Source organism: Geospiza fortis, unplaced genomic scaffold (genome assembly GCF_000277835.1).
Source record: "Geospiza fortis unplaced genomic scaffold, GeoFor_1.0 scaffold167, whole genome shotgun sequence".
NCBI lineage: Eukaryota > Metazoa > Chordata > Aves > Passeriformes > Thraupidae > Geospiza > Geospiza fortis.
The window spans coordinates 4,695,776-4,764,957 of record NW_005054355.1 but is presented as its reverse complement, the minus strand read 5'-3'; the positions used below and the strand labels follow the sequence as shown (position 1 = coordinate 4,764,957).

At 42.5% G+C, this 69,182-nt stretch overlaps 3 protein-coding genes across 3 annotated transcripts in view; 1 reads left to right on the top strand and 2 right to left on the bottom strand.

Moving 5' to 3' along the window:
• The first annotated feature begins 22,112 nt into the window (after positions 1–22,112).
• On the top strand, positions 22,113–32,007 carry CHRNA6 (cholinergic receptor nicotinic alpha 6 subunit). The gene is made up of 6 exons (XM_005423592.1): positions 22,113–22,368; positions 24,661–24,800; positions 25,942–25,986; positions 27,613–27,722; positions 27,864–28,848; positions 31,789–32,007. The coding sequence occupies exons 1-6, from the start codon at positions 22,290–22,292 to the stop codon at positions 31,909–31,911; spliced, it is 1,482 nt and encodes a 493-aa protein (XP_005423649.1). The 5' UTR covers positions 22,113–22,289; the 3' UTR covers positions 31,912–32,007.
• Positions 32,008–36,625: 4,618 nt separating this feature from the next.
• CHRNB3 (cholinergic receptor nicotinic beta 3 subunit) lies at positions 36,626–48,353 on the bottom strand. Its single transcript, XM_005423591.2, has 6 exons — positions 48,236–48,353; positions 45,020–45,171; positions 43,922–43,966; positions 39,292–39,401; positions 38,185–39,067; positions 36,626–36,885 (listed from the first exon to the last, which is right to left on the bottom strand). The coding sequence occupies exons 1-6, from the start codon at positions 48,276–48,278 to the stop codon at positions 36,751–36,753; spliced, it is 1,368 nt and encodes a 455-aa protein (XP_005423648.1). The 5' UTR covers positions 48,279–48,353; the 3' UTR covers positions 36,626–36,750.
• A 14,332-nt stretch (positions 48,354–62,685) lies between these two features.
• LOC102032389 (THAP domain-containing protein 1) overlaps positions 62,686–69,182 on the bottom strand; it is an 8,755-nt gene continuing 2,258 nt past the window's right edge. The window contains exons 2-4 of the mRNA XM_014308038.2: positions 68,955–69,174; positions 68,653–68,848; positions 62,686–64,693 (exon numbers count right to left, since the gene is read on the bottom strand). Of these exons, the coding sequence (XP_014163513.1) occupies positions 64,226–64,693; positions 68,653–68,848; positions 68,955–69,174 (884 nt within the window). The 3' untranslated portion in view covers positions 62,686–64,225. The remainder of the gene's footprint in view (positions 64,694–68,652; positions 68,849–68,954; positions 69,175–69,182) is intronic.

The window sequence follows — 69,182 nt, the reverse complement described above, 5'->3', positions numbered from 1 at the left end:
CCCGCGTCCCACACGGGGGCGGTGCGCACCGCCACGCCCGCGCTCCCTGTGCCAGGCCCGGGAAGGCCGCGGTGACGGGAGCGGAACCGCCCTCCTTCCCCGGAAAAGCGTAGGAGCCGGGTGGGAGGTGTGTCCGCTGGCGACGTGTAAACCTGTTTATTGATCTCGGTGTGTCGAAGAGCAGCGTGCGCTCTCAGCCCAGAAAGCCAGCTGCATCTGGGCTGCATCCAAAGCAGCGTGGGTAGCAGAGCGAGAGGGGGGATTCTGCCCCTTTGTTCCCCTCTGGTGAGACCCCACCTGGAACCCTGCATCCGGCTCTGGGATCCACTACAGGAAGGATGTGGACTTGTTGGAGCAAGTCCAGAAAAGGGCCGTGAAGTTTTCAAGGAGACTAAAGAACTTCCCGTACACAGGCAGGCTACGAAAGTCGTGGCTGTTCAGTCGTAGAGAATAACAGATACAAATTGAAAGACGAGAAGTGTAGCTTAGTTATTGGGAAGAAATTCTTTACTGTGGAGGTGGTGAGATGCTGGAACAGGTTGCCCAGGGGGGTTGTGGATGTCCCCTGGCACTGTTCAAAGCCAGGCTTGACAATGTCTTGAGCAACCCGGTCTAGTGGGATGTGTTCCTGCCCATGGCAGGGGGATGTTTGTACTAGATGATCCTGAAGGTCCCTTCCAACCCTTAACATTCTATGATTCCATGATTCTATGAAGAGCTTTAAGTGTGATTTGTCACGCACAGCCTGCAGCTTGATTCTCTGAATGGCTTGTTTGCTACCATATATACCTGAGGAGTTTTCCATGAGGTGTGACTCTTGTCTTCAGGGTCATTCTCGTTTACCTATTGTGCCTTCAGGAATCTTACCAAGCCTTCCAGGCAAGGAATACAGTTCTATGCCGCTAGCTGCACCCTCAGCTGGGACAACAGCTGCCTTTGGGTGAGTGCTGCTGTCTGGGCTTCAGTGAGGGCTGGTGGCATTTTGCCTGCCAGAAAGGGTGATCCATGACAGGAGGGCCTTGCACCCACCCAAGCTGGCTCTTTCATTAGCCTTCCCTTCAGACGGTTAGATTGGAGGAGGTTAACACCTGACAACCAAACACCATACTGTGATTTTATTCTTATTAACACCAACCCTGCGCCTCTCTATAAGTGGGGAAGGTTCATTGTGGGGCCAGCACAAGATGCCAACAGTTTGAGCACCTAGCTGTGATGGACATGGAGAGGAACCAACAGCTCCATCCCCAGTCAAAGACTTGGACAAAAATTTTAGCAAAAAGTCATTTTCAAGGAGAAATCCCCTGAAGCCCATAGGTTCTACCATAGACCATTCCTTTTGAAATAAGGAAGGCTTGACCCTTGGAGACCAAGCTGACTTTTCCTCAGAGACTGCTAAAACAGAACTGTTGCATTCAGTTTGGCTGATTTCAAAGTCCAATCTGGAAGACAAGGTGTCAAACCAATGCTATGCTCTTTTTGGCCAGGAAAATTTGGCTGTCCTCAGACATGTTGTAGAAAGTCCTGAAACACCACAAAGCCATGCATGTAAAATGGTGCTGTGTTGACCTTTTAGAGAAGTCTCTCTCAGAGCTCCAGGAAAGACTGTTCCTGGGGCTCTTGTCAGGGAGTCTGACAAGAACATGACCTCCAGAGCATTTCCAGAAAGGTCCTTCTCAGAGATTAAGGTAGGGGCTAAAGAGAATGTCCCCCTTGTTTTCTACAACTTATCCCAAGGCATGGGCAAGTGCTACGTGTAGCACACTGGCCGCACCAGGCCTGAATTTGGGTGACAGAAGTAAAACTCCTGCTAAAGCCTCCATCACCCACAGGTTTCTCTTCCATGTCTAACAAAGCAGCTAGTAAGATTTTTAAGGTACTTTTGAAGAACTGCAGTTGCCCACGGGAAATCTTTTCTGCTCACCACAGCTGCTCTGGTGTCTCCTGCCAGGGAAAGAAAATCCATCAGAATTATCTGCACCCTGTGAAGGAGCCCAGTACACCTCTGTTCCTAAAACATCTGAGGGCTGCTGCAGGGAGAGCAGCTGGGAGCATATGGCTTGTGTTTTCCCAATCACAGTAGTCAACTGAATCAACATGTTCTAGCAGCATTTGCAGGTCAGATGCCAGGCTACACTGGTGAAACTCCCTTGCCTGCTCTGCAGTCCTCCCAGTCCTCTTCTTCCAGGGGCAGCACAAATGCCAAGATTACCTCAGATTACCTCCAACACACAGTTTTCCAGGTTTAAAAATCTGGTTCATAGCTAAACCCATATGCTTAGGTTTCTATGAGCGTGGTTCTAGAGAAAATCAGGCAGAGCCATGATAAAAACCTTGGTCAAGGTGACCAAGTGAAAAAGGTTCCCCTTTTTGCTTTGACTTTCTGCTCCCCAAGGGCTGGGAAGTACCCAGCAGCAATTTTCTATGTAGCATTTTACCAGTGAGATTTCCCACAGTTGTCACTCCCATCCAAAGTACACTGGGGATTTTACCATAGACTTCTTCCATCTTCCTGCAAAGACCAAGTGAGAAGCACTGTTCACTGGCCCTTTCCAGTATATTGAGGCTGACCCTTCCCAGCTGTCTGGCCAGCTTAAAAACCTCCAGTGTCTCAGACTGGGGAGATGAGATGTAAAACCTATTACTCCTAAACTGAATCATTCTTCTGAGAAAGAGTGCTTAAGGCATTTAGCCCCAACAGCTCTCCCGGCAGCATCCCTGCATATGTTCTGAGAACATAGACATTCCGGGCTCCTTCAGACACATGAAGGAGTTGGTAACTTCCTGCTGCATTTTCTTTCTTTGTGAAGAGGTACCTGCACAATGCACAGGAAATTTGGTTGTATGTGTTGAGAGGGTGTGTGTGTGTCTGTGTGAGCTGTGAATGTGTGTGCTTTTCTGTTCAGATGCCTCTAGCTAATTTAGTACTTAATTGAATTATAAACTTGGCTTCAAAGAGCTTCTCTGGAAATGTCAAGATGGCTTTGTCACACAGCCATCTCATGCCATATGGCAGGAAAAAGACTTTTGCTGTAGTATATGGAACTTGAAGCCTAGAAAATCATCTGGAGTTATCTGGATATTTTTGTAATAACTAACTACTGTTGTAATTCACTAATTCTTGGTGAGGCCTTCCAAGGTTTATGACAGCCTTTGCTTCTTGGATGACTTCACATTCCCACATGGCGGCAGCTGGTGTTTGGACAGATAGACTTGGCTGAATAGTCTCAAGTTTCATGTTATATCTAATCCAGTCTAACCAGGACTTCTGTCCTGCTCTTCTTCCCTGCCACTGTTTGCCTGTTGCTGCTGTTTCCCATGTGTCAGGTCCAACACCAAGGAAGGTAAAAGGAGGATAATTCATCTAGCTGACTGCCTGGGAAGCATCTCCTTTTTTGATTCAGTTTGTTTTCTTTTGCAGAGACATGACACTGTGTAGCCTGGTAGTACACAACAGAAGAAGCACAGGGACAGAGGTAGGAGGGAATGAGACCGGCCCTGACTGAACTACCTGCTGGTAGGCTGGAGAAGGCATAGCATGAAATTGTGCTCCAGCTCATGCATCTTCACGGCTTCCATAACATGGTCAGCCTTGTAAAATCTAACTCTGAACTGATGCTGTTTCTTGCAGGAGTCCGGCAGTTCTATACGCCCATGTCAATCACCAAACTGCCACTGCACTCATAATATCTCTGCAACATACTAAAGGTATCAGACATCCATATCTTACATTGGGAATCTTATCAGCAGCACAGGATGGATCTTAGTTCTGCTTTTCTTATGGGCGGCTTGTTTACAAAGTTCATCTCTGCTGATTTTGCAGCTTTTACCCATGACCTGGTGGGCTTTGTGAGCCCCAGCTTTCCTTCTTCCTCAATTTATCTCCAGCTTTTGGGATGCATAGTTGAACTGGATGTGGCCTGCAGCTATCTGTTGCTTTTTCCCTCAGTGGGACAGTTCTATGCTGCCTCCAGACATGCCGTACCTGTAGCACTAAGTTTCTGCCACAGGCTGTGCAGGTTGCAGGCAGTCATAATACTTGCTCCCTGGTCGTGATTGCCAGGGCTGGACTTGCTTTTCTAGCAGTGATCAGCCCCAGACAGAAGTTGCACATGATGCAGGAACGTGGATGCACTCCTGAGGGAGCCTGGAAGCTGGAAGGTGCCTGGGACATACCATGCTAGAATTGTACGGGATTTTGAGGGTTGGTGATTTGTATAGGAGAGAACAGGGTGTGTTAGTCTGCTGTAGGGTGGAATTTGCTGTTTCCTCCCAAGGGCTTCCGATTTTTAGTTTCTGCTTATTTCCTGGTGGGATGCTATAATTTTTTTTCCATCTCCCACTTTTGGTCTAGATACAATTCTGACAAGTTCAGAAGTGTTTCATGGCTTTTCCAGTGGACTTGCTGGACTTCATAGCTAAGGTGGTGGTGTTCTGTACCCTGAGGAGACCAACTGCTGGTATACAACAGTCTGGATTGATGCAAACACACTCAGAGTGATGAAAATACTTCTCAGCCCTTTACAAGTGCTTTTCTCATCATTTCATAGTTTACCTAAGAGATGGGTAGGAAGTCTTGATATTACCTCTGCTGATTACAACAAATTTAACAAGTATTATGTGACTGCTTGAAATTCTAGACACCATCCATGTGCATATCTCTAATATCCCAAGGCTGACTACATTCAAGGCCAGGATTTGACATCTTCCTGCTTTTGTGATACCTCAGTATATTTCATTCAGTGCATGTAGCCTAGGGTTATTTCTTAAATACTCTCTCATTTTTCCAGGGACATGGATCTTATCATCCAGATGTCACCTTCCATTCCACCATAATTGAATATGACTCAAGGGGATTGTTTTGCTGCAGTTCACTACTGTACAACTATTTTTGTCATCAGATGTAACCTGGTACATCTAATTCTGTCATTATGACTCTTAGGCTGAGGGCTTCACATCAGCCTGACAGTGTGTTGTCTCAGGGCTTGTCTTGGCCTGAGATTGTTTTAGCTGTGGTAGCGGCTGTTTGATAGTTGTGTGACTGCTTCCTACCTTTTTTCAGCTTAGCTCTGTGGATAGCATCCAGGGTAAAATGTGACGGGCCTCAGCAAGGGCCAGCTTATCCCTGAGGAAACCGGCCCCTCATCACCAGCCCTGTTCGCTTAGCAGTGGGAGCAAGGCAGGTGCTGAGTGACAGATGTGGTCAGCCCAGAGTCCAGGTCATTAATTTGTACCAGGCAAGTATCATGACAGGACAACCTGGGGCCAAACTGGGAAGTCAGACTATGAATCAGAGTGTAGATCAAAGGTCTGTGGCCAGATGTAGGCACTGCTGAGATCAACACTCATGCAAGATAGCTTGGGTAAGTTGTAGCCCCTCTGAAATGGGGCTCCTGGGCTGAAAGGAGAAAGTTGTGTTGCAAACAATGGCATTATTTAGTTCTCGTAGATAAAAGGGACTACTATAAAGATGCTCTTCCTCTACTGGGTTAAGTACCAGTTCCTCCATTTCAGGAAGATTGGGGTGTTGGGCCTGAGGCTAGTATGTATTCCATCTGCACTTAACTTGGTGCAGAAATGAATCTGAAATATTTTACTGCCAGTTATAAAATTCTGGATTTGCTCCACTGTCCCTGAGGAAAGAGGAACACTATGGCTGAGTGTCAAAGTTTAGATGGGAACTACTGAAAGCAAAACAGATTTTATTAACAAAACATCCAAAATAGCCCCAGATGGGGCTCAGGCAACCACACTACAGTGACCAAGAGCCTACATTTGATGAAGAAATTGGCATGCCAAGGACTCAGTGTGATACCCACTTCCTGCCTGGGGAGAGCTTGTGTCCTCCCTGAGCCTTAGGACTGAGAAGGACAATGGCAGGCTAAACTTAAAGACAGAGACAAGGATAGATAATAGGAATTTAATATGTGTCAGTCTCACTCTTATTTTCAGAGTGTTGACTTTACTGTAACTGAACTGAAGCTAGTGACCTCCTGTATTTTAGTTAGACAGTGGAGACCCTAATTAAATTAACAATAAATTCTGAGCTCCACCTTTTGTATTGTATTCCCTTTTGCCCATACCAAAACTTATTTTAGAATGTAGGAAGAGTGTCGTAGAGCTACCAGAGAGAATGGCAATGATGTTAATGGCAGTCACATCTGTTATGACTGGAGTCAGGTAGAAGAGAGGCAGCACTATGATAAACTGCCTGGCATCCTTCTAACAAGCCACCTTTTCTCCTCAGTTCCCTTTTTGGCTGCATCAGCTCCTCAGGGGAAAGATTACCATGTATTTGTGTGGCACCCCACATTTCTTTTACAACTCCTTTAGGGCCCATTGGTGGAATGAGGATTTACATATATTTACCTATGGCCAGAGCATGTTCCACCACTTGCTTTGAGGAAGGGAGGCTGAGTGTGGAGGGAAGAACAGATTTATCCCTCAAACCCCAACAGTCTTTGATACTGTCTTTGCTCCTAGAACTGGCATCAGTACGCAGTGGGGACAGAGCATGGGGAGCTGATTTCCACAGCTTGTTCTCCCAAGCTTACTTGAAAAGAAATCAGGGTAGACAACATCAACTGTTCTTCCCTTGTTTATCCAGGTCTTTGTTTCATTGTTGAAGGCAGTCAGGTTGGTCAAGCATGATTTCCCTTTAGTGAATCCAGGCTGTCTGCTCCTGACCATCTTCTTGTCATCCATGTGGATGGCCTTATTTCAGAATGAGGTGTTCCATCACCTTTCCAGAGACTGAGGTAAGGCTGACTGGCCAGTAGTTCCCTGGGTCCTTATTCTTGCTCTTTTTGAAGACTGGGTGAGATTTTCTGTCTTCAGGCAACTCTCCTGACCACTGTGGCTTCTCAAAGATATAGGCTATAGTTGTAGGAGAAGATCACACTGCAACTCTTTGATACCTTATGCATTGGGTCTGGATGAGAAGGGGTGGTGGATATTTTATCCACTGTCAGCACCTTTCTTCTGCATGATTTGGGATAGCTGAAGACCAGAAGGGAAAGTTTCAAATTCTGTAGTTCAGCAGTAGCAGTGCTGTGTGCTACCATGCAAAGAACATTAACAAGTGGACCTTTCTCAGCACTGGATTACACTTCACAGTACTAAACAAGTGGTAGCTGGGCATCTATGGTTACAGATTCCACATACTCCCAAATGCTGCAAGTCCTGTGTCATGCGAGCCATGCAGCTTTTATTTTGCAGCTGATCTAGATGGGAATATTTATTATTTATATATCTGGTTTTAATTAATCAGTTAACTTTCCATTTGCTCTGTAAATAGAATCCAAGAGACTTTTTTTGTGTGTGTGTGAATTAGAATTAAAATCCTCTGTATTCAGTCTGAAAGCAAGTTTTGGAAATCTGTGATGCTGGTTGTGCTAGTACAAAAGATGACTTATGGATGGAACTTCAGGTTCATGTTAGATGCCAGTCAGCAATTAATAAATACACATTTGGAACTCTGCCCCCAAAATGGAAAGGCAAGGATGTACACATCATATCTTGTTTGTTCCACAGGACATGGATTGTAACTGATGTTTTGTGTGGGCTGTGGAGAGGCAGAGGCAAAAATACTAACAAATCAAAGAGTCGTCTAGAAAAATCAGAATAGCCACTCTATGTGTCCTCTGGAAAGCTTACACTGGCACTTTTGTCTAAACAAGTCAACCCAGATGTACTCAGTTTAAAATATATCTCCTTTACAAAGCTATTTGCTGCCTCGACACCAAGCGTAGCCATAATTTCTGTGTTAGACTTCCTGTGGCTATCACATGAGCTTGTGAGTCAAGCCATTAGAAGCTTTTCCAGTTATTAACCATGTCAATAATTGAGAACATAAGTACTCTCACAGCACTGTGCTTGTGAAGCAAGGAAAGAAAACTAAAGGCACTGAGCCACTACCCCTTTCAAAACAAGGAATAAAGATGTTTTCCTCTGCTTTCTCAGCTTTATTGCTTTTAACCAGTCAACCAAAGTTCAAAAATAAATGCTTTTTCATTCTACTGTTGCTACAGCAAACCTGTGGTTTGTCTCTAATCCCTTTTATGTCTATCTCATATAAGTCCTAATTAATGTTTAATTCCTTACTAAAGTCTTCCATTAAGGATTCACGTTTTTTCTGGGAGGCACGGGGCCATCACAACTAACATGTATCATTTGTTTGACAGTTTTATGGTTCAGCTGGAACAATTTGCAGAGCTGTCCATCAGTATCTTCCCTGTAGCTTTGCAGCCTTTCTATTTTAGTCATGAGCTGCAGAACAGTGCAGAGTAACAGGCCACTAAGTGATACTTAGAAGCTGAAGGAATAAAGGTCAGAAAAGCCACTGGAAATACTTTGCCTAATAATTTATTACGTTGTTTTAGTTGTTTTGCAAGGTTTAATGCTAGTACATTAGAAGAGGAGCTGTGCTTCAGAGACGTCTTCTCAGTAGCACAGGACTTGCAATATTTTTGTTCCATGGGTTTACACAGTTCTCTCCATCATGAAGTTACACTAACTGTCAGTTCTCTGAAGCTGTAGAGGGGGTGACAGATACCTCTGCTGTGTTAGCATGGCCTTGGCAGTGCACTGTGAAAAGTTGGTAAAAGCCTTTCTGTGCTGTCCCAGTGTTTGGGCATCATCTGATAAGGCACCAGAAGGGAGGAAGGAAGATATGTCAACAACTTCAACTGCTGGGCAATTCTGCAGGTGCGTTGCCTTGCAGGACCAGAACAAACCTATGCCCTAAGTCCTCCAGAGTTGGGCAATCTCAAGCTGTCTGTGATATGGCTGTGCATCTCCTTTAGGTACTTAGATATAAATCTTTGGCATATATCCTCCCCTGCACTACCTGTCTTAGACTCATAACAGACCTTGTGTCTTGATAGATTTACCTGTGGTCACAGGTGTACACGAGCCATTAATAAATGGTGACAGTTTGTGATAACATTCCCATTTTAGTGTGATTCCAAATGATAGAATATTCATGGGTAGCATTTCATACAGCTTCTCCATGAAGCCCATTCTTCTACAGGAGCAATGACCAGTCTCAGGGCAACAGCCTCTTGTCAGCTGCTTCACCATTTTATACAGTGCTCTCTACAGGCTTTTTGTAATGGCAGGAGTCTGCTAAAACACACAGCGCTGTCATGTGAAAATGCCAGGGTTTGCACTTCAGGCTTATGGCCATGCTTAGCCTGATGCACAGCGAGAAAACAGGTAATCCTGAAATTATGTGGGCACAGTGGTACCCAAGCTAAAGTAAGGTGGACCTGTTGCATGGTTTGAAAGATTGTTGCTGTGCTTGCCCACGGGTTTCCGTTCAAAGAGAAGGTGTAGGTTACAACTGTGGGTAGAAATGAATGGGAAATCTTCTGATGTAAGGTTTCCTCATTTGCACAGTGGAGGAGTAGGTGTGCTCAAGTTAACTGAATACTCTTTTTCAGGGAAAAGAACACTTAAAATAATGCATGTTAAAATGGGCTGGTTTTGAAGATCACACAACATATTAAAAGAGACCACAAGGTCATTCAGCTTTGGGGGTTTGCAGCTGCTTCCCACACAGAACATGTGAATACTTCTGCACAAGTTAGAATTCCCAGTTTTACCTCCTTCTGAAAATGGACAGTAAACTCATTGACCTGGAGCATAACTGCTTTCCTCTAGAGCCCAAAGCACATTTAGCAGCTCAGCAGATATGAGCATTGCACACTCATTTGGGATTTTATGGATATGTGCATCTGTACCATTACATTCTGATGTGTAGCCTAATCTGGGCAGAACAGCACTATTGGAGGGATGAGATTAACACAGTGTATCCATTTCAAGTAGTCCTTGCACTCATCCTTCCCTATCTATCGACATGATCAGTAAAAATGTATATGCATGCACTGACACAAACACACAGATAGTTACTCCTCTTACCGAGAGAGTCAGCTCTCAGTTTCTTGTCAATCAGTGGTTACTATCTGCAAATGGGTCTCCTCAGAGTGATGACATCCAAAATTATCCTTTTTCTACATGGTGGCCTAATTTTTCTTCATGGGGCATATTTTGCTGCTCCCAGATTTCCATCTGACTAAATCTTGTATTTTCCAAACCAGATCCTCTTCTTTGGCTTGTATTTTGCAGACTTCAACCATACTGATCAAAATTTCTTTACAGTTGTTGGACTTTTTTGGTTGAAGGTGGAAGGATGAAACAAACTATAGTAACAAGAGAAACGAAATGGAACTGACAAATATCTTTGATAGCTACTTATGTAAGAAGTAACAAAGTATTCTGTGGGTACAGGTAGCAAGGCAGTAAAATCTAGAGGTGTTTATGAGACTGATTTTGAATTTTAATAGTTTAACCTTCCTAAAACTAACCATTTTCTTTTCAAGAGATCTATCTTCAAAAAACCCCACAAATTAGAATTTAAACACAAATTATTTTACCTGGAAAATTTCTGCTGGCCACAGAGGTGACCAAGAAAAATGAGGTGCTCTTTGCAAAAAATGTGTTTCATTTAGTTTTTTGCTTTCTTGCAAACTTTGACCTTTTCTGAATTACAAGGCTGCTAGCCATCTCTAAACATGGGGTTCCTGTTGGCTGAACCAGCAACACTTTAGTTCCAGCAGATGTTAGCTGTCATTGCTGCTCACTTCTCATGGGTCTGCTCAGGGAATTTCACCTTTTGCTCTTCCTTGTCAAGCTGCAGCTCACTGACAATGTGAAATACATCAGACACTCACTGACACATTCTTGCTTGTCTTGGTGCTGATGTTTGACATGGCACCAATACACTGTACTGTCCAGTTGACACTGCGTGTCAGTTTTTCCTCTTCATCATGTCTTCCCCCTATTGTTTGCATTTGTGGCCCTGGAACATTTTAACTGAATTTGCACCCTGAATCTAGGGAGTATCCAGTCACTTTTAATTTACCTTCTTCACCTTTGATTCAAAACTGCTGCATCTTCTGTAGTATAAATGAATGACAGTTGAAATTTGCCCTTTTATGCACATTCCATCTCAACACATGCTCTGACTTCAATTATATCTTCATATTTACATCCCTCCTTAAGCAGGTAATGCAGGAAATGATTTAAGATGCTTTTAATACTGGATGCTCTGACAAAAAACAAAGCACAATACTTGGTTACAGCACTCAGCTGCCCAGCTCTATTGGTGATTGTCATCATATGTTTTGCACCAATTTTTACTTCATTAGATACTAGTATAGATGAGTCATGACCTCAAATACCATAGATGTACAATATTACTTGTACAATACCTTAAGGTGTCTGTCATGTAAAGTTGACATAGGACTTGCTGCACAGCCTCTGGAAGCCTGCAAAGAAATTGTCTTTTTTTTTTTTCTCATTTCTGTCACCCAATTTTGTCCATGAAAACAAGAAATTATTCTCATTATTCATGTAAGTCTACCCTGATTATTATCCATCTGAATGTCTTCCTTGTTACTGTCTTTGTTTCAAATTTTAGAGGATGTTCGGTGGTACAAGCATACAGTGAATGGATTCTGTGCCAGTCTCAGAGCCTAGAGAAGATCTGAGAGGCAAACTTTGTTATCTTATTGTGCCAGATGAAACAATGGGAGGTAAAAGGATGGGATCTAGCTAGGTCAACCTAAACCACCCAGAGGGCAGAGTTAGCTAGTCCCTGCAGAACAGGCTCTGAGATGTCTCTGTCTGAAGTCTCTGCAGCAGCAAATCTACTGATGCAGAGAAAGCCTTGAAAAGGATGCCTCATTTCTGTATAGCTAGAGATAGATGGAATGAATCCCCATTAATCAGATTATCTACTTCTGCCTGAAGCAAAGACAGGAATATCTCAGCACTGCCTAAACCTAAAATTTCATCAAAAAGACTGTGGCACTGGCAACAGATCACCAAACACTCCTGGTCTAATCCTAAGGCTGTGTACAAAACTTGAAGCCTTATCCCCTTTAGACATTGCCTTCCGGGATAGTAGCCAGTGACAATAATTTTGTAACTAAAGCAGACGTTTTAAATTAATTTTTCTACTTCCTCCCTCTCTCAGTCACAACGTCCATTATGAGGTTGCTGATATTCCTTCCAAAAGCTTTTTCAAACAGAGCACAAAAGAAAAGATGGTTTCTGACCATAATGACATCAGGCTTTCTCTTAGACTTTTTGCCCAGAGGCGGTATTGATGGCTCAGCCTGTCCTAGAAATGCCAGAATGCATGAGGTTCACAAAGCCATGCATTAAATGAAGTGTACAGGACTCTGTAGCTGTCAGACATTAATTTAAAAAAAATAAAGCTTTGCTATATAAAGAAGAGTCAGTCAACTTTGCTGATGGCCTCCTGCCTCCTGGACTAATACAAAGTTATCCATAAGGAGAGGTGGACAAGTCCACAGACCTACCAGAAACAGGATCTTGCCACTTAGTTCTTGTTCACCTACATGCTTCCATTTGTGCCTTCAGTTACAAAATGACTGTTTTCTTAGCAGGATTGCTCTTCACATAACAGAGGATAGGTGTTATCTTTTTCCTTTCTGCATTACCAGAAGATTTGGATCTTAATTCATTATCCATTTAACTGGAATGGGCTGCTAGTCTCCTTTGGCAGACTTGAAGTGCTCTCCTTCCAGATGCAAACTTAAGCCAGCACAAAAACAGTTAAAAACTCTCAGAACCTCTGTAGCTTCAGTCACTTACACTGTGGTGTCTTCGTTCTTTATGCTGCTGCCAATTTAAATTCTGTCAGTCCCACAGCACTCTTTTTCTCTGCACACCTTATTTGCTAGCCATCAATTAAGTAAAGAATTAAGGAGTTCAGAAATTAGTTTTTAAAAGGATTAAAAATATTCTTTGCTAAGGAAATGGATTTTTGTCTGTGTGGTTCTGCTTATAGAAGGATGGCAGCATTTTCTAAGGATAAAAGAGTCGTCTCCCTCTCCCTCATATAAATCAACTGGCAGTTGAAATATTTTGCAGAGGAGATACATCATAATGAGATTTCATGAGAGATGTCACTTGGCTGCTTGCTCTTCTGAGAGTGTTGTATGTCACTGCAGTCATAGCGTGCTTCCCCTTGCCAGGAGCTCTGGTACGGAAGTTTAGGTTTGGCAAAATGTTCCTTTAGTTCATTTTTTGCAATTCGCCTAAAAGGAAGTTAAAATTTCATCTGAGAATCTGCATGATTTTTTGATAAACTCTAGGAATGGCTCAGGTTAATAGCTTTGGGCTATTTAAAACAGCACTACTTAGCATGTCAGCACAATCTGAGTGCAAGTTGTATGGCACAGTGCAGACTTAGTTTTAGCGCTGAGACAACAAGTTTCTCTTTCAAAGAGATCAAAATTCTTCAGACACTTGCACCAGTTCTTTCTGGAGTGGAAGAATGTCCTCTGTGAATAATACTGACACAAGTCTCACCTGGTGGGAAATCCAAACACACTTAATGTGCTTTATTGCATGTTAAGGACATCATTGCTGCTCTAAGTCTTTATGTTTTGACTGGTTTTCATGGAATCTATAGAAAAACATTTACACAATTTCTCAGTTCTGCATGGAATCTTAACAGGACTGTTGAGGTCTGACTAAGTTCCTGCCTGTTTCTGTTGTTGATTTTCCTCTAAAATTTTTCAAGAACTTGTGTCTATAATTTTTGTCACAAGGGCTCCTCCTGTCAAATTTCCAGTGAAGTCTGATGAAAAAGAGAAAAAAGAGGCTTATTTTCAGATGAAATTATGGTTGTGAATATGTCTCATTTTCCAGAAAGTATCTCTTAGTGGTTAATGCATTGAAGCCCACATTTTCATATTCAATTTTTGCTGACTCCCTTGATTGCTCAGTGCTTTGGCTGTTCCAGTTGTTCATGTGACCACGGAGCGCCTCCTTTTCCTCCATGCCTTGCCTCCTGTGCCAGTTTAGAAATTGACACCTCTGAACATTGTCTGCCTGTCAGTGTGTTTGTGCAGAGCTCTTGCAAAGTAAATCTTTTTGACACTGAAATTCGACTGCCTATGCATTACATGACTGCATCCTCATTTCCCACTGGCATTAAGGAACTCCAGAAACCTTTAGTGATGGGTTGGGAAAACAGGCAGAGAGGGAAATACTGGATTCTCTCAGACAGAAACATTTTTACTACTACTTTTGTTGTTCCAGAGTGGTGATATGGTCTTTAGTAGCAAAAATGGAATAAGCTAAGTTAGTAAGAGTGACATTCTCACCTATCGCAAGGGATGGACATTGCTCACAAAACCAAGCACAGATAGTCCCAAACAAGACTGTTTCTTCAAAATCTACAGAACACTAAGAATAAAAGCATCTCACAGACTCTGAAATAACCAGGATTACTTAAACTTCCAGCTCCAGTTCAGATTTTTTTCCATTCATTTGCATTTAATAAGGCAAGTTCCCAGACAAAATTTTGAGTATGTCTTGAACATATCGAGCCCTTTTTGCCATGTGCAAACATCTTTGCAGTGTCCATAAAATGTTGTAGTATCCTGGGAAATGTTGGAGACTAGAACATGAAGAATTTTTAAGAGAAACATTAATAAATCATTTCCAAAAATGAGGAGTAAGGACTGAAGTCTTGAGGACTTTCAAACAAAGCTCGCCAACCTCTTTTTGATATGTGTAGAAGCTGTGTCCTTCAACTTTTTCATCACCTGGGAAAGTGTTTCAGATTTCAGGCCAAGGTACCATAGATATTTTCAAAGGGACATTGATTAGTTTCATTACAGGGGAAATCTGAGAAGTGAATGGCAGGGTTCCTACAGACATGGATTATTTATCTCATATATTTACAAGTTCTCTCAAATTGCCTTTTTTTTTTTTTAATTGGATGGGGTGCTTGCTCTGAGCTCAACTTTCACATTACCAGAACATTGCTAAGGCTTTTGTCCATTCCTCCAGCATCAGCTAAGTAAAGGGGTTTGCATCATTATCCGACCTGATAAAACCTTTTCCCTTACCTAGCTTTTCCTAAGTTCTGTCCTCTGACAGAAGATTAGTGCCAGAGGAATGTCAAGTTGCCTGGTCTAGACATGGTGTGTTTCTGAGGTTTTTATCCCAGGTAGAATCTGACATTTAATTATATAAATGGATGCAGTGTTCATCACCATGCAGTCAAACATCTGTTATTTCTGCTGCACTTGGATATGTTTGGGCTCAAATAATCCAGGAGATAAACCTTGTATGAGAAGATTTATCCTTCATCTTCAAGCTAATGTTCTTTCTACTCCAGATTTTGAAGGAAAAATAGGACAGGTACTTAATTTATTTCCCATCTGATGGTTTTGTTTTCTATATATGTTGCTAATGGTTGAAGCAAGAAAAAAACTGTTCTTTATTTCACTCCTACTTCCTGCTCAAACAATATTTTTTCATCACACATTTTTCTGTCTACTTACTGACCCTTCCAAAAAGAAATGTTTAATGAATTTTAAAGAAAATTAAGTTTTTGTAAATTTGTTGTGAATCAGAAACTGCATTAAGGGAACAACTCAAATGAGATTTTTCCCATCTGAAGAAACAACAGACAGACTACATATCTCATTTGGGAGAAGTTACATGCTTAGTCAGCACGTATATGGTAGTTCACTAAACACCATACATACACGTAGCTCCTACCTAGCTTCTACATATGATGCTTTGTACCCCTCAGGGATCTAAAAGTGATCAAGAGGAGTGGTCATGGCTGTTGAGATACTGGAAGTTTGGAGGGAAAAAATGCATACACAAAAAATAAGATTCCATCACTCCTCCAGCTCATTGAGTAGCCCATTTCCCTAATGCCAACTTTGTTCTTATTTTTCAATTGCTGGGGATTTTTTTCCACTGATTAATTTAAAGATTCTTTCCACCCCACATCTCCTTTTTTTTTTTCTTTCCCCAACCACCAAGTTCTCCATGAATTTTGTTATTTCTTTGGAGCACACCCACAAATCTCACTGGGTGAAATACACTGTACCACAGCCTCAGAGTAGTTGTTCAGCCAGCATATGACCACAACCATGAATTGCTGGATCAACAAGAGCACTGTTAGATGTGCTCTGTTCACATGGTGCTTGAGTTACTTGCTTTTTCCAATGATCTATTATTTCATGAATTTGTGAGGTCTAAAATTGGGCATTTGCATCTTAATCTCTTTGAGGCTAGGTGATTTCAGACATTCAGTCTGGAACTCTTTATTGCATTCATATTCCCATCATTCACTAGCTCAATCTGGCCCTTTTGTTAAAGACCCCTACCCTTTCCACTCATCACACTCATTGCTATTGTATTTTCCCTAATAATATTGCTTCTATATCCGTTATCCTTACTACAGGGAAAAGACATGAGGAGACCCCTACCCACAGTCACTGAATCCAACATTTTCAGGAAGTTACATCATAGCATCCCTTTGAGCATTCTCATTTACACTTCTGCTTGATTTGGTTTTTTCCCTACTTCAGAAATGCTAAATTTCTCAGAAATAAAATGTTGGCTGTACTAGCATCCCTGGAGGCAATGCATATGTCAGTATAGAATTTGGTTGCTTCCACAAGATCCTATTCAAACTTGTGTGGTTTGCATGTTATTTCTAATAACTATCGCAACTGTGTGCATAAAGCTAGAGATTTCTGCTGGCCTCTCTCTGTTATAGCTCTTTAGAGTTGCATCAAAACATTTTGTGATTTCCATTTTGGGATTGGGGAGAAATGGCATCCCTGGTGAGGAGCTCAAAAGAGGGTACAGAAATATCCAATGCACCCTCCCTATAAGAGTCAAAGTATGCTTGCAGCAAAGAAAGGTATTTACATAAGGGAAGTGTAGAAACATATATATTACATATTCAAAACCTACTCCCATGAACTGTTGCTTTAGTAGAGAATTCTTAAAAAGCTGAACAGAGGTGATTGGTTTGATTTTTAGTTCCTTGAAATGGATCAGATTTTATCAGCCTATATATATATAATCTCCATCAAGTTACAAGAAAATTGGTCCAAGCTGAAGGTCAGTGAAGGTAAAAAAAAAGTGATGCTGTTAGTACAGTGGAAGGTGCTTTGGGGATGTTGCCATCAGTCCATCAGTGACACTTTAGCTTGGATCTTTGTGCTGTACTCTGGTTACTGCAACTCCTTAGTGGACAGGATCATGAGAACAGGCATCCCCATTCGTGTGCTTGGCTACTCAGTGCATATTGACTGCCTGACTTACTGACTGCCCAGTTCATAGCTGGGGCAGCAAGGGCAGACTCATAGAGGTGCTGTGGTTCAATCTTTTCAATACAAAAGAAAAATTAAGAAAGGACTTTATCACAAAGCAAGCTACTGAACTGGAGAAATCCTGTGCTAAATTTGTGGAAATACCCTAATCAATGCAAGCTTCAAGGCCTCTTCCCACACTTTATTTAAAATTTGACTAACCAAAAAAAAAAAAGGCTTTAGTATAAAAGATCATGCCTGAAGCATGAGCACATTATTCTGCATACAGTAGTCATTGAACTCCATCTTCACTCATGCTTCACATCTCCTTCACACTGGAAGCCACTGGTCAGTGTCTGGTGGATCAGAGAGCAAACACTGTTGGCATATGAGGTTCTAGAGCATGAGAGAAGCCAAAGGGCAGGACTTACACATGGGTGAGATCCAGGCCTTGCTGCAGGGGGTGTGAACATATTGCTCAGGGTGTGACACTTGGCAAACTGGACTGTACTAACACTTTAGCAGAGGTTAGTGTCCTGGAAGGGCTTCTGTGACAGTCGAATGACTTCCAACAAGGCAGTGAAAGTTGGATTCCTAATATTCTTCTGATAAATACTTTATTATTGATTTTTGTAGTAATACTAGAAGTTGAAACAAAACAGTGGATCCCAACAGCACACAGGGCTTACACAGATTAATAGTAATCTTTTAGCTCTATGAGACTAGAGTTGTCACATATAAGGCAGGTACAACTGCTGTCAGTATTGCTTCTATAGGAAGCTGTAAGAAATTATACTGTGTGAGGGAGGCGAGAGTTGAACACAGACCAAGAGCCCATCAGACAATCAATTGTCTGTTGAAGTGGGGTAGAAGGGATAGGGCTGGGAGAATGCATTTCAGAAACAGAGCAGGAGTAACCAAGAAAAACAGCTGAGAAAGTGTCTGAGTGATGTCAAATGGGAGAACAGAGAGAGCAATGATTTTCTCTGCCTTAGTAACAGATGTACGCTTATTAGTGAAGGATAACTCTGACAACACAAAAGAATTGAATTCTGGTTCTCCCTCCAGCAGGTGTAAATCTTTGTGACCCTTTTTGCCCAAGTACTTGTGAAAAATGTCTCATGGGGAGTCCTACTTTGAGCCCAGTGCTTGCTGAGATCAAATACTTTCCTCAGAGGGTTGTCACAGTGGCCTCTGCCTCCCTGCCTAATGTCTGCAAAGCCTTGAATGGTTGAAAGTCTGCTTTATTTCTCTAGTCAACTGCCTTAAAAGATCTGGAAATACCTCTTCATGGTATCCTAATGCCACAAATCAGAACAGAGCATTTTAAGGTAAAATATCAGTGTTCACATGCTGATGAATTGCCCATGCAGTACCGACATGGAAAAACCACTAGTCCATATAAACTTTTCAAGCTAAACAATTCCTTCATCACTCAGAACCTCAGAAGCTTCATGTTCCAGCCTTTAGAGATTGTCCTTCAATTGCCTGCTCAATTTAAGTACCTCCCTTTCTCAGAAATCTCCCCTCTGTGAGCTTTAGTGAGTTCCCTGTTTACCTTAATTTAGCTAATGCACAAGATATCCAAGGCTGATTACAGAACTGTCAGTCAGATGGCAGGACTTGACTGATTCTTTCATTATTCCATTACAGTTTCCTTCAGCTGGCATCTCTTTTTACTAGCAGTAGGTGTCCCGTGCCCAAGGAAGCACTGTGTGTGAATATGCAAAGAGGACCAAACCCTAGATGAGTTGGTTGAGTCCCTAGTATCTGTCTGCTTGTGAAAGCAGTAAGTAGCAGAGTAGACATAACATTAAATGGTACTGAGATCCCACTCAGCTGTTTCAGGGGAGGTATCATAAGCAAATGTATAGGTAGACCTGAGCAAGAAGCCAGTGAGAAGTGGCTCAGATCCCCACAGTGCTTCCAGAGCAGCAAAGGGTGAAAAGTGCCCCTAGTACAAACTAGGCTGTACTGTTTGTACCCTAGTACAAATTTGGCTGGTGGTAGTTAGGAAAGAGTTGACAGACTGTGGATTTCTCCACTGGATGCAGGGGCTTCTCAGCAGATGATCAGGACATGAGTATCTCATGATGGAAAACACTTTTGTCGCAGAGCTGTTTGTAACTGTCCCATTGCAGGTTAATCCATTGCATTGTCAAATCTTCACAAACAACTCAGATACAGCTCTCCAACAAAGGACTGCTTGGCTCTAGAGGAGGAAATCAGCCATTCAAATCTGAGCCTGACTCCAAATGGATCTGTCATTAGGATTGCAAATAGGACCAGGGAGCATGCCTTCAGCTCCTGGGTGCATAGGCAACCCTGCAAATGGGTCTTCTCATTGTTCGTTTTTTCACTGTCAATACCATGCAGCTTTTACAATATCAAGTTCCAGTTAAGAAGTGCATCTAGGTCCTAGAAACCTTTTTGTGCAGATTTTGTGCATCCCTGCAAGCTGCTTGCCCTCTTTTTCCTGAACCACCATAACTGAAGAAACCAGAGATATTTTTTTTCTGAGTGAATACATGCTTAGGGGTAAAAGTACATGTGCAAGGACTAAATCAGCCTCTTCTTCCACACCTAGAGGGCAAAAGAAAAATGAAAGCTTGTCAATATATGCTTTCTGTTTGAGCTTGGCATTTTGACGCCTCTTTTGGCCAGTTCATGTTAGATTAAATTAGGTACCTTCCCAAGCAGCAATGATTCACAACTTTTTGCTCTGCTTCCAGCTGGCATCCTTGTGCTGAAGCAGTGCATCAGCTGGTCTCTCTGCATTCTCCATCTGGATGCCTCATCGGCCTCTTCTCATGGCTCAGTTTGAACTTTGCCTTCCTCTTCAGTCTTTCCCAAAGGCAGCACCCACTCCAGAAGGGTCTCAGCAACACAATCCCCCCTGGCATCTGCTCCCTGAATGACTGGTATTGCCTCCAAATTCAGCCTGCTTCCCCAGTCCCTTGCTCCCCCTAACAAAGCAGTTCTTTCCCTCAGGTGTGGCAGCAGGGATCATCTTTGCCGGCTGGCCTTGCACTGCTCTCCTTCTCTCTGGAGGGGAAGCACACTCATTACCCTCACCTCTGAAGACTATTCAGTCTGCAGACATGTATGTGCTGATCTGTTAACTTCTCCCACCTGATTCCCTGGCCTGTTACATTTTTGGAAAGAGCAAAAAGTTTGAAAATGTCTAAACATTTTAAGTTGGGGTGAATTTGTTTTCAAATGGTATCTATCTTACCATATGTCATCCTTCTAGAAGCACTGGACTTTAACAGGAGTCCATATGCCATGACTACAGCCAGCCACAGGCATCCTGTGATGCCACATGGCTGTGTATTTCTGTTAGCCACAGTGCACCACAGGCACATCAATTCAAGAAAAAACTATGAACTTCATTTGGTAAGGTGAGGAAACTGCAAGTTTATGAACCTGGACTATTAACACCATTCTAATAAACATTGCAACTTGGGAAAATTTGGCATAAAGTAGAAATTTTTTGTAGTTTTTACTTTTTTCCTAGGAAAATGTTTGCAAGATGGAAACTTAAAAGACAAATCACCATGCTGAAATCCACTTTTTCATCTTAAAATTATTTGCAAGGAGAATTTATAAGTAACTTGAGTTTAAAGATGCCTCATAGCCATGCCTTGTGATCTACACTTACACTGGTCCTTTTGAGAGGGCAAATTACTCACAGACTTCCAAACACTCATAGTTTTGGTTTTTTGCTTTCTCATCTCTCTGCAGAAGGCTCCCTCTCTCGAATGAGCTCTGGAGTAAGGCTGTGCCTGTAATCTTTAAAGATTTTCTTTTTCATCCCTCAAACCTTGTCATGGGCAGGCCACTTCAGGGATCCACGTGGGTCCACTTCAGGGATCTTCTTTATTCAGTCAACTCATTCCTAAGTCTTTTTCTTCCAGACAATCCTCTTCCTTTCTATCTACTTAACAATTTGTATAAATGACAAACTACTTTCTTATTCTGTACTGCAGCTTGGCCTCTATATTTTTTAGTATGAAGGGCATCTTTTTTTTATTTTCTGGCTTTTTTTTTTCTTCTCTCTACACTTATACAGCAATGTAAGTGCCTGAAAATGCAGCAGCATTTCTGTTTTGATCAAATCATTCATCCAGTCACTCGGACTTGATCATGCTGGATTGAGCACACATAAAGGAGATTCCCTGTCTGAGCTGCTTTCTGGGAGGCTGGATGGCACCAAGTAACCTGTGGTGCCTTTCACCCAGGAGTGTGAAATCAGTTTTTTTTTTAACTTCTGTGATTAAGAGTAGCACTCTGTTGCAGAGAACTTGGCCTGTAACAGCACCTGGTGGGTTTTTTCTTAATTCTGCTCCTCTGTTTTCACACTAGCATACTGGCACAGGAGGCTGCACACACAAGGAAAAAAAAGTTAGAAGAATTGATGTTGTAAGCTGACTGGACTGTCAGGAATGAACTTAGCATGCTTAGTTGCTCCTGTCAGATGGCAATAATAAGTCTACTTGCCTTGGATTTATTCACTGAGAATACTGTCAAACAATTCTTTCACTTGATGCTGTGAGTATTTCAGGGTTCGTATAGCTTCTGGTAGACATGTTAAAACCATGTAACATCCATTTCTATCACCCGAAGAATCAGTCCTCAGCTAAGAAACTGAAGCTGTTTCACCTCTGCATATTGTGACGGACTCATTCAAGGGATCATTGGGCAATAGCTATAAAGCAGCTGCTTCAGCACAATGAGAATTCTTAACCCTTTGGTGCGGGGCTGAGTGAATGCTCCCCCTGGTCCATGATGGCTGTCCTGTGTCTTGCCTTCCCTCTCTCTCCTGCACTCTTGCACATTCTCCGAGGCAGGGGTGCGGGTGGCTGGAAATGTGAAGTCACCTGATAGGATGCTGCCTGACTCCCTTCGCTCTGCACAGCATAAGCTCTCCTTGCCTAGTGGTAGTGAAAGCAACTCTGCAAGGCTTTGCTCTGCTCTGCAGGCTGCTGAGTTTGCTGCAGATGCAAAACAGAAATCCATCCTTCTACTGCCTACTTACCACCAGGAGGGTTATATGTCTTCTTGCCTCTTGTTCCTTCCCCCAAGCCTCTGTTCTCAAAAGGAAGCTCTGTTCTGCTGCTAGCAATGCATCCTAAGACGCGGCTGTGCTGGTGTTGCCCTGCTTTCTGTGTGTGGGCATTCGTGTTCACATCCTTGATTAAAGGTAGGCTCTCTTTGATACCAGTTTCTAGAATATTTTCTAGTTACTGTCTCTGCTTCTGTTTTCTTGAATTAATTCAATGTAAAGCTTCCACCAGGTATTTCCAACTGAAATCTGTATTTGAAAAGAGCTAAAGCAATACTAGTTTTCCAATGTAAAACTCTTCATTTGTGTTTGGGAACTAATGGAAGAACTATTTCTAGAAAACAGTGGAAATGGATTAGGGCTCCTAGTAGTTTCATTTGATGCTTGAATTTGCAAAGGCTTAAATAATGCAGGCTATGGATGTGCATGCTCAGTACTCACACTTTCAAAAGTGAGAACTTTAACTGTTGTTGTTCACTATTGTTTGTGATCTGTGTTTTAAATATGCTGCAGTCATTTCTGTTCACAACTCTCATGGAGTTTAGCACGATTTTTTGCATTTAGGACACATTTATTTTGAAACTCTCACTTCTGCGATGACCAAGATGTGTATTAAATATACTGCTTGTCTTAGCAAGGCATAAGAAACTGTTTTAAAGCAGCACCATGGGATAAAACCTAAATATTTGTCTGGTTTCATTACTTTATTTTAAAGCATGTATCTATTAAGAAGCCAGTGGGAAAATTTCAAATGAAACATGATTTTAGATGCATTTACTTTAGTCATGAGACTTCATGTTCCCACAGTAGTGTACTTCTAATCACAGCGCTATGGGTGGTTATGATGAAATCTGAAAAGAAAAATTTTAGTTCTTTTTTGAATGAAACAATACATGATATAAAAGAATCCAAACTCATGACATATTCATGTGTCTTCTCTGAATGATGTGGAAAGGATGAAATAAAATATCAAGTTTTCAAATTTTTACTAGAATTTTCTTTCCATACATGTAAGTGACCAGTAGGCAGCATTTCATCTTGCAGTATGATAATCCCCTGCAATTTCAGGATGCTTTGTATCACCTTAGAGGTGAAATCTCTTTTTCAAGAACAGGGGAAGGACAGTCTAATCATGAAAGTGCAGCATACTGAGACCAGGTGTCTCCCTGCAGGACATCTGCACATCCACAGGCCCTTGAAGGATATGTAAATTGCAAATTTATGTGCCAGAGACTGTGCTGCCTGGTACAAACTCCTTCTATGTTTAATATTTGCAATCATAAAGGCTTATCATGGTTACTTGTCTGATGTGTTCTAGTGCAATCTGGGACTAATGCAAAAAACTTATGACAATGAGTCTGAAAACAATTTTTTCCACAGTTGTATCAGTAATATCTTTGAGATCATCATATAGCTTTGATAGCACAGCTGTGCACAGCATGAGACAGAAATTCTAAACTTGAGTTTATAAAATGTTTTTATTTTAGGTGCTGAATTACAGTAATGTATTGTAATAGCAAAGTTTTTCACGAAAATTGTTCTTCTGAGCTGTTGTTGCCAGAGCCAATAAAATTTAATAGTTTCCTTTAGAAATCAAAGTGTATAGCCTTTTACACTGTGAAAATAACTGTTTCAGGTTTAGACTATGTGTAACAGGTTAGGAGCATTCTTCTTAACTCTGCAGTGAGTCAGCTCAGTGCCTGTCACATACCTTGCTTCTTCTAAGCCATCTGGTCTGTTCTTCATTAATGAGGGTTTACAGATGTGATCTGCTTGTTCCCAAAGAACAGTTCTGTATTACACAGATGCATGCTATTCTATAAGAAATGTTAGTATTCCCACTTTTTTCTTGTTCTTAGAACTTAATAAATGAACTTTCTGCAAAGAAAATTGTGCTATCTAAAGAGTGGAAATATCAATTGTGAGGATAAAATTCAGTCATAATGTTTAAGATTAGGAGGCATCATTGTAGTCATCTAATCACCTGATCGAGATTTTGATACAGTAGTTGCAGCCTTAAGCTTTTACTTTCTAAGTAGGTATGCTTTTCATGAACACCCTGTTTTACCGGGAAGATTCACAAAGATTAAATCTGTCACATTTCTACTTCCTATATTTCACACCACCTTACTTTGATGTGATACCAAGGTGGGCCAAATGGAGGCTCATAGGCCAAATCCAGCTTAGGAGACAAAACCACTGAAGCCATTACCTTACTATTTGAGGAAACAAGGAGTAGCCAGCATTCTGCAGGAGGATGCTTTCAACTGACACCATACTGGCAACCTCTCCTCTCTGTGCTCTGGTGGCTTTAAACATGGTCACAAGCACAAGGTCCAGAAATATAGCACAGACTATTATGTTATCCAGCACCTTCTTCCCCCTTTTTCTTCTCTCTGGCTTAGCTGTTCTTTGTCTTTACCAATACAGATACCACAGCCTGCGAATCAGAGGAACGGTTATTTCACAAACTCTTCTCCCAGTACAACCAGTTCATTAGGCCGGTAGAAAATGTGTCTGATCCTGTCACGGTGTATTTTGAATTGGCCATCACCCAGCTTACAAATGTGGTAAGACTCACTACACAATACTGCTGAGCTTTGGGGATGGTTGTAAACACATGCAAATCGCTGAAGCAGGAGATGTAATTGTGATGGCTGAACACACCTACAACTCTCCTTGCTTTCATTTCATGTGTGTCTACGTGCACGTGCTGAAACCTTTGCTGTTCTTTCAGTCAAATGAGTTGTTCCAGTTGCTTGAAGAAGTGGTTCGAATGACACAGATTCATTTCCTTACTTCTATAGAATCAAACCCCTCTGCTTCAGGTAGCAGCCTCCAGAGCCTAGGGCAGAAGCACTAATGTTCAAGCCCAGGCTAGCCCTCTTCACAGGGCTAGCCCACTCTAGAGACACCTAGTGTGTCCACGTTGTGTGTAGCATGTGACCAATTCTCCTTTGGGGCTACTGTCATTTCCCAGTAGTCCTGAGGGGAAAAATCTTCTCATTTTTTTCAATCTATGTGTTTCAAAATGGTGTAAGGGAAAAGTGTGGAAAGTGGAAGAGTGATGTTTCAAAGCATGGAGGTGGGGATGAATGTTGTATGGTTTGGAATGCAAATGGGTGTGGGGCAAACATACCGGGCAGGACAGAGCCAATGTGGAAGAAACAAAACATCACCTGTCTGATTTGTGACTGATTGGCAATCACAATAAGTGACTACAAAAAGAAGGTCTCTGTATGGCAGCTACCTAATTTAGTGCTGGTCAAGTGCATCTGCTCTAGAGGTTTGCATAGAAATTCAAAACACTGTGATACAAATGTCATTTTCCTTGAATCTCAACCAATTCTGTACTGTGTAATCAGAGTTTTTTAAACACTGAATCCAACAAAATACACAGCCACAAGAAGAACCTCATCCTTTTGGTACAGGTCAGAGCAATTCTAGGTTGTATGTCTCCAGATACTCAAATGTCTGGCAAAACAGTGCAGTTTTCTGTATACCTGATATTTATGGAGCATGATTTTTCAGGAAAGTTTTATTCATTTTTCAGTAGGGTTGCACACAACAGTGTACAATGTGTAAACCTCTTGAAAGATGCTAGAAAAAATCTGCTATCAGTTAATGTGAGATTCTATTTTCCAGTTTTATGGGCTAAGGTTTTGGCCATCTCCGAATACTAAAACTGTTTATGCCTGTGTTTCTTTATAGGATGAAGTCAATCAGATTATGGAAACAAATTTGTGGCTAAGACATGTAAGTGACTCTGTTGCATTTCTCATGCATTTTGCATCGAAATGATTAAATGTGTGTTACTTGTAACTCACATCTATACACTAAGTTTTTGTTTTGTAACAAGGATTTTAAAAAATTAATAAGGAGAATCTCCACAATTGAAAAAGTAATTTCTTCATTCTTTTTACCTAGAAGTTACATCTTCTTTCTTTCCTGTGGGATATATTCTTCTCCAACTTCATGATGATTGGTTTTCTTCTGGAAAATCAAGCTGGATGTACTCCTTAAAGAGTGATTAAATATGCCACTCTAGGTCATCCCCATCAAAATATTTATTAGAAAAAGGAACATGCTTCCATTGTTCCTGATAGCTTTGAGTATTTTTACATAGATAAGTATTGGAAATAATACCAATATAGCCGGATGGAACGTGCCTGGGCTCGTCTGGCCCTTGCTGCTTGACCAAGGGCGGCAGCTGTGGTGGTTTCATCTCAGAGACACCTTTGGCTGGCTGGATATTGCAGCTGGGCACTCGGGACAAGTCCAGGCATGTGGGAGCTCAGGTTTACCTCTGGCGGAGTGGCTTTAGGCGAGGTGAAGGAAAGGAGTCAGGTTCTGATGGAGGGTTTCGATCCAGAGCTTTATTTCTGGCACACAGGCCTCTGAATGCAGCAACAGCTCCAACAGAACCGGGGAACCATGTGGTTGCTGTGTCTTTTAACCCCAGGGAGAGGGGGAGGGAAGGGGTAGGGATCCCACCAACCAGGTAAGGGGAGGGGAGTCTCAGGGGACAAATGACACCAGGATGGCCCAATGTCCCCCAGGGCTGAGAGGCATCTTTTGAACTTTGCCAGTCAGATGATGCCCTTTCTGGAATGCCAAGATTGATGGACAGCAGTCAGCAGGGGGCAAGGGGAGGGAAAGGGAGAGGTGATTGGCATACCTGGGGAAGGAACCAGCATAAGTGAGACAGGCTATGACATCACACCACAACAGATAAGGATTCTTAGGGGACCTAAACTGCTGAGAAAATATAGCTAACTTGCACCATTGTTTTCAGGCACTGGTTGTGGTCCACACAGAGTTTTCTGTAAAAGAAATAGGTGAGAGACCATGGAGCATGGCCCCATGATAGGGCACTAGGCAGCAATGCAGGAGAGCTGCTGCGCATCCCTTGCTGCTCTGACCTCATATGTCAGTACTCCTGTGGAATCAATACTGTCTTCTGGCAGCAGCTGCCTGTTCAGGGGCAGATGAGCCAAACGTGGGGGTGCTGGTCTCCTCTGGTGCTGTCCTCCTCTCACCTGTGGGGTGCTGCAGCAAGGTCCCTATTTTCTCTTGGTAGTGGGGAGGTAACATTTCACAGACAAGGCTCTCTACTGATGTCACACAACAGAGGAGCGATCTCAGCATGGCAGCAGTTCATAGCAATTGGCACCCCATCCCATCACAGAGAAGAGAGTAGCAATCAAAAGAGCAGTATTCACACATGTCCAGTGTTTCTCCAGGTCTTCCTGTCTTTTGGACCTTTGTCCCCTTCTCCACATGCTACACTTCATTACAGTCTGTGATTTTACAGGAAGATCTGAGAAACAGATATTTGTTGATAATTTAAAGTTTTATAATCCTTGTCCATTCTTCTTTCAGATTTGGAATGACTACAAACTGCGATGGGATCCCAGACAATATGATGGCATTGAATTTGTTCGGGTACCAGCAGATAAAATTTGGAAACCAGATATTGTCTTGTATAATAAGTATGATAATTCATTTTACCCATTTTATTGATTCATTTGAATCTTTCTCTCAAAAATATGCCCTTGCAGCTCCTATAAAAACACCCATTACATTTTATTTTCAAGGTATTTTTTTTTGTTTTGCCTCATTTGTCTTTCCAGTGCTGTGGGAGATTTTCAAGTTGAAGGCAAGACCAAAGCCCTCCTTCGCTATGATGGAATGATCACCTGGACCCCACCAGCTATTTTTAAAAGCTCCTGTCCTATGGATATTACTTTTTTCCCATTTGATCATCAGAACTGTTCACTGAAATTTGGCTCGTGGACCTATGACAAAGCCAAAATTGATCTTCTGATCATTGGATCCAAAGTAGATATGAATGACTTTTGGGAAAATAGTGAATGGGAAATAGTTGATGCTTCTGGCTACAAACATGATATCAAATATAACTGCTGTGAAGAGATCTACACAGACATAACATATTCTTTTTATATTCGAAGGTTGCCAATGTTCTACACCATAAATCTGATCATTCCCTGTCTTTTCATCTCATTCTTGACTGTGTTAGTTTTTTACCTGCCATCTGACTGTGGTGAGAAAGTTAATCTTTGCATCTCAGTGCTTCTTTCTTTGACTGTATTTTTACTGGTGATCACAGAAACAATCCCATCCACCTCTTTAGTAATTCCCCTAGTTGGTGAATATTTACTCTTCACAATGATATTTGTGACTCTGTCAATTGTCATCACAGTATTTGTCCTCAATATACATTACAGGACTCCAATGACACACACAATGCCCAAATGGGTAAAAACTGTCTTTCTTCACCTGCTCCCCAAAGTCCTGTTGATGCAGAGGCCACTAGAACAGCAGAAAAAAAACACCTCCAGAAAAACCAAGAAAGTATCAGACAGTAAGTTGGGCAAGTCAAAGCACAGCAAACACAAAGACACCAAATTGCACAAGGAGCAGCGGTGCAGTCGCTGTGATCAGGCAACTGAACTCCGTACCACCGAAAGACAGCTGAGCCATCAGTCTCTGAGATGGATGACAGAGCACATGGAGTACTCTCCAGAGGTGAAGGATGTCATCAGCAACGTCCAGTTCATCGCAGAGAACATGAGATCTCAAAATGAAACCAAAGAGGTAAGGGAGGTAACCATCCCTTTAGGGCTGGTTTTGTTTGTATTGAAATCAATGGTGATGACAAGGTGGAGTGCCTGTGTGTAAAGATCAGGGGCTAGGTCAGCAGGGCACTTGTCCTGGTAGGCGTCTGTTACAGACCACCTAGGCAGGATGAACAGGCAGATGATGTATTCTACAGGAGGCTAGAATAAGTATCATGATCACCAGCCCTTGTTTTCCTGAGGGACTTCTGCTTGCCAGGAAGCTGCTGAAAGGGTAACACAGCAGAGAAGAATCAATCTAAGAGGTTCCTGAAGTGTGTGGAAGATAATTTCCTGACACAGGAAGCAAGCCAACCAGGGAAGGTGCCTCACTGGACTCATTGTTTGTGAACAGAGAAGGACTAGTGGGAAATGTGACAGTTGGAGGCCATGGGCACAGCAACCACAGAATGATAGAGTTTTCAGTTTGGGGTTTAGTTGTGAGGGGTGCCAGCAGAACTGGATCTCCAGCAGCTCGACTTTGGCCTGTTTAGGAAATTGATTTCTAGAGTCCTTTTGGAGTGAGTCCTGAAGGTCAAAGGAGTCCACAAAGGCGGGACATGGTCTAAAAAGGAAATCCTAAAGGTACAGAAACAGTAGTACAAACTGCTGGGGAAGAAGACCATATAATGGGTTGTTTGTTTGAGGTCATGAATTTTTTTCTTATTTGGGATTACTATCATAGAAAATGGTGCACATTGGAATTTAAGGGATTCTGGGGTCATATCCTCCTGTGTAAACACAAACTAAAAGAAGCTGCAAAAGGATTTTCTGACACCAGGAACTCATAAGGAGCACAAATTCTCTGACACTTCAAGATGTTTATAAAATTGTTTAGAAACTAATGCAACATATATCTTTGATCTGTCATGGAATTTTTGCTTTTGGTTTTGAATTTTTTTAGATACTCTATGATGGTAAAATCCGTTTTAAAGCTAAGTGCTGCTGTATTTATATGGAAAATCACAACTTTATAAGGGAAATGTTGATATGCATTATTCCTATCAGAATATTTTGTTGAAATTCATACAACTTCAGTAAAACCTAAAGATCACCTTTATTCCCCTTCTTCTTTATGCCCCACAGAAGAAGTTTCATCTGAAAGCAAAATCTATAAATTTTTGAATAAAGGAGTAGAGTTAAACCAGTGACTGAATTCATAGAGCGAGAATGTAGCACATGCCAGCCTGAAGTAAAAGACAGGAATCTTTTACCATAGAGGAGGATGGGGACTGAGCTGAGCCCTGCTTAGTATCTATGGCCTTAGTGCTTTGCTTAACTCACACATTTCAGCCCTGCTTTCATTATCACACCAGCTGCACAAAACATATCCATGTAGTGATTCAGCTACTTTCTCTGATGGTCTCCCAAAAAGAAGTTTTCCATGCAGTCACCCAAATAACTTACTGTCTTAATTATACAGCTCACGGGAAATCTTCTTTTGCTAGTTTCACTGATTTCCATTTTGCAAATCTCTCCTGCGACATGGAATTTTATTCTTAGTCCAGTGTGTTCATGAGCAGCTTTGTATCTTACCTTTCAGAACATACTAGAGATGGGAAGCATAATTTTTCATTTACAAAAAATCCCCTTTTCAGGGAAAAATCAGAATTTGTTCTCAGGCAAGCAGCGAGAAAAAATTATTCTGGAGGCTGCTTCTGCTTCAGCCAGATATACAAATGGATGGTGTTATGTACTAGTCCTAAATAAATCAAAGCCCTTTAAAAATTGCAGAAACATTTATAGCTGTTGGAGTTCTTTCTGAGTGCTCTTTCATGCAAAGTGCAGCTTCCATGTCTGATTTTTAGAAGTCCTCCAAGGTTCTTCCCTGACTACCAGCCTGTTTCTATTCATGGTCATATTACTATCATGGCCAACTTCTTTTTCATAACATCCCTATCACTCAACCCAATACTAGTAACTATCATAGCTGTCCTCTCAGTAGCCCTGGGAGGTTGGATAGGATTAAAGTAAATACAAACTTGAAAAGTCTTACCTTATTTATCTGTTTCTCACCCAGACTGAATTGCCATTATCAGAGTCTACAACTTCAAACTTACCCTACTTAAATTTTACTTATACTCTCCAATACCTGCTGCTGTATTCTTCACCCTCAACATGATCAAAATCCTAAAGCCAGTATTTTCTTGGAGGCAAATATAATAAAATTGGAAAAACAAGTGGAAGATCCCTCAGCAGAGAGCTCTTAACTAGTCACTAGTTTGTATGTGTGAATGTTCTTCTGATGCAGTGTTTCTTGTGCAGTACAAGTTCAAAGGTACAGTTTAAAGGACAGCAACTTCATTGAATGTAGTTCTAAGATCTGTCTCTCAGCCATGCAAAATCTGTTCTGTCCTGCTTAGCACACAACACTGCAGTTTGCTGGAACCCTTGCTTTGCCATAGTCCATGTGTCCATGTGTCCAGTTTCCTGAAATCAGTGGGGCTTGATTGGCGAGAGAGTGTTTCAAATCAGACCAGAATAGCAAACTGCATCTTGTGTGGGCTGTCAGGATAAATCCTTCCACAGGGTTTAGTGATGTGCAGCTGTGGTGGCTGTGCCTGCTGTTAAACCATCCCACTCTGCACCCACCACATGATCAGGTCCTGTTTGTTAATATCAGCATCACAGCCATGGATGAGCTGCCCTCAGACTCAAATATTTAGAACAATTCAGCAGACTAGCACATAGTGTTGTATGTTCTCAGCCAAAAGTGGTAAAATACCATTAGAAAATCAGCTCCTTCTGAAGAGATGTGAAAACTGAGCAACTATAAGCATGACAAGCACCTTCCTGACTTGCATGTGTGTTCTTCCTTACATGCAAAAGCACAAAGGGCATTTCTACTGCATAATGTCAACTCACAATAATATGTAACATTACATGTATTTTATCCTTCTCTTTTTTTATTCTCTTGCAGGTGGAAGATGATTGGAAATATGTAGCTATGGTGATAGACAGAGTATTTCTCTGGGTATTTATAATCCTGTGTGTGTTTGGGACTGTAGGGCTTTTCCCCCAGCCACTAATAGCAGAAACATAATTCAATCCATTGCTTTTCATCCACTTTTGCTCTTGTTTCATTTTCAGTTCATAGAAATTTCCCTTCTATTTCTCTCCTCTAACATCACGCCTCTGCTCACCACCTTGTCAGCACCCAGCTACAGAAGCTCCCAGAACAATAAAGTATGTGTTTACATTTATGTTTGAAATCAGACAGATCTTAAGTATTTAATCATATTTGAAGACAAATGGACCTAAAGTTAGAATGTGGTTACCGTGTGAGGCATACACATTTGAAAACTTCATGCTTCTAAAATCTTTTAAAATTAGTTTGATCTGCCACTTACTTTTCCATGTAAGGGGACCAAAAGGGGACCAAAGTCCCCTTTACTTCCTGATAGTGAGTACCAAGACCTTGATGAGCTTCAGTAGGATTTCTAAGCCACATATCTCACCAGGTTAACAGCGGTCTTAGTCCACAGGTTCTGCTCTGAAAACTCTTGCTTGCTCAGGCTCAGATATAAACCCAGAGAAGGGTTTGCTCCTGACTAGATAGTTGTCATAGACAGAATTGTTTTGACAGCACTGGATTGATCTGAGGTTTTGTGTTTTTAAAACCCAAGACCAACCTAAATTATGCATATCCCAGCAGGAGAAGGATGGATACCATGAATCCTCTGCAAAGTTGAGCACCCGGTTTCAAACAGCTGTGCAGCAGTGTTCTGCTTCCTGACTCCTCATGGGTCTGTCTGTGTGTGCAAACCTGAAATTTAGGGCCATGTCCTTTGGGGCTGAGGTTGCTTATTTGTAGCCAGGTCTCAACCCTAGTGTGCTTCCTCCTGAAACACTTAGTAGATGTGTTCCTGATGTGGTTTCTATAAAATGTGGGTGGTTTACCCTTAAGTCCCTCATTTGTTTATATTCCTGTAAGTTTTGTGGTGAAAGGTTCCTCTTTAAAAGGCACCACTACAATTAAACCAAATGGCTCCAAGAATACAAAGCCCTTCTCTCTTACAAGAACCTCTAAATTTAACTGTACACTGTCAATGCAGTGCTTTCAGTGTCTGCCATGCATCAGTCTCCACCCTGAACATCACCAATCCTTGTAAAGTAAGACTCCCTATTTCTGAAGTCACTGGCTGGCCTTTTACTCTTTTGTGATGTTTCATAATAAAGAGAATAGGAATGAATTAGTGTATATGTTAGAGATAAGGCAGAATGACAAGAATATAACTGTCTTAATTCACCTAGTCATGATTGTAGAAGAACGAGTACAAGAAAACTATTATTTTCTGTAATCTCCCTGAATGTTGTTCAATTATGTAGCAACTGATGGACAGATGTATGAAAAAGCTTGGTTTATTTTGTCAGCCTGTCAATTAAATGTCACTCCTGAGACACACCTTGAAGAATTTGTGGTTTGGGGTTTTTTTTCGATTTCTTGTTATAAATGTGTTTATAGATGCTACTACTGGCTCTTTAATCAGAAAGAAGGTGAGGGAAAAGAAAGGAAATTTGAAGAGGAGAGCTGAATTCTGAACCTAAAAACTTCATTTCTACAGAAAAGACATCTGACTGCCAGCATTCACCGTTACACTCTATGACCATCCAAACCATGAAAACGTTGTGGCTGAAGGTGCATTGCATTGGTATCTTAAACATGACAACTACAACCCCACAGTGAATAATCTGACTTCAGCAAAATCCCTGATTTACAAAGTCATCTTCTGTCTCTTTCTAGTGTAGTATTTACCCTTACTTTCTCCAACTTAGTAACTTTTGGAGCCATCTTTTGCAATTCTCAGCCATGTTTGACACATTCAATACTGGGAGCCTAATATAGCACTGCCAGCTTTGTGAAAGTACTTGGGAGGGGAGATGGGGGATACAAGAAGCATATCAGCATGAAGGAGGCTGCAGTAGGTGTACCCCTGCAAGCAGACATGGAAGAGCCCACACAAAAATGACAGTTTTGCTTGCCCAACTCTTGTTGAAGGTTGGGGGACCTTCTAAATGAAATAACAAGAAAAGTTACAACTAGGGCTGGTGCCATGCCAGATGTTGACTTGGGATCACACATTGTGCACAGCCACAGAAAAGGTTTATTCTCACCCCATCAGCTCCAAAATCACATCAGCAACAACTCTTATTAATATGCCTCAGTGATGAGCGTAGCAGCAAGAATTCTCCTCTCCTTGGGAGTGATGGCATCTATGAATTAATTTTAAAAGCACAGAAACAACAGCTCAACATCTCTTTACATTCTCTTCCCAAGGGAGACCATTCTTCCAGTTTGCCTCCACTAAAAGGCCCAGAAGAGTTTTTCATATCTGTCTTTTGGTTAGTGGGTCATATGTGTGAGTGCCAAAAGCAGTGCCAATGTCTCAGAAAACCAGTTCCCAGAAACTGAGGCTGCAGAGGTTGAGACAGTATTAAGGCAGAAGGTTACTGTTTTTTTTGTTAAGACTTGTCATTTGCAATATTGTCATCCACAAGCAGAGTAGGTAGAGCAGAGGGAAGGGCCAACTGGAGGACTGTCTCCCTAGTTGTGTATTTAGTGGCAGACCTTTGTGGGGAACATGTTGAATGCTTTTGTGGGCCAGCAGCAAAGAGATTTAGAGAAGCTCAGGATCAGGCAGCACAAGGGAATGAGTAGTGACACTACAGATGTAGCAGTACCAGATACAACACCTGGAAAACTCAAGGCCAGAAGCCACACCTGTGCAATTTTCATACACCTCCAACACATGAGCTCTGCTAATCTTCACCAGCATAAACCAGAAAAAGCAGCTTGGCATCAGACACAGACGTGTGAGACAGAGCCATGTGCTGCCTGCGGGTGGGCAACCGAAGTGTTGCATGGTGGAGACAGGACCATCTGTCAGATGGACACCTGAGGCAGATTCCCAGGAGAGGAGGTTGTCATCTGTCATGGCTAACAGGCAGCCTCCTGGACACAGTGCTCATTGGGAATACCTATCACTACTGGACCTCAGAAGTCTGGAAACACTGGAAAGAAGAGCTTCCTGGCTCTTTTCCTACAGACATTTCACAGTACTGTCTAGGGGAACAAATGCACTTTATGGAAGAAGAGAGGAGCAACTGATAGAATGGTCAATGTGTATGTGTTTTACAGTTTTAATGGTCAAGTTTTATGGCAGTATCCTATGCTAAAGATATCTCTCCGTATTTCCCAAACTAAATGAGTTTATTCCAGCAATATAATAACCACATCTGAATGCTTCTTGCTCAAACTCACAGAGAGAGATAAAAAGTGATAAGGACTTTCCAAGAACCTCAGAACCCCTTTGTTTGAATACATTTGGGACAAAACTTTTAAAATGTGCTACAGTCTAGCTTTGTTGACAACAAATCAACAGCAAACCCCAATGTATGGACACCCCAGGAATCATTTACTAAATACATCTTTATTAATAATAATTGCACAATTGAACATAAGTTTCTGCATTGACACAACATGATGGGATTACCTTAACTCATGGAGGTCTGATGTGCATGCACAATCCAAGCACAAGAACACCTCTATGTATTTTTAACAGTTTCTAACTTCCATCTCTAGAGAGACAGTTTCAAGGCTAGCTAAAACTTTAACACATATGTAAATTGTCAAAAATTGGATCTCCAAATCCCTTGCTAACCCTGAAAATATCTGCAAGTTCTGAATGGGATTTTCTAAAGCACGCCATGTTGGAAAACACTGCCCCAGCAAAAACTGTTCAAGAGCTTCACCTGGGTGTTTTCTGTGACATCTCAATTATTTAACACTTCTAAGAGCTGTTTCTAATCATGCAAAAGGATCCCACAATAAATTAATCAAAGGAGTGAAATTCTAAGTTGCCTAGGAAACATGGACAAGCCAACATCTAAAAATGTATCCTCCTGGTGACCAGCCCACCCCATAGCTCTCAAGAGAAACCCCACTCCTGCAACAACCAAAACTTTCATCTGCCAAAAGAGATGTCTGCAGCTTCCCTCCAGCTAACATTTCAGGAATATCACTGTCACCTTATGAAACAGCACAGTCACCTTTGCTTAGGTGATCTTCCACTTGTGAACAAGCAGGTGAAGGAATAATAGCTTCTAAATGTGGAGCATGGGGAAAAATCCTCACTTTGTCAGCCTTCTGGTACACTACAGAGCAGCAAGCAAAATTGCAAATAATCCTGAAAAGTGGGCAATACCTTGTAGCTTTCTGATGGCTGAGGTGAGAGAAAAGTGTGCATGCCATAAAGGCTGGTGGCAGGTGGGCAGCGGTAGGTTCTGCCCCGTCAAGCTGATCCTACAGCAAGGTGAGGCTAGACAGTCATGGCTTTGAACATCCCATCTAAGAAGAATTTATACTTTTTCTGATGCACATGCTACGCAATTGCCAGTTCTGACACATGCATAACACAATCCGTAGACACTTGCACTGTTTTTTAATTGGAAACACAATTAAAGATTTGTGTAGAGTACAGATTTGTGTTCCTACTGTAACTTCTTTTACAATGTAGCATTTGAACTGGCAGATCTGCCTTTTAAATATAATGATTCTGCAACACCTTCTATTTCCGATTTAACTAATAATCTTGGCTTTTACAGCAATACAACCAAGCTAACAATAAAATAATAACCCAGTTGTGCAACCCCAGTTCACTTTAGGCCTTGGCTGTGCACCAAGCTCTTCTCTGATTTCAGCAAAATCTGTAACTGGTAGAGTTATTATTAAGATTGAAAACACTACTAATAAATGCCCACTGTTACCATCACTTTCCCTCATTCTTGCTGCTGCTTCCCCTCTTGTACAGCAGAGACCAAGCTCCAAGGCACCACTGTCCCTTGGCACCGTACTTGTTGTATGTTACTGAGGGACTGTTTTCTACAAAGTGTTGTTCAACCACATCCGTAATGCAGGGGTAAAGATGAGAACTGAACCCGTCACTGACACCACCAGAAATAACCACAGGAAGATCCGATCCAGGACTTGAGCTACAAACTTCCAGTCTTGTACAACCTGGGAAGGACAGAGGGAGGATAAACATAAATAGGAACAGTGCCTTGTACTGTGTTGATACTGCTACATACATTTCAGCTCCCCAAATCTGGTTTTAAAATTAGACGTCTGTAGTACATGGTAGCCTAAAACTAACAGAGATCACATTTTTAACATTCATGGCTGCAAATCACTCAAACCCCCAAAGCAATTCCATGGTTCTATGCACATGGTCAAGAGACTCCCTCAGTCTGCACAAAAGCTTTTAGCTAAGTGCATATAGGAAAATTTACAGACTTAGCCTTGAGGATGGCTTTCTAGTGAACTGGACTTCTTACAGTGAGATCTGCATCTCCCTGTAAATGCCAGGATGAAGCTCGGGCACAGCACTTGGACACAGACATTGATTCCAGTACAAGCAGTTCGATTTACTTGTGTTTGCTTAAGTGAGTTGTTGACTCAGATTGGGTACACTCAGGAAGGGAATTTTGAATGGTGAGTGCTGGCACAACTATGCATACAGAAAAGTGCCATTTATTAAGGTGATTTAAGGAACCTTTTTATTAAAATTATTTAAGCTTCAAACAGGTATTAGTCATGGACAGTATGTGTTCACATACTATATGTTTATTTACTGTTCTTCTTTCTGCTGTAGTCCTCTCAGCACAGTTTAAACAAAGCCCTAGCTCTTGCTAGGAGGATGCAAACAGACGTTTTTCCAAATGCTGCCAGCTGCATTGCTCTACTGTCCTACCCTTGTATGAGATTCATTGCTTGCAAACACAGTAATTTGCTATTTTAAAAGCCAGGAGGCTCATTGAGAGGTGAAGGATAGTAGTTGGGAACTAATCTAAACAGGTGTTAGTGAAAATCTAGAAGATCTTCACTCAAAAAAGAGCAACTATGCAATGCACAGTATGTGTTAGGAGGCCAGGACTGACACCTGGCAAACGCCATAGAGCTTGCCTGTGAGCGTAAAACTTACTTTTTTGAGCACATGAGTTTAGAGGCTTCCAGATTTGTGTGTATCCCAAACTTACACAGGACAAGGTTATTCAAGTAAACCCAAACCAGGAATTCCTCCAGGAGAGGCTCCTAGAGTCTCTTGCATCTGCAAAGAGCAGGGACTCACAGAACAATATGCTTCTCCTTGAAGCTATGGGTTGTCTCAAAAAACATTTATCAAGGTCTGAGGAAGAATATGTCTCAGAGGAGAGCAGGAAGAAGAGGCAAAAGGAAAAGCATGAAGAAAAGGAAAGCGCTTGGAAGCCATTGCTACAAAGGAAAGTGTGATTCCCTCCTTGCCCTCCCTCCACCTACCTGTCTGATGAAATGCTCCTTTTTAACATGCCTGGAAATGTACCGAATGGAGTCTGCTGCCTTTTCCAGAAAGGCAATAACAATTTTTTCTCCGTCTTTTGCTTGCTTGTATTTCTGCTTCCCCAGAAACTTTGATTTCGAGGTAGCTCCCTTTTCTTCAGTCTCTGAGAATGAGTAGCGATCTACATGGGCCCTCATGCAGAGCAGACGAGGCAACTTCTGGAGAAAGAGCCTTTTGACCCAGGGTGCCATGGGATGGTAAGTTGCTGAGGATCGGTGGTGGACATTGATAACAAACACAGTCACGATGATAGAGAGGGTCACAAAAATCATGATAAAGAGCAGATACTCACCGATCAGAGGGATGACTTTGGAAGAAGAAGGGATTATTTCCTCAATCACTAAAAGGAAAACAGTGAGGGAGACTAGAACTGACGTTGACAATGAAAGCTTTTCACCTTCATCTGAAGGTAGGTAAAACACCAGGACAGTTAGAAAAGACAATCCCAGGCAAGGGATTATTAAGAAAAGAGTGTAAAATAATGGAAGGCGCCTCAATACAAAGGAGTAAGTGACAAATGGGTAAGAGTACAGCCCATCCTTCCTGTTGCCTTTCATACCTTTGGCGTTTAAGATCTCCCACTCCCCATTATCAAAGAAGTCTTTCCTGTCTACATTTTCATCCACTAAAATCAAGTCCACCATATTGCCATCATAGGTCCACGACCCAAACTTCATGGAGCAGTTCTGCCTGTCGAAGGGGAAGAAGGTCACATCCATTGTGCAGGAGCTCTTATAACTGGCCGGTGGTGTCCAGGTCACCACTCCATTGTACTTCACTACGGCTTTGGTCATCAGGGATCCCTCAAAACGTCCATCAGCACTGGAAGTTGGACAGGAAGAAACAGTACCAAGTTCAGGACTATGTTTGCCCCAGTCGTACCCCATTTCAGCTCTGTTTTCTATCCCTCACCTGAAGCACAAGGTGCACAACATTCACACAGCCTAAAGAAGCAGCCTTCTGACAGCACACACAAGCCTCACAGTAGCTGACATGCCTTGCCCAAGCTCTGGCCCAAGCCCAAAACAAGGAGCCACACTACTTACTTTTCAAACAAAACTATGTCAGGAAGCCACAGAGACTCAGAGGGGACCCGGATAGCAGTGATCCCACCATATTGATCTGGATTCCAAGAGAGCTTGTGGTCGATCCATTCCTATAACAAAACAGCAGAGTTCTCTGCCCACTCATAAGCAGCAGCCTCTTTCCTCAGCCCCGCATGTGCCTCAACAACTGCACGCACAGCACAGCAGGCAGAACCTGCTATGAGGCTGCTCAGCTGCAGAGAGGGTACGAGACAGGCATGGCTGGGAGGTGTTGATCCCCACAGGCTCTGCTCCTCCAGACACAGGTGAGACCCAAGAACCCATCCCTAGGCTAGCAACCTCAAAGCCAGCACTCCTGGAGAGCACTTGACTCTCACTTCACTCAGCACCCTGCACAGCCCACCTGAGAGTAGTCTAGAATGAAGGAGACACTTCCTTTTAGTGCAGCAGCTTTCCTTCCTTCTGAGAACCAGCCCAAGCTGGTTTTGGTTGGCACAAACCCCATGGAAGACCCCAAGGACCCTAGGTGATGTGGGTACTAGCACTCAAATGACTAAGAGGTGGCCTTAATTCACTTTTCAGTGGAGACCTGGCTTTTTCAGTAAATGGAATACAACACCTAATATCTGTACACCATCCTTGCAAAAAAAAAAAAATTGGTCTTTCATCAGAAAGACCTGCAGACTGTTGCAGAAAAAATAATATGATGTTATTGTAAAGTATTTGGTTACAAAAGCAGGGAGAATCCTCTCCATTTTCATCACGTTGAACTCTAGAATAACTTTGTCTCTTTTTTTGGATTTTCAGATAGAGATGTCATAACAAAGTGGCTCCAACAACCTGGAGATTTCCACAGAAAGGCAATGGAAAATCAGCTCTCTGATCCTTGTTCATTATTGATGAGGATATTTATTTGCCCACAGAAATAGCAGCAATGTCATACAAGAGCTGAAGACTGTGGTCAATACCAAGAAGTGGAAGATGAACCAGTTTCCATTAAGCTGCAGCACTAAGAGATCTCCAGGGATGCAGAGGTCTCAGCCTTCACTGGGCTGGTGCCAGTCATTTCCTCCGTGACTTAAAGATGAACCAAAAAAGCAATATTATCTATTAATTCTCCATATGGTTCCCTTCTTATTTCTTTGACTCCACACGCTTTTCACAGCTATACTAGAGAGATTTGTTATTGTTCAGGTGTGGAAAGAGAGGAGGGGCCATTGCTGCTCATAGCCTCAGAATCAGGGACAGAGTACACCACTTTTAGCATGATCTTTTCTCTGAAGATGGTTTTCTAACAGATGTCTCCAGAAGCCTAGGCTGTTAAGTGGTCACAGTCTCACCTATGTCCTGGACACTTCCTGTAATAGGTACAAGGGGGCTTAGGCTGGAAACATACATCATGCAAGGGGATGGTCAGGGCCTAGCAGCAACCAACACAGTCATCTTGTAGCCTCCTAACGCAAGAGCAGCAAATACCCTGTGAGCCACCTGGAGATAGAATCATCCCTCTGGAGTTGAACTGGAGCAGCCTCTTGGCCTGGGCGATTTGCTCCATTTGCAACACTCCTCACTTTCTCCCTACTCTGCATTGATTTCTCTCCCAGCTAAAGTGCTCTTTCGTGTCTGCAAGGCAAATGGTTGTTTCTTCTTACTAGAGCAGAAAATAGGTTGAGTGCAGACTTGGAAGATGAGCAGTTTAAAACAGGAATCTCCCTGTGGGCTGTGCTGACACAAACCATAGCATCAGATGCATAAGGCTCTTTCCACTCTTCTCCATTTTTCCAAGCTGCTCCAGACATTGCAATCGCTCTCTCTTCCTCCAGTTCTACCAAATTTCCATTTCTGTGCTGTCATTGAAGAGTTTAACCCACTGCTAGTGGAACAAAAAACACGAGACTCAGATTCCTGACCCTTGCTAGCAGGGGGTCATAGCTTGCCTGAATCCAGACACTTTCTCAGCAACCACTAAAGGCTTCTCTGAACCTTGTGTGTCAGCCCGCTTGTGTATCAAATCCCACCATCTTGAGCACCAGGATGTTTGAGGTTAACAAAAAAAGAAAAAGAAAATGCTTGTGTTTTAGGTTTGCTTGTCCAAGAAAATTAAGACTCTTGCTGAGAAATTATGAAGGTGATCAGCAGAAATCAGCATGGATTCACTAACAGTAAATCATGCTTGACCAACCTAATTGCTCTCTGTGATTAAACAACTCCCTGGATGGACAAGAGAGAGCACTGGATATTGTCTACCTTGATTACAGCAAGGCTTTCAACACTGTCTCTCTCAGAACATTCTTGTAGGCAAACTCAGGATGTTTGGACTAGATGAGTGAACAGTGAGGTAGGTTGAGACCTGGCAGAATGGCAGATCCCAAAGAGCTAGTAATCAGTGTCACTGGTGGTGTCCCCCAGGGTTCCATACTGGGCCCAGTGTTGTTTAACTTATTCACCAATGACTTGGATGAAGGCACAGATGCCTTCTCAGCATGACACAAAGTTCAGAGGAGTGGTCAATACCCCAGAGGGACGTGCAGCCCTTCAGACGGACCTTGACAAGCTGGAGGAATGGGAGGAGAAGAAACATCTGAAATTCAACAAAGGCAAGTCTAGGATCCTGCACCTGGGGAAGAACAACCACAGTGGACCTTGACAAGCTGGAGGAATGGGAGGAGAAGAAACATCTGAAATTCAACAAAGGCAAGTCTAGGATCCTGCACCTGGGGAAGAACAACCACAGTCACCAGCCCAGGCTGGGGGTGACCTGCTGGGAAGCAGCTCTGTGGAGAAGCACCTGGGGGTCCTGGTGGACAACAAGCTGTCCATGAGCCAGCAGTGTGTCCTGGGGGCCAAGAAGGCCAGCAGGATCCGGGAGTGCATTAGGGAGAGCATTGCCAGGAGGTCAAGGGAGGTGATCCTGTCCCTCTGCTCAGTACATCTGGAGTTCTACTCAGCACATCTAGTGAGGCAGATCTGGAGCTCTGTGTCCAGTTCTGGGCCCCTCAGGACAGAGAAAACATGGACAAAGCCAAGTCCAGCAGAGGGTAACAAAGATGATGCGGGGACTGGATCATCCCTCTTACAAGGGAAAACTGAGGGAGCTGGGCCTACATGAACACACAACTTCCACAGCAGGACAGCTGGGTCAGGCACAGGTATTTAGTGCTCACCCTGAGCTCCTGAGGGCACTTATACATGTGAAAACCACAGCCAGCGCCTCATTTTCCACTCCCTGTGCATTACCTTGGGTCTTGATGCTCTCAGCTCATTAGATGGAGAAGTGGTATTAGAAATGGTAACAACTCCAGAGAGCCCAACTCTGGGAAATCACAGTCCTGGGTTTCCCTGAGCTGCCCTAGCTGAAATCTGAGGATTCCAAAGGCTTCCAGAGAAATCAGTGTGTCTACAGTGCACAGGGCTTGGACCTGCAGGTGAAGGTGGGTGCTACAGCCTGCAGGAGAGTGGGTTGGAAAGGGGAGAGGACAGATGAGGGCCGATGAGTTCTGCTGTCTGCCCAAGTGGATACTCAAAGAGAGACAAGATGTGGCCTTGTGCACAAAAGGGGCTCTATAATTGCAGCTAAAGGTGGGGAAATCATAATACTGCAGATAATTCAGGGCAGGTTCCCAGCAGTTGTATTTGGACCAGAGAGAAATTTCTCCAGCAAAAGGGGAAAATCCTGTCTTCCCCACAGTGAGGGAAAGGCTGAGTTTCTCCCTCTTCAAGGGAGAGATCATCTTTACATGCAATATCCATATTGGTTTTAGGGGTCTTGCTCCAGCCAGAATCTCACACTCACTGCAGTAGTACAGTACCCAGACTGAGACAAAAATTGAGTCACATTTCTCATCCACCAGCCCAGTGACCCCCAAGAACCTTTCCTCATGGCATGATTTCAAGTACGGTTTGTTTTTTATGTCCTCTGCCCAGGATCAGCTGACATCTTTACAGATACTCACAAGGCCGAGAGACTTAAAATAATTGTCACAAGGTCAATAAACTGCTGCAATGTAACCTAAACCAAAAACAGTGTTCTTCAGGAGTGAAGAAGAAAGGAGACTTAACAGTTCAACTTGCACCTTTCCATCATTTGTAAAATCACCATCTGTTCCAGAAGCAATTATGATAGAGATCTGATCAATTTGCTACAGCTTTTAATGGGAAAAGGTCTGTGGGGTGTGTGTGCGTGTGTGTAACATACTGGCCTCTTCTTTCTCTTTACATATGCTGAGCAATGAAGAAATCTATCCGAGGCACCACTCTTGGCTCAGACAAGGGAGACAATACTTGTGTGACCTCTAAGTATGAGACAGGACAGTCCCTCAGGGCACATACAACATCCCAGGGACAGCCACTGCCATACCAGCTGTGCTGCTTCCCTGAAATAAATACTGGCTTGAGCACACAGCTGGGGTGCAGGTCAGAAGAGGGTACCCTATGTCCTAAAGGCCTACTCGCCTGCCTTTCCGTCTCTATACATAGGCTGAAGGGAGAAGAGTGAAGAAAAACTTCAGGTTAGGTATCTTGGTGCTGGCCACTCAGCATCATGAAATGGGATGGATGGCACAGTGGGCAGCAAACTGAGATGGCTACTCAGCTCAGCAGTTCCCATGGGGTCTGATGTGGTCTAATTTACCTGTTTCAGCCACACGTTGGTTGTCATCAGCTGATTCTTCTCATCCTAGAGTGAGACAGGGAGAGAGGATTGTAATACCAAAGCAGCCATTAGAAACAGATCCAACCTGCTGAGTCCAACCCTGCGCCAAGATGAGGAGATCCCTATGGTCCTGTTTCCCCTTGGGCTTGAGCTCTTCAGTCACCACTGAGGGAAAGCGACTGACTTTCTAGGTGCTGTCCCTGCTATCTTTGGGAGCCTCTGAGGCTGGAAAACTGAGGTCTGGTATTTCACAGGAGCTCAAAGGAATCATATGCCAAAGACCCAGGATGCAGCCAGGGCTCAGACAGCAAGTGGTATCAGGTCACATATGCTTGTGGGCTCATAGGATGGCTCATCTCCCCACACTGCTCAGCCTGGAGGGAGTTTGGGAAGATACAAGCTGAAACATTGTCCTAAATACATAAATAAAGCATAAAATTAGAGTGTGCCTTCCACAGCACAAGGGGACGTTACCAGGGGCTGGGGGATGTAAGGAGCACACTCTTGTGTGGGTACCTCTGGGCATTGTGCAAATTCCACCGTGCACTGCAGCAGAAAGAGAAGGGAAAATTTCCACAAGGGAAGAAACACAGGATTAGCTATGTTGCCTCTAGAGTTTTATCTTAGTGACCAGCTGGGTTAAGACTTGAACTATCTTTGGCATTAATGCTAGCTTGCTTGGAATGAGTAACATCCAGCCAGCTCTTACTCTTCCTCAGTCCTCTCCTGTAGATGTCCTGTCATTAAATTGCAACATAGATGTCAAGAACTGTCTGGCATGGGTTGTTTGATCAAAACCTTACGGAAATTAGGCCATATTCCCTAAGAACAATAGGGAAAAAAGGACCTTCAGGTTTCCTTCAAAACAAATGAGTCCTACAGTCCATGCTGTGGGTGGAGGGGAACGGGGCGGGGAGAAGGTTGTATCACCAGCTGCATTTCATGCTCAGTGTTTTGCTGCCCAACCATCACTGTGCATTTCTTGGGTCAGGAGGCAAAAGCTAATTACATTACCAGTCCTCCCAGGTGGAGGCATAACTATCTATAAAAGTGGTGCTTTACTAACACAACACTTACCACATCCACGAGCTGTGATATCTTTAACCCAAAAAGGACTTTGATGGTGTCGTTGGAGTTTTCCACAGGGCGGACCCATTTCTGATAGCCTTCAAATAAGTGCTTGAGGAGCGCATCCTCATTTTCAGCAACTGAACTGAAGGCATTCACATCTGGAAGAGAGCAACACAGAGTGAAGGCATTGCCAGAAAGCAGACATGGAGAATGCCATGACCTGAAAATGTGAAACAGAGCAATGATGTGAGGAAAATTCACCTCTACGCAGGTCTTGTCTTGTACAGCAAATTCTGCAGGAATTCAGATGCACAGACTCTCAGTAGAACCAGGGCAAGTGAATGGAAAGGCATGATAGCCCAAGCCCAACTCACATTAAAAAAAATCATCAGAGCAGTGATGACTTTGTACCAGGTTTATGTTTTCTATGGACTTTTTGCCAAAGCAAAAAGAGCCCATCGGGCAGCAGTAGGAGCTGGATGATGCAGTCAGAACTAGATCTGCCAGGCAAGCACAGAGACATCATGGCCTGTACCTGCATGACTTGTGACTCCCACAATCACTGACACCATTCTCCCCCTTCTACTTGCTATCATGAAGGGGGAAGGGCAGACCATCCATCCTTTCCCAAACTTCAGCCCACTCCCTGTGATGTTGAGGTTCTGACATGATCTCCATCTCTTCCCTTGTGCACATACACAGCAACCAAGGATGAGAAGGATCTTATCTCTCCTCAAAGCCACCACAGAGGAAAAAAGACTGGCCCCACACAACAGGGATCACAGCCAATATTGTTGTGTCAGCAGTCAAAAGGGACCTCACAGGACACTGTCCAGGGCCCAGCTTGTGCCTTGACAGCCCCAGGATGAGCAGAACATCTGTGCCTGGATTGCCAAGCAGTAGGTGTGAGCGGGGCCTGCAGGCCCATGGATCTGCAGTGCCAGGATCTGACAGTGGGAGAACCCTAGAGGGCACAGTCAATATGCTCACACATCATGTGCATCAAATATCAGAGTTAAGGCAGCCCCCAGAAGGGTCCCTGTACAACATGGAGAAAAAGGGCATTCAAACACAGCAGCCCTTCCAGAGAGAAAACTGGAGGCAGACGATCATGCGCTGCCTCTACATGGAGGAAAGGAAGTGACCACAGACCACTATCTCTGCCCACGTCCCCTTCCCCAGCAGCTGCTGCCCATCTGAGCATGACAGGCTGCGCAGCCTCCTCCACCTTGGTCAGGGTCTGTCTGAGGCTGCAGACAGGGCTACACCCACAGCAAGCAACACAGCTGAAGAACTGCCCAAATCAAAAACCTGATCTCACAACAGTTTTCCATGGGACAAAACCATTCTTTAATGCTCTCTGGATTCTCTAAGGATAGTACAAGGTACAAGCAACACTGTCATCCCCACTTCCAGACAGAGCAAGATACTATTCCTCTTTGAAGGAGCTATAAACTCTGAAACCTAGTGCTTGCACTCACAAAATAACAACTTTACTGTCAGATGTTCTAGCACAAGCTGTGTTTGTCCTCTGCATCTGAAATACAGGTCAGGTGGGGTTACCAAGCCCTGGGCAGGCAGAGGCTGCCTGATCAGAGGGACCTTTCACACTCATTTCTACCTGTTCCATCCCAGAGCCAGGCATAGCTGATGAAGCTGTCAGCACAGTTTACAGCGGTCCTCTATAGGGCCACATTGTCTTGTCACTTTGTCACAAGCCCAGGTCTGCTATTTCCAGAAATGCCCCTTCTGCTTGTTCCAGGGTTTATTCTCATGGCAGAGCTGACCCTAGCTCCTCCACAGCAAATAATGGACAGAGTCTGCGATCTGTTCTAGGAAACTAGATTGGTTGCCCAAACATGGCAGATGAGTATTGCATCTGCAAGCAAAGGAAGAGAAAGAACACATTTCTCCCCCCTCACTACTCACAGCCTCAGAGGTCCAACCCCTTGACTGCAAGAGTCTTTGCAGAGCCTCTATCTCCTAGACATTTTGCTTTCCCTTTAGGAGATTCATAGGGGTGTATGGTTGTTAAAAACAAGAAATTTAACAGAAAAGCCCGTGAATAGAAAAATCCATAACCCCAAAATATGCACAATCAAAACCAGCTCTGTCTTACTGTCAGAATACAGTGCTCTGTTTTCACTTGAGTATGACATTCTGCACACATATATGCAGCCACACACCCTCTGTGTCCGCGGGTATGTATGACTCCCCCCCCAAAAGAAAACGGTGCCATTTTACAGCCCACATCTCACATAAAATTCAGGTACCTAATGCTCCAAGGGGGTATAGAAGACAGGTGGTAAAGCTGGGTTTGGGGCTGGATATGTTGAATCTCATCTGCTGAGGAAGCCACAAAAAAGTGAAAAATACTTGAGGAGTCTCACAGGGAAGAAAGAAGGAAGAAGATTGCTGCCTTTTTAAGACAGCCTCAGTACTTGCACAAAGACAGTTTAAAAGCAGAAGTTATTAATGAGAAATAAGAAATATTATGTGGGAAAATAGCCTAACAGTTCCTTTGACCAAGCCCCACTTTATGGTTAAGCTAGATAAACCCATGGAGAAAATATTGAACAAAGTAGTACTGCCTTTGAAAAAAAGAAGAGAAGCAGTCATAGGACAGATACATCCCTGAATCTACCATATGATGGACTGAGAGGCAAAACCTGGGGAGCTCCCCGGCAGGTTAACATGCATTCAAGTATTCAAGCACTGTCTGCCATCTCCCCACTTCCCCAGTTTCCTGTCTCTCTCTGTGATCTGCCCAAGTAGCAGTTCCCCAGGTGCAGGACAGGAGTTCTGGGGCAGAAAGTCTGCTAAACAAATGTGCAAAACACCCCAATAAGTACAAACAAGACACTTAACTTTTTATCAGTTTACCTGAAGCATCTCAGGTTTTCTCTTGGCGACAGAAATTCTCCCTTAATTCCCTTTAGCAGCTAGAAGTCAAGCTTAGGATTTTTTGTTAATTTCTAGCCAGTAATTGCCCCACCACCAGTTATTAAAACCTAGTTGTCAAACTGACCATGGTTGCAACACAAAGGCAGCAACTGATACAACCCTCTTCTGCTACTCACACGGTGTTTAAAGGATGACCAAGGGAAGCCAGCATGCACCGTATTCCAGAAAGCAGCAGCTAACCGGCCAACAGAAAAAAAAACTTGAACACCTGCAGCTCAGCTTGGAAGAAGAAGAAGAAGAGGAAGAAATCACACCTACCTGAGCGGCTCAGACACAGCACAGTGAGCACTAGGCAAAGCATGGGCACCACCGTGGCTTTTCCTTTAAATCTGATCTTCTGTTTTCATTAGCAAATCGGTCTCATCTTTGCAGGGGACTCAAACAATCTAGTTAAAAATCGAAGTAGGCAGTTGAGTCGGCAAGGCAAGGCAGCACCTTCCTTGCCTTATCTTGCCCTCATTATGACGCTTGGTACATCACACTTCATTGATTTTCAGTCAGCTGTCATATCCCGTAAGCCTTAAACAAGGCTCTGGGTCCTAAACTCTGACTGATCTCCTTGTGGCAGAATTTACATGGCTACAAGCACTGCGGTCTAGGAGTATGCGAGAGGAAAGTCTTTTAAGGAGGAAAAATATATTTTGTGCTACTGCTGATTACAGCTGGGAAAAAAAAAAAAAACGGGCCGCAGTTCAGACCCAAAGATAAATCAGATGCCTTAAAGATTATCTGTTTGTTCCAGCTGTATCAGTTGTAGAGGCAGACTCCCTACGGACTTAACTTAGCTTATTCCATGCTACACGTGAAATGGAATATAAAAGTGTAGAGCTTTTATATTCCATACAAATATGGAGCTATAAAATTGATTTGGGGTAAGAAGTAAGTGGAAAAACAATGCTGATTTCTAAATTTATATCTCATACATAAAACATCACAGGCAGCAGCACAGAAGTGCTTGCACAGTACTGTTAAGCACTGGCACAGCTTAACAGAGAATGCTGCCCTGGGGTCTTGTGTTTAGCAATGGGAGTGAGGATTATTTAGCCAGTTTCTCTGTAGTCAGACCTCTGTCAGTCCCTCGCAGTGATACCTCACACAAGGCTCCTTCCAGAAACCACCAGAAATTGGTAGTAATCACCAGAAATTGCTGATAATCAAAAGGGATGCAGGTTCCTCTTTTCCCATCCCCCTGGCGCTCCTCGGTTGAAGGATTATCAGGATCTTCTCTGTTTTCTTCTAACAAATGAGAGTTAGTTTGGCATATCTCTTGAAAGAGGAGGTTTTCTCCTGAACTTCTCGAGTTCACGGAAGAGGCATTCAAAACTCTTTTAGCTTGTCCCCAAGCCCAAAACTCCTCCTGCTTTGATTATTTCTTACTGGCTATTAAATTGCTTGCTGCCTTTTATATGGGAAGCATGGGGTTTTTTTCAGCAACACAGGGTACACTTCTGGCAGTGGTCCAGATTTTGGTACAGTCAGGTTTTGTGATTCAGATTTGCCTTATCTAACATCCTCACAGAGGACTGATAACTGGCAGCTGTAATCTTACCAGATTATTCATCTTGCTGTAATGAAAAATTTGCCATTTAAGTGTGGTTCAAAGTCACATTGCTGCTGCAAGTAACATTCTTGTAGTGTCCTATCAACTAGTTCATGCTTCTGTGGCCTTGCAGCCTACCACACCCCCAGCTCTCAGGCAGGCCACCGGCAGCAACTCAGTGAGTTTGCTTTTTCTGCTACTCTACTATACACAAGAAATCTGCAAGGGCCCTTCCTAGCTCCACAGTTCTGTCCCTGGTCACCCAGCAGGACTAGAGGAGCAGCTGGCTTCTTCTGCACCTTTCCTCATCTCAGACGCAGAAAGCCATGCAAAAACAAGAGTGCTACCAAAAAACCGTCTTCAATGAAGTGTACTTTCAACACCAGCTGCTGTAACTTCTCAGTTTCCCTATTAGATCAACACCTGGCACAAGCACACAACTTCTTGAGCTACACAGGAAAGCTCCTTTTTTTTAATGCTGTCTTCAAGAGAACAGCAGTCATTTGGCTAGAGTGGTGGGGACAGACAGCGCCACAGACTGCCACAAAGCTGAGTCTAAACAAAATCATTCTGCCCGATACAAATTTTTCTGCAACAAGGTTACCACTTTAAAATGCTCTCTGCAGATCACCCCATACTTTCCACCATGTTTGTGGTCCCGTACAGGACTCAGCACCCTCAGATCATCCATCCTTTAGCTTCATGACCGCAAGCCCCAGCCTTTGCCTAATGACACCTGTGACTGTAGTTGCTGCCTGAGATTGCATTCAGGCATTGTTCTGTTACACAATATGAGAGACACTTGTTTCTCACAGGGATTTAACATGCTGCCTTGTGGCAATGGAGTTAATTTATTATCTGCCTACAGGACTAGGCTTTTTGCTACTACATGATAGTTGCTTAGAGGGAAATATGAAGTATGGTTGCATTACCATTGCCCCCACCCACTACCTAGACAGTGACAAGAGGTAAGGACCAGGTTTGCCTGGTCATTGGCTTCCAGAGTTACCAGACAGCCAGAGGAGAGTGTTAGAGACAGAAATTCTGTTTGCCTGTTGTTTTCTGTTCAAAAGTCTTCATGCAGCCCTGCACTCCAACATTTTGGAAAGGGAGGTAGGCATGAATACTCCGTTTTGCCAAATAGGCCATGAAGCATAAGGTGCATCTACCCTGAGATAGCAAATTAATTCTTGGGCAGAACTCTGCTTTGGCAGCGCCTGAATAGCTATTCTCTGTTGAGAAAATGTCTTTGCTTTTCCACAGTTTCCATGGGATTTGTAACTAATACGAGGCTGCAATTCTGGGCTGCAAAGAGCCAGGCACTGCCTAGACACAAGCAACACTGGAGCTGGGCCTCACTCTCTAGGCAGCAAAAATGCCAAGAAAAAGAGAAATCTACCTAGAGGCACAAATCCATCACTTTGAGCACACATGGTTAATACTAGCAGCAACTGAAAACTCAAGGTTATGATGGACAGTCCTAAGCCATGTTACCTTAAGGCACCATGCAGTTAAAACACAGATTCCAGGGGAAAGTGACAGTGCTGTCTGGAAATCAAGGGTGGGAAACTGGACTAAAGTAAGAAGGATGGTGAAGAGGAAGGACATAGATGGGAGATGCTCTGAACCAGAACTGTGAGGCTTTGTTTAAAAAACCCAGAGCCAAAGTAGAGTTTGCTGCACCCCTAGGTTTGTCAGCTCCAGGCAGGAGAAAAGAGAGATAAGGCAGCACTATGGAACAAGAGACACCTTTTAGGTAGACATGTCTTCTCCCTCCCAAACACATCTCAGCTTTCCTGGTCTGTGTAGGTGACATGCCAGAAGCCAAAGAAGGCCCACCTGGAATGCCCGGACTTGTGATGGAGCCAGGCTCCTGGAAGCTCCCAAGGGAGGGCTGAATCCGTCTTGTCATGAACACTTGCCTGTAGGAGGTGAGGGAGAGTTTCTGAAGAAAAAAGTGGGGTGGGAAAGGGCAGAATTCCCAGAATCTCATCTTTGCCCTGACACTTCTCAGGTTCTTTCTAATCTCAGTTCTGGCCAGCAGCAGACACCTCTCCTCACCTAGCAGCTTCTCAAAACGTGTGTTTTCACTGGGCAAGAACAGAGCTATTTTAGCCAGCTCACCAGTTATTTTTGCAGAACCAAACATTTCCATGTGCCAGATGAAACAGTTTGGAGCCAACAGTCCACCTGTCCATACATCCTGTCCACTCTCCTCCAGCTCCCTATCCCCCCAAACACCCTCCTTCTTTCTCTTGGCGTGCTTACCGGTCCCACCAAGCAAACCGCATTCAGTCTCTCCCTTCTGCCCTTTCCCCCTCTAATCCATCCCTCCTCCTCCACACACCCTTTTCTACCGCAGTTTCTCAGCGCAGTCGTCACTTTCCTCCTCCACCTGGCCCTCCGCCTTTTCCCCCCTCGCTCAGGCCGAGCGGAGGGGCACTGGCCCGCTCCAGCCTTTCTGCGGGGCCGTGGCCGCAGTCCCAGCTCCCCGCCGTGGCAGGCCGCGGGCAGCGCAGGCCGTGCCGCAGGGCCCGGCTGCTCCCGGGACTCCAGCCCTGCCGAGGGAATGCACACGGCTGCTGCAGTATTTGTTACACCCTGCGGGAGCTCTGTTTGGGAGACCAGGGTAACGTGAAGTGTTGGGAACTCATGGATGGAAATGTATGCGTTTTTCTCTGTGTCAGTCAAGGAGCACGCACCAGCCAGCGCAGTCGGCTCAGAAAGGGCTGAGGAGAGCCCTTGAGGCGGCTGCCTGAACTGAACTCGAAAGTTGCACCCACGCAGTTGTTTCGGCGGTGATCAGGCTCTGCACGTACAGGGACAAGGTTTTGCAGAACAAGAGTCGTTTCAGTCCTTGGTTTCCTTGGCACCTTGCTACCATGAGGAAAGCCCTCCCTGCCCTCCTTCCCGTTTCTACTACATCCATGTGAATGCAAACTTGAGACGGAGCTGTGTCCCTGTGCTTTCTGACAGTGCAGAGTCCACACTGCCTGCTACACATTGCTCTGTAAAAACCTCCCAGTGCTTCACCCGGAGCGAGACACGGGTTTTGGGAGGTGCAGAGTCTCTTCATCACTGCATGCACATTAATATTTCTAATAGGTGATGCATCGCCTTCTGCATTAGAATAGTTGTTTTCCTTTTTCAGTTCTAACTTTACCGTGAGGTCTCATTTAGGAGAGTCTTGTGGCACTGTGGTCACTTCCTGCATTTTGGTGACACTACCTAGCTTTGAATATGATAATTTTCAAATCCATTTGTTCTGAGTTAATGATTGTAAACAAAGCTGTGGCTCAGCTCTGCAATTTTCTCAGCTTTTCTTTCCATTTCTTCAAGCTCGTCTCTGCTTTCATAAATGCTTCCCGCAGCTCAAATTTTATCTGCAGCAGCATGGACTTGCAGTTCAGATATCAAGGCTTGGAAGATTTCAGGATCTTCCTAGATCCTGAAAGGATCCTAGCAAGGATCAAGACATTGCAAGATGTCAGAGAAAGATCTGCTTTAACAACAACTGCTTCAGAAATGACAGAGGAACTTGGTTCATGCCTAACTGCATGAGCCTCTCAGCCTCATTTTCAATGGTTACACCTGCTGTCTAGAAGACTTTATCCCATCACATGCAGTGCTCTATGACAAGAGGTTCTGCTTTCTCATTCTGATCGAATACAGGCTTTTTATCCCCAAGGCAATCATAAAATTTAAAGGGCAATTCCTGCCACATCCCATGGCCTCAATAAGCTGTATGACTCCTTGCACAGCTTTGTCCATTTCATACACTTCTCTTTGAATGTGACAGCTCCAGTACACAGGCAGAATGGTGGTAGCTGACAAATCTTCTTTTTGGAGCTGCTCCATCTGGCATGGGAGGATGAGGGGCTCCCTTGAAGATATAGCAAAATTAAATGCTTTGTCAGAAATCAGATGAACTCTACAAGCTCTGTTCCCGCCTGCATTTGAGGGCATTTGCTCTTTATGATCATTTTCTGAGTCAACTCAGATGGTTGTCCTGTGGGCCCACATAGTCCACGCAATCCAAATAAGGGGGATTTTTTTTTTAGCTTTAGAAATGTATCTTGACAGAGGTAATAATTCTGGACTGTCTAAAAGATGAAAGCAATTATCATGTTTCATTAGAAATGTTTGGAAGCCAATACTTCTCTGTGTCTTTACTGTATGCTGTTGTGGTGCTGTTAGAAGCTATTCTATTCTTACAAAAAATGCAGCAGCACTAATTGTCTCAGCCATATTCAGCCTCACAAAACTCAGGGTCCTATGATGTGCATGCATTTTATTTCAGATCATCCCTGGCTACAAACTAGAAACTGCTCTGGCAGCAGACCAGTCAACAGACCAGACCTTACCTCTGTCAAAGTATCACAAAACCACCTTCTCCATGGGAAAACAGTGGTGAGAGATTTTGCAAGGGGTTATTCATGTAATACCACCTGCCAACTCCTACCTGTCCTTCTCTAGGGTGTCACAGCAGGGCTCAATCAGCCCTCTGCTGTTCTGAAGACTCCTGCCTGAGAGTTTGAACTGGGATGCGAGCCTTCTATCCAGAGATGCCTGCTTGCCATGCTGAGTCTTATATTGTTGGGATTATTGCCAAATACTTCATAAAGAAAAATACTTATTCCTTCTAGAGGTTTCTTAAGATTTGATAGAAATGTTTACAGGTAGTAAACATTTGGTTTACAGGAACCAAAGACACTATATGCAGGACCATCATTTTGAACACCAGTGATGTTTTGGGCTTCTATTTACTGATTCATAAACAAAGATAGTACACTTAAATGTAGACCTAGAAACCAACTTTCACATAACTTCCAGAATATTCTATCTATAATAACTTATTATATGAAGCATTATAGTCCTCTTGAATGTCTACCTATATGCTTAAAATTCCATGTTGTCTACCTCTAGATATTTGCTTGCTATGTCATGCTCATGAATATGTACAAACAAAACCCCATCAGACTTCATGCCTGAGAGTACTAAGTGTAGAAGAAATAAAGGCGTTTGGCATGCACGCATGATAGCCTATAGCCTCAATAGAACAGTTCTCAGTAATATCAACTAGCCTGGAACCATGGAAACAATTGATGTTAAACATAAGTGTAAACACAGCATAGCATACCAGATGCTTTCACCAGATGCTTCATTCAGTTTCTGAATGAAGTCAGACTATGCTTTTCATATAATTTGCAAAAATTAACCTTTGGGCAATATATAATCATAACAAAAGTGATGTGGAAGTAATGTTAGGTAGTAGAATGTCCTGTAATTATTTGCTAATAGTGGTTTTGTAATTATTTGATATAATTTTGTAATTATGTGGTATAACCCGTGCATATACCTTAAAACAGTGTAAGTTCATCAAATTTTAAAATTATGAAACAGCAAACTGGAAGATTTTGATACTTAAATCGCTGTCTCTACTGGATGACATCTTTTACATCTGTCATTTGTTTTGCTTCTTACAAGACAGAGAAGCTGAATACAAAACCAAATGTTTACATCTTCACCTCACTAGAAAGCATAATTGATATTACTTATAAAACATGCAAAAACTAGTTTTGCCTTTTCTATCACATCAGAATATCCCATTTCCTCTAACTTTTAATGACCTCCCTGTGTCTAGTCAGAAGAATTAACCTAAAGGTATTTAGGTAACTTCACCTGTTAGTAAACTGATGTTGGGTTGGAATAACTCCCTGAACTGGGAGCAGAGTCTGACAATTTGTATATATTAGGAGGAAGTGAAACATAGGGGATAACAGCCAAAATGCTTTGCAGACTACTCCCATGGTGCAGGAGAAATGGGCTGGGAAGATGTCCAGTTCTCCAACAGAAGGTTGGTAAGTGTAGGGCCAGTCCCTAGCAAGATGACAGGGTAGAGTGCCAGGAGACAACTTGGCCTGGTCCTGATAGAGCTAACAGAACAAATGCCATCTCCACTAAACTTCCCAAAGGCTGAAAACCACCTTTTAACTGCCTCAGACCAAACTGGGCTGCTGTTCTTCTTCTCCACATTATCATCCTTGCATCTCTGCATGGGGGAAACTCTTCACATTCATTTTCAATGCAAGTCAGCTAATACACCTGGTTTCACATGGTTTGTAATTTTTTGAGGCTTTCAGTAAGCCCAGAGAGCTTGATGCATTAACATCAGGTGCAAACAACATGATAATAAGTGAAATCAGAAGGAGAAATAAAAAGACTGCAGCGTTTAATTCAGAGTTTAATTCCTCTATGGGTAATGGGGATGACTATTTGCATAGGAATGCTATCAGGCACCTTACTCGGTCAGGTAAATAACCATGTATCATTGTAACTGGATTTTACCTTACTGTGATCTGACAGCAACAGTAGAGACTGCCACACTACTGTGAGCTCATCTCCCATTGTGACATCATGAGCAAGCACTTGGCAGCTGAAGCTACATATGACTTCATGACTTTGTTCCAAAAGAACAATGCTGCTTAGTCTGTCTGAGACAATGAGGCTGCCACAGAAACTCTCTTCCACACAAAGCTGAGAAAAGTCCATGGTGGACTTCCTAATGATAGAACACCATTTTCAGAAATTCAAAGAAGAAATTAGCAAAGCTTTGCCCAAAATGTTCAGTTAGGCTTTTAACATTTCAGCACTAGCAGGTCTTTTACAGTTGATTTTTTTTTGAGAGGTGGAGGGGGAAAGCTACATCAGTGTTGAGGACATTGCTCAGAAAACCCTCCCATCCCTTGGGAATTGCTAAGCTCACTTTTATCTCTCTTATATATATGAATCAAGAGGCAAGCAGAATAAAAGCAAAACTCAGCTTGAAAGCACAGAGTGAAATCCATTAAAATATTAAGCAAGCATCCTCTTTCCTCAGGCCAAACTCATCCATTAACCCGAAGCAGTCTTCAGAGACATGCTTTTCATTCCAATGCTGTTTCCAACAGCCTTTTCCATTTTCATTTCTGTGGTAATTTTATAGTATAAATCAGCAAAAAGTTACCAGTCCATAAGAAGAGGTTACTGCCTCACCTTCTGAATTCAATTCCCTGTTCAATTGCTGACAAGCTCTGTAACTGAGTGGGTCAGTGTCTCATCATGCACAAAAGATCAGAAAAGTGTTGGAAAACACAGACGTTTAAATTCTGATTGTAATAGTAGAAAAAAAATTTTTGTTAAGAGAGAAGAGCGATGCTGTAGATGAGCAAGATGAGGCACACAAGGAACAGTCAAAATTATACAGTCAAAAGAACAGAGAAAATTATATACTGTTCGATATTATAAAAGATTTCTAGCAGGGAGAATAGTCTTACTTCTATACTCATATCTCATCACAGAGATGGATTTACCAGGCAGCAAGATTTTATGGCAATCCTACTGTGGAAAACAAGCAAGGACAATGCCATCTTCTGTTTGTGTAAACTTTTGATTTCTTCTGTCTGAAGGAGTAAAAGGTGTTGAAGGATGTTAGGCTTTTATTTGGTATAGGAATCCAGGCAGCACTGTGAACAACACAAGAAAGCACCATTTGCAGATATTTATTTAATTTCATTGGATCTTATCACTGAAGTCATATACATGTCAATAACCTGGTGGCTATTATATGAATCAAAAAATCCAAGTTCTAGCAACCTTAGTAGACAGGTCAAGAGGTAAATATCAATATTGATGGAAAGTTGGTTATCAACATAGTGATACTATTAGGTTAAGCTTGCTTGAACATTTAAGTGTAAAATTTATTACATATGTATTTACAGTTTTTTTCAGTATTTACCATGAGAAATTCTTGAGTTTGTCAGCTGATGATAGTGTCAAAGAAAGGTAACTCCACTGATCCTATAACTGTAGTTTATGGATACCTATGTTTGACACAGATCATTTCCAAACAAGCTGACTTCTTTAAGATGAAACAGCTACATGAGCATTCACTTGGAATAGATGCTTCCTATTATACACAGCCAAGAGATTTTCATGTTGTATTATCCATACTAAAGAACCTGCCCAGTTCCTCACCATGCTGAACACATAAATAAACTCTGAGCAATTTCAGTCCCTTGTCATGCAAAAAAAAGAACACTAGTAAAAATATTTTCCTGTCTGAACTTAGAAAGGAAAAAAATTAAGAACTGAAAGTATATAATACAACAGGATTTGAGGTTATTGTTAAATAAATTCTTTCTCAGTCACTCAACACAATACCACAAATATTCTTCTGACAGTAACTCCTAGAGTTCCTCAGATTAAAACCACCACCACAAAATCATTTGATAAAACATTATATCAGCTCAGGACACCTATGAGACAAGCCTGCATGATCAAGCTTAAAAAAATAGTTAGAATGAAACATTTATCAGTAAGGCCATCTTCTGTAGCCTGAGCTCACACGACCTCCTGTGAGAGTTGTAAGACTCCACCTTGCTGGTTCACAACCAGTTTGGGAATAACTCTTCCTTTAGATTTTCTTTATGTGCAGGCAGTATTGTTCTGGACCTGACAGCATCAGCATCACTGAAGTGATGAATGAAAGGTCTGATCCTATCAATGCAAAATAAAGAAGAAGAAAAAAAAAAAAACCACACCAAAAAAGGGCAAGAAATTTGGACTGAGCTGTAAAAGTAGACATCCAAAGCTTCCTTCTTTCAGAGTGAGTAGCTTGGTTATTATCACAAACCTGTAAGTACAGGTGGAAGTCTAGGGATTTCTTAAGCTTTCCTCTTAATATAGTAAAAGTATCACCCCTGAAAATGTCTTCCTTTCTGAAAACAAAAAAAAAAACCCAACTTTTTCTGCAAAATACATGTGTGAGATTCTGTAAAAGTATGAGAATGGGTGACTGACCCCTGCAATGGAGGAATGATGTGCTGAAGCAAGAATGTAAGGAAAACAATGAATTGTCATAAAGTAAGATGAAATTATCTCAGCGCAAGAAGGACTGGATAGAAAATTTTGCTTTAGGAATACAGCAGCATCATTCAGTCCTAAGATCCAGTAAACACCTTTCCCTGAAATTAGTTGACAGTAATGTTTTCCTGAGCTAACCAGGCCAACGTGGGAGGGTAGTGTTTATGTGACTCAGCCCAATATAAAGTAGAGAAAATAGATAACTCAAAAAGTCAGCTTGGAAAACAGTAACTGGCCTGAGCTGAGTGTAACCTGCATATTTCTTCCCAGTAACTGTGAGGACACAGTGTCACGACACCAAGCATTTAGAGACCAGTAATGGGAATTTGAACAGTATATTTGAATTGTGATTCCACTGATATTGCCGCTGCTATATTGTGATTGTGCTTCAATTCCAGTAAAATGCTGTAACATTCTGCTACATCAAAGTCCTGGATATATCTATAAGAACTTGGTTAGACAGTATTGGACGATGGCTGCAGGCTACTAAATGAGCCTAACACAAAAGAAGACACAATTACTGGAGGCAAGATCTCTTCCTTTTTCTGGATTACCTTTCCCAGGTCATTGAATTGAAGAGCTTCCAGTAGAAAGTCACACATCTTTCATGGCCTCAAATACTGGAGCATTGGTTCTTCTACAGATGATGAGTACAGCCTCAGACTCTGCATCTTTAATGAAACCTGAAAGGAAGTGGGAAGCCTGCCTGATTTCCTCAAGTTATCCATGAATTTTAAAAAAATCAAACCAAACCAAACCAAACCAAACCAAACCAACAAACAAAACAAAACACAACAAAGAAAAAACCACCACCCCCAGCACCACCACCACCACCACAACAGCAAAAATCAAACTAAACAAACAAACAGTCCAATGACTGGTCTGATAGCATTCTCCATACTCATCCCTAACTAAAAGACACTTGGAACCAATTCACAGGCAGAGGACAATCACTTTTCAAAAGTTCCCAAATATGTGAGTCCAGGCTCTACAATCTATTTGCCTCCTTTACAATAGGAGGAAGCATCTATTATGGATTATCAATGGCTAATTTTGCACAACAAAAAGCCTGATACTCAATGTTAAATGAACTAATAGTGGCAAGACTGTGGACAAACTTAATTAATAATTTAATTATGGCAGTGTAATCTAACTATTCTCAAGAGAGGTACTTGAACCTTTCCTTCTCAGTAACTGATTTAAATGCTTTCTTTAATTTAGGAATATGTAAGATTACTTTATTTGGCAACTGTTTCAAGAGAGTCATAGTGGATTAAAAAGCAACTTTGCAACAAATTTTTTTGCCCACTTAACATCTTTCAGCCTATATAACACTGTAAGGTCTTCTGCCAATTTTGTGCAATAAAATGCTGCAGTTCTATCAAAGATCTCTATATAAAGATAAAATTTGCATTCAACAAGTGCAAAGGGAAATCTCTAAGAGCAATTGCTGTAATATTTTTGAGTCACATATCTTGTTTTTCTTTCTCATTTATAAACAAATCATTATTGTGGCAGAGTATGGTAAATAAACTGCTGTGCTTAAAACAGCAGGAGTTACATACCTGAACTTGCAATCAACATGCTTCAGCAGATTGTGTTTTGATGGTTAAAATTAGACTATAGCTCACCCCATTCCACCCTGCCAAAGCCACCTGATGAAGGTGTAAGCTGTCAGGAAACAGATAAAGCTGCAGACTAAAACCTAAAACAGACCTCATGAAAGAGAGAAAGCAAGAAGGCAAAAGAACAACTAGAAATAACTGCCTGGATCCAGAAAAGCAAATAACAGGAGGAGTCCCTTGGAAAGCATTCAGAAACTGTTAAGGTTTTTGTTTTACCCAATTAACTATCTTCCTTTCCTTCTTCCTACATTCAGAGTGGGATTTGCTTTGCACTTTCTTCAGCTGCAAGAGAACTTCTTCACGATTCACACAGGACCCAAGGCCTTAAATCCTAACAGAGCTGAAGGAAAACAAAATGTCAGCAAGACAGATGATTTCTTGGACATGTTGATTTCCTTAATTTGCTGCCATAGTTTTTAAGACCACACCAGTGACAACATAGACAAGATGGTAACTGGAAACGCAGGAGGAAACAGAGTGGTGACAAAGAACTCCCTCAGCATAAAAAGTGATTCAAGTATTTAGCTATTAATTTCTTCCCCCATAAAACGTACCTCTTGTGCTTGAAAAGTCCCAGTTAGACAGGGAAATCTAATACTTTGCAGACGTGCAAGAAGAAAAAAAGCAAACATTGCACATAGATCAGATACCCTGCTGCAGCAAAAGGGGAACTGGGGCAACAGGGAGAGGTAAGCGAAGTGGCATTGAGTCAAAATGTAGGGTACTCCTTCACTGCTCTGTAGTAGCTGTATTTTAATAAGCATGTTATTGGTTTTAGATGTAACTGACTTCTGCAAACTCTCTCCTCTTTATCTCATATTCTTCACTTCTCTTCCCACCAGTTTTCTTTCAATACAATTGCTACTCAGCAATACAACTTCTGTTTAGAAGTGACTCCAATTCCTATCTATTGAAGCATCTGCCCATTTCAAAATAAATATTTCTATAATTTAATGATGGAAATTTTTTGCCAATTTTGCTATTTTCTAACTTGCTTGAATTATTCCGTTTGTAAAACAGACTTCAGTGAAGTGCATTTAAACAAATGTCAGCTACTTCACGTACACTTGAACAACCACATGCCATTCTACAATTACAACCTCTGCTTTTTCACTCCCAATCACATCTTTTCAGAGGTGTTTACGAAATTGGTGCTAATGTAGGTACCAGTTGTGGCCAAGGCAAACAGTAACTGTTGCAGACCTCTTTAACAGATGATTGCGTGGATGTACCAGATCCCAAAAGGAGAGGAAATTTTAACACATGCTAATGGAACATATTGTGCTTATTAGCTAGAATTATTTTCCTAGTGTCACCAGTAGCAAACAGCCTTCATCTTCTCTTTCTATACTGCTGCTGCAGAAGAGAGATTGTGAAAGACTGAGGGACAGGGTGCAGTGCATAAATAGTCAATTGCTAAAAGATAATCAGTTGATTCTGTACCAGTCTTTTCTCCCCACTTCAGAGATCTGTGGTACTGAGAGCCCTCATATATCTACTAAAGTCCACACTTAGCCCAGACATGACTACATCAGGAGTTAATATGACTTTATTTTTTGGCAAGGAAAAAGAATAGCTGCTGCAGGAGAAATTCAAGCCTGTTATCACAATAGGCTGCATCTCTTCTTAGTAGTATCATCTGCTAAGAGGAAAGGAAGACAACTGAGCAGCAGTCCCCTCTTCAGCATATTACTTCTGAAACTGTCCAGACAAGGAATAATCAACCCCCTCAATAGAAGAAACATTTATGAGTCAGCTGTTAAATCAACTTCACCAATGCAAACAGCTTAAAGACAAAAGGACTCCACACACCAACCATGTATCAGCCATCTACCACTGTACCTAAAATTTAACTTGCAGACTTAGTTTTGTTTGGCTGCTTCCCTGAAGGGTTATGAAGTTAAAACACCCAAAGGAAGGGCCCAACAAACACAGCAGCCAGAGCATAAGGTGGGCAGGAAATAGGGAAGCATGGCCCAGGTGGAAGGAAATGCTGCTGAACATTCAGAGTAGGAAGCTACCTATGTATTTTCAGAAGAAGCTGACATAATGCTCATTGCACCCAGAGGAAAGGATTTATTGCTCTTCATGCCCTGCTTTTGGCCCTGTCTTTAACTTGTATCAGGTGTGGTACTGTTGGCACTCTGCTGCCCCTCCACTACAAGCCAAACCTGCTGCTTTAGTGAACTGAAAGTGCCCCACAGAAGGGTGCAGCCAGCACCTCAGTCACCTCCAGAGAACTGGAGGACATAAGAAGGGTGGTGGTGGGAATACACAACCAAGTGTTGGGGTGCAGAGCCGGGTGGCAGGAGGTGTGGTATTGCAATAATGCACTGTGCTTCAGGAAGTCACACTTGAAATTCCTGCAGAGTAAGAAGAGAGGGTTTTCTGCAGAGAAAACAGACACAATCTGCTATCTGGCACACATGCCAACAGCATAGCAACAGTTTTTTAAACGTCTTTTCCTTGTCACTTTTGAATTTTACCAATTTTAAACACTAAGTGTAACAGCAGCAAGGCTTGGGAACCCAACCTCTAAACAAGGAAACTAGTAGAAAATAAAAATTTAAAATGTCAAGACAATTTTGGCAAAATCCTGGGAAAAGAGAAGAGAGAGTAATTAAAAATCTAACACATAATTTGCTGTTCAAATTTTTAATTAGGTATAATAAATGTACACAAAAGGAAGCATTGGCATTTTTGTTCATTTTAAGTGTATGAAATGGTAGGGAAAATAAACACATGGCATGAGTGAGGTCAGAAGTATCAAGACTGGTTTGAAATATTTCAAAATGTCATGCTAACAGGATATTAAGGGAAGCTTTTAAAGCCATCATGAACAAGGCTTGTTTAACATCAGAGTTAGAACCCACACCACACACAAGTTTGACACAGACTGAGAAAAGCAAATTTCCTCATGTCTTGTACATCCAGGAATTTCAGCTGTGAAGCCTGCATTAGGGTTAGCCATTTTCTCTCGTTTTCAATGAGTTTGTTGACCAAATAAATTTTTAGAAAGAAAGTGCAAACTGCTGCACTACTTTGTCACGCTAAATCTACTAGAAAGAGTCTTAATAAGGCTGAAGAAGAGGCAGCAGCATTTGAGATATTATAAACCAGTCTAGCACCAAGCAACTCCAGAGTCTAGTTCCCTATCTGCCCTTTGGTGGATGCCCTTTGAGGAGTGAAAAAAACGAAATAAAACCACTGTATACTGCAAAGCCATAAAAGTCTGACTCCCTGGATGAAGAACAAACTTACTTCATTTCCTGAAGCTACACATGTTGACATGTGAGTTAATTTCAAAACCAAGGACAACACTCTACCAGCTACAGTGTTAATGGGAAGATGACTCTACAACATACTGGGACTTATATTACCAGTGTCCTTTTGCAAGCAGTCACTGTAAACAATACATTGTCTTAATCATCCTGCCAATAGTAACATACGTGTTCAGTTCAGCCCTGCACTTCAGGATTATTTTTAAGTGCCCTCAAAACAAAAGCTGCTTCTACAGGTCTTGTTAGCTATGCTAATGAATTCTCCTCATTGCCCTCAAAACACTCGTGTGGTGAACAGTTACTCCAAAAGAAGAGGTTCATTTACATACCTCACCCAAAGGGATCCAGGAATTACTTTTTCCAGTTCTTCAAATGCATAGCAAACTGAAGTTGGAAGTTTTCCCAGACTGAAATGTGCATCTTAGCTATCTTTCTGCAGCACTTGCAGATGTTAGCTGACCTAATTCTGTTCTTTCTAAAATCAGTGAAAATTACCTACTGGGGATTACCAAAGCCAACATTAGAAGTCTTGACAAAGCACTAGGTGTACAACCACCTAAACTTCACTCTCACCCAGATTCAGATCCCAGCCCCTGTAAGCATGAGACAGACATTGTAAAAAAAGTAAATTTCTATGTGTCTTCAATCTTGTATCCTTTCCTTCTGGAAGCAATTAATATTTTGTAAATTCATTGCATATTCTAATTCTGAGATACTTGCATCTTCAATATATTAAAAGTATATCAAACTGAAATGACAATGAAGAAAAAATATTATCTTATTTGTATGACTGCTAAATTACTGTTTAGAATTCTGGAAAGACTTACAGAATTAGAAAGAATTTAGTTTTTAAACTAAATTTCTTGGCCTACCAAAGTGAAAACTATGTTCATCACTCCTAGGCAGGTACTTCTACGACTTCAAAATAGTCATTAGGCAGAATCACATAGCCTTTTCCTGCCAATATGTCTTTTTCTTTCTGAAACTGAACAATCTCTCTTAGTTTCTCAATTTGTCTTTCCTGACGCCGGCACCGCTGTTGCGCTGTCTTGAGCTTCTTCCGCAGTTTTTCAACCTGTTCCTCCAGCTGTTGAATTCTTTTCCGCTGATGGACTGTATCCTCGACGGTGTAGTTATGATCGCAAAAAACAGCAAGATTGCTGGGGGTCTGGAGAGGGGGCATCAATAATCCAATACTGGGATCTACAAATCTGGCATCTATTTGAGACAAATGAAAAGAAGGAGTTGATGGAGATTGTGGTAGTACTGGAGCTGCTGGTGGTGGTGGTGGTGGTGGAGGTGGTGGTAGCGGTGGCAATGGAGGAGGGGGCAGTGGATCTTCTGGTTGCTCTGCAAATTCTTCAGACTAGAAAGAACAAGACAAAAAATGTACATTTTCATGCTTAACATTGTTTACAACACAACGCCCTTATTACAGCCCCAGAATAATCTAAATAACCAAGATTTAAGCAAATAAAATAAATTTCAAAGAGACAATTTTCAAAACTGGCAAACGTTTCTGGGCCTGCTCTGTCTGGCTTCTCAACTGGACATATTTTTAACCAGCTTCATTTTAAGGGCTCTTTGAAACTCAAGCCCTTATGTCTAAATAGGTTTTTTGAATTATCTAAGAAGCAAGAACACAGACTACAGTTCCATAGAATGGACTTCAGATGACTTAACAACTCATTGCTGCCATCCCATCCCCCTTTGTCCCTCCTCCTTTCTGCTGCATCATACCACTACATAATTGAACCTACCAGCTAATCTAATCAAAAACACATCAGAAGCAGACAATCTTCTGCCTTCTGTAGAATAAGGGCTAACTACTGAGCAGGCTGACACAGCAGAGAGATAGACACAGTAAAACCAGTCTTCTCAACAACTGGGAGGGACTCTAACAGGTTTTGGGCTGCAGCGTAAGGGTTTGGTTAAAAGAGACATCATGAACCAAAATAAACAGCTCTTCAACAGCAAAGCAGCCTTCGCATCCTTGGTATTTACTTTTTGCTCAAATATAATATGACAGAAAGCTATTTGATCTCCAACTACCACTGCATATATTTTCTGTCCATTATTAAATGTCAAAGCAATGCAACAAAAGGTATGACATACACCTGCCTTGATATGGGGAAAAAGTGAGAATCATACATTTATAGAATGGCTTAGGTTGAACAGGGCCCTAAAGATCATCCAGTGTCAACACCCCTCTGCCATGGGCAGGGACACCTTTCACTGGACCACATTACCCATCCAACCCTGAACACTTCTGGGGATAGGGCATTCACAGCTTCTCTGGGCAACCTGTTCCAGTGCCTCACCACCCTCACAGTGGAGAATTTTTACCTAACATCTTATCTAAACGTGCCCTCCTGCAGCTTAAGGCCATACCCTCTTGGCCTGTCACTACCTGCCCTTATAAAAAGGTCCCTTTCCAGCCTTCTTGTAGGCCTCCTTTAGATTCTGGAAAGTTGCTGAGGTCTCCACACCACTTTCTCTTCTCCAGGCTGAACATCCCCAACTTTTTCAGCCTGTGTCTCTAAGATGGGTGCTCCATCCCACCGGTCATCTTCCTGGCCTCCTCTAGATTCACTCCAGTAGTTCCATGTCCTCCCTGTGCTGGGACCCCAGAGCTGGATGCAGGGTTCCAGGTGGGCTCTCACCAGAGCAGAGCAGAGGGGCAGAATCCCCTCCCTCCCCTGCTGCCCACGCTGCTGTGCATGCAGCCTAGGACACGTTTGGCTCTCTGGGCTGTAAGCTCACACTGCCAGGTCATGTTAAGAAACAGGACTACATAGCTGGCAGACGGAATGGACAGGGGAGAAGCACAGTTCTCCCTTTTGGCACCAGCAAAATATCAATTGGCTCAACTCCACTGCAGGTTTTTTTTGCAGATAAAACTGCAGGTTTTGTGACATTGCTCTTGATAGGTCCACTTGTACAGGTCAGGACAACACAGATACATTTGAGTATAGGCCAGAGCAGAGAATCAGATTTTTTTCTTCCCCAGAAGAATCCAGTATAATTCAGAAATGCTTCTGTGCACACATTGATTGAAAAAGCACTGTTGAAACCAAAGAGCTTGCATATTGCCTATTGAAAAGAAAGCTTAAAACATTCTCAGAAAAAAGGCACAGAAAAAATTTTCTACCTACCCACCTGTTGGCAACACTATTACTATAAAGAAAAGCATAAGGACTGGGAAAACACTGGTTTTAAGAACAGCCATTGATTTTAAGAACAGCCAACAGTCCTCACCATCAAAATATCAAGCTCATCAGATCTGAAGGTCATACCATTAACTTCACTGACTTAACATACAAGCAAGATAGATGTGTGGGTGTCTACCTGTCCCCCGTACAAACTACAGCACTTGGCAGACAGTAACTGAAAAGGCAGTTTGGTGATTGGTATTGAAGAAAAGTGATGATTGGCATTAAAGGGAAGTTTAATATGCACTCAAATATAACTGATCACATGAAAGTACAAAATCAGCCAACTACCAGTCTTATTTCTCATTTATAAAAAAGTGCTGCTGTTAGCATACCTAATTCACACATCAATATTCTAAAGAGCTTGACCCTATCAGCTGTCACTATCAAATTTTTCTACTAAAAAAACCCTACAAGGCAAAGGTAGAGCTAGCAAAAAGAAACTCATTCTTGCTAGAAACAAAAGCAAAATCAGATCACTGCTGGACTGCTGAATTCACAGACACTTCTATTTGAAGCTATAGAGCATATGCTACCTCTGTATACAAATTATTATTGTCACAACATATCACAGAGAACAGATCTTTGGTATCTCTGTGACATCATCAATGACTTCAAATTATTTCTTTTAGTCAACAAATACTTCTTCTAAGACATAAGTAAAGAAAAAGTATACCAAATTACATAGTGTGAAAGATAAAAACCTGTATTTCAAAATCCACGTGGATTCAACTCCAAAACAACCACAATTATTCTTTTTATTACATTGTTACTTGAAGATATGTGGCAGTTTATTCAAAAGTGCCATGGAACAAATAAAAATAGAACTGAATCCTTCAGAATTAAAAGGCACTCACTCTTCTGTGTTTTTGTAGATCCAAGTATGACAGCGAAATTGGGAACGTGGCTCACTACTAATCCTGCTGCACCAACAGTACTTTTGCAGACTACCCTATACACCCATTCAGCTTTCAGACTGTAAAAAAATTTGCAAGTATTTTACACACAACAAAGAAAATGTGTATTTCACAGATAAGAAAGGAAGTGTAATCAAACAAAAAACACAGCCATATTTCCCTGTAACTTGTCTGTCTCCTTGTTTGCATTCTGTTTATATTCTCTTCTGTGTTATTAGCCACTTTTCATTTTTCAAATGTGTAGCGTTTTTATTTCTGCAGCACTCCAATATTGTATATAAAGAGAAAAATTGAACAAGAAAAATCTGAGTTTTATTCTGTGCACTTCATCCCATTTAAGTCTTTTGCTCCAGACCCACTCTAGCTACCTCTGTCTCCTTTGCTACTTTCCCTGTGGCAGAGCAGTAAGAGATCAAATATTTTATATCCTTTAAAGGAGTTTAAAATCAATCTTTTGCATTCTTGTCTTGAAGTTATTACATCAAGAAGTAAGAACTCATAAGTAACTTGCATCTCACAGTAAATTGTTCTAGTGGCACAGTGAAGGGAATACCTCACTCAGAAGACTCTATCATCAGAAGTCAGGGACCAGTACGCCTTTTGAAAACAATGTTAAGGCAAGACAGAGGTGCTCTCAGGACAGACAGAGAGTAGGTACAGGTAAGGTTCTGCCGCTCATTTTAACTTTGCAAAGCCAAAGCGCAGAGCTCTCTTAAAGAGGCCAGTCAAGTTTCACAGTTAACATCCACCGCATTTTCAACGCTAGCAGTAGCCATCAGCCATGGGAAGAGAGTAAGTGCCATTTGCAAGCATTAATGAAGGCTCATTCAGACTCTGAATATGCAGGAATTGCTGTGGAACAGTTTAACTACAGGGTAATACCTTCTTACTTTGTTGCCATTCCATTTAATCAGCTCATGGATGCTGAATTAAATGGACACATGAGCAGGTGAAGGCCAGTGCCTGCCTGTACAACACTTTGTGCACCAAAGCCTCAGAGAAAACAAGCACAGCTGTTGGAGGTATTTTCAGTCACCACAGTCCTCCTGGTCACCCCAGCGATACTGGCTCAGCATCCTGCCGGCCTTCATCCTTCCCAGCCAGCATCCTCTCCCTGTTCGCTGCCTTGCCACTCTGCAACCAGGGACATGCACGACACGTTCTGGCACCTGCAGCCATGGGTGCTTTGGGTTTACCTTTTCACCGGGTTCAGTGTAACAGAAAATTGTGGGCACAGCATTCTCTTTTAGGAGCTTGTTATTGCATTCCCTCTTAAAGCAATCGGGGGTAAAGTGTTCTGAGCAAATGCTGCTGTACTTGGTCGGCTTGAAGTTTTTCCTCTTAACAGCAGCTTCCCATTTCTTGCAAAGATCGGGTCTTGTAAGAGGGAACCTGCAACCAAGAGGCACTTTCAGCTTTTCCGGAAAGCTTTATAACCGGAGCCACAACCTTCCTGCCCCCCATCGGGGGGTGGGATGAGGTTTCAGCCCGCTCTCGCTCTGCAACAGGCGGCTCAGAGGGTTCCGTCCCTCGGCTTTCCGCAAGGACACGCCGGGAGGGGCGGGCGAACAGATAGGTCCCTCTGTCTGTCTGTCCGTCCGTCGGCACTCGCCCGCCCACGCGCTCCCTTCCCTCGCGACTCCCCGCGATCCTCGCGCGCGGTCCCGCGTTGGCCCCGCCCCCCGGCGCGACCCCGCCCCGGCGCCCGCGCGCGCTCACTTGTGGA

What these genes read in the sequence shown, in the direction of transcription:
- CHRNA6 (XM_005423592.1), top strand. Translation starts at nt 22,290, where the DNA reads ATGCATCCTAAGACGCGGCTGTGCTGGTGTTGCCCTGCTTTCTGTGTG. An exon ending in CAAATTTGTGGCTAAGACAT is followed by an intron (nt 25,987 to 27,612) that starts GTAAGTGACTCT and finishes TTCTTCTTTCAG; the next exon opens with ATTTGGAATGACTACAAACT. An exon ending in GATATTGTCTTGTATAATAA is followed by an intron (nt 27,723 to 27,863) that starts GTATGATAATTC and finishes TTGTCTTTCCAG; the next exon opens with TGCTGTGGGAGATTTTCAAG.
- CHRNB3 (XM_005423591.2), bottom strand. Translation starts at nt 48,278, where the DNA reads ATGCTTTGCCTAGTGCTCACTGTGCTGTGTCTGAGCCGCTCAG. An exon ending in TATCACAGCTCGTGGATGTG is followed by an intron (nt 43,967 to 45,019) that starts GTAAGTGTTGTG and finishes GTCTCACTCTAG; the next exon opens with GATGAGAAGAATCAGCTGAT. An exon ending in CCAACGTGTGGCTGAAACAG is followed by an intron (nt 39,402 to 43,921) that starts GTAAATTAGACC and finishes GTTTTGTTATAG; the next exon opens with GAATGGATCGACCACAAGCT.